Source organism: Camellia sinensis, chromosome 14 (assembly GCF_055761805.1).
Source record: "Camellia sinensis isolate YWXY chromosome 14, ASM5576180v1, whole genome shotgun sequence".
Classification (NCBI taxonomy): Eukaryota; Viridiplantae; Streptophyta; class Magnoliopsida; order Ericales; family Theaceae; genus Camellia; species Camellia sinensis.
In genome coordinates this window covers 45,364,417-45,436,505 of record NC_138974.1, presented here as the reverse complement: position 1 = coordinate 45,436,505, position 72,089 = coordinate 45,364,417, and the positions used below count along the sequence as shown (strand labels likewise).

Sequence of the window (72,089 nt, the reverse complement as noted above, 5' to 3'; positions counted from 1 at the left end):
AAAACTTGGGTCAAGGCCAGGCATGTCGTAGGGCGACTATGCAAAGACTTCGATATTCGCCATCAAAAACTCAATCATCTCGGTTCTCTCCATGGCCGAGAGACTTGAACCGAGCAAGAAGAATCTGTCCGGCTGCTCGGCATCAATCCGCACCTCAACCAATTCTTCAACAGCCTTGTCTTCGGCTTTGGTGCCAACATCATCCAAGACACTCCGGTCCTCCGGTCCCTCGATCATTTGAACGAATCCTTTGGCAGCCCGGTTCCCGTTGACCGCCACGAAGCACTGCTTGGACATGACCTGATCACCCCAAATCTCCTCAATTGCCCCCATAGCCGAGGGGAATCTCATCACCTGGTGGTAGGTCGATGCTACGGCTTGCATAGCGTGAAGCCATCCTCTTCCAAGGATAAGGTTGTACGTTGAAGGCACTTGAAGCACCCAAAACTCCACTTGCTTGACCACGGATCCCGCTTTGACCGGCAGGATAATCTTTCCCAATGGCCACTCTGGCTGCGAGTTAAATCCAACCAGTGGCGAAGTGGCCGGAGCCAAGTCTGTCTCACGGAGTTTGAGCTGTTTGAACGCATCATAATACATGATCTCGACCGAGCTTCCCTGATCGATCAAGATCCGCCTAACATCAAATTCTTTGACGCGTAGTGTTACTACAAGAGCATCGTTGTGCGGCGTCTGGATACGCTCTAAATCCCTCGAGGTGAAACTAATCACGTCTTTCTCTTCTGTCTTCCCCCTTTTGATGGCAGGCTGTACTGACAAAACTTCCCTCATATGCTCTGCCTTCTTGATCATGCCCCGGAGTTCGCAAACACGCTCCGGTTCCACGATGCCGTGGATGACATTAATAACTCCTTGTGGTGGTGCATCTCGGTCGTCCTGTCCCCTGGGATCGACCGGAGCCTGATTTGGTTTTACGCCGCCATCAATGTAAAGGTCCAGATGCCCGGCCGCAACCAGTTCTTCCAAGTGTTGTCGCAAAGGCAAACAATCCTCAGTCCGGTGGCCCTTCTCCTGGTGAAACGTACATCGATACCGCGGATTGTAGCCCTTTTGTCCATCGCCCAACTTAGCAGGAAACCGGACATACTCCTCGTCTCGGATTTCACTAAGTATGCGATAGATTGGAATCTTGAAGACCGTGGTTATGCCAGTCCTCGCCTTCATTCTTCTGTTTGCGTCCTCAACATCATCTCGGGGGTAATCATCCCGGTCATTCCGACGTCCTCTACCCCGGTTTTTACGATTTGAACCTCGGTCTGATTCCTCTGCTCGGTCATTTGAGCGGCTGGACTCTTGCCCAACTGCGTGCACTTTGCCTGCTGTCTTCTTGTCTGTTTCGACCGGAGTGGCCTTCACGGTGGAAGCTGACGCATCATCCTCTACTCGGATGTGCTCATTGATGCGCTGCATGAGCTGGCCCATGGAGGTCGGCTGGTGCATGGTAAGCGAGTCCCGCAGTCTATGTCCGACCGGGAGACCACGCTTATATTGCGTGATTGCAAGGTTGACCGGGCAATCCAGGATCTCGTTGAAGGTTTCCCAATACCTTGAATTGTATGCCTTCAGTGTGTCGCACGGTTCCATCTTGACACTCAGCAAGTGATCGACTTCCTTTGGTGTTTTTGTGTTGGTTTTGAAGCGCGTAACAAACGCTTCGGCCAACTGATGCCACCGTTGAATGCTCCCTTCCGGCAACCTCTCAAACCACTTTAAGCCCAGCTCACCTAAACTGAACGGAAAGATTAGGCACATAAGTCCGTCATTTCGCCTATGTCCGGCCATGACCTGTCGGAAGTGGCTCACATGCATATAAGGATCGGTTTTGCCGTCGTAGAGCGTGAACTTAGGCTGGTGGAAGCCTGCCGGAAGCGGTGTTGTTTCTATTTCCAGGGAAAAAGGGGTGGCACTCAGCCTGGCCAGGTCTGTATCTTCAAATATTGGCACGACTTGGCGGGGTGGAGGCATTCCGACCTCCTCGCTGCCGTGAACCCCGTAGGAGAGCCGCTGGAAAGCTGGTATTCTCTGAGCTTCGCGCCGGCGAGCCCGCTTCCTTAACACTGCCCGTAAGTCCTCTGACTGAGTAGAATAAGAGTACCTCGACGTCGTCGCCGGACGTGAGGGTTTGTAGGTGCTGTCTTGCGCGCTAGACTTTTCTGCACGCACGTCGGAATCACCAACCTGGTAACTTCTGGTGATAGATATGGACTGAGTATGTCGTTGACTCTGTCCGCCTGAACGGCGGGATGGGGTGCGCTCATTGTGGTCACCCTCTCCAGCCACACCCTTCCCTTTGACATGCCGCTTGAGATCTTCCATCTCTGCCGCCATTCGCCTGATGACAGCATCTTGATCCCTCAACTTGCTTTCCAGTCGCCTGGCGTGGGAGTCTCTCCGCCAGTGACCGTCTGGACTTCGTGAATGACCATGACTCCTTCCGCGCTTATCCCGCGCGTCCCCTGACTGTCCTCCAGTGGGCGTCCCCAAGTCAGCCATTGGATGGACGGCAGGAGGTCCCTCTCTCCTTCGGGTATACTCCGGGGTGGCTCCGTCGATGGCGGACAACGGGAACTCGTCGTTGTTCGCCATGGACGGCGATCAGATGAACCTGGAAGACAAGGTTTTGTCTGAAAACTTCCCACAGACGGCGCCAATTGTACGGGGAGCAAATATTCCGGCGTGCCCGTATTCCTTTCTTCCGATCTCCGTCGATATCCGATCACCTGCGAGCAAATAACAGTGAGCTACCCGGCGATGTGTGGCCGGAAAAACCCTCCGACGGTCAAGTTAGCACACACCTTAGAGGGAATAGAGAGAAGGGAGAGAGTGTATGAGTGTAAGAATTTCTTACAGAGATGTTCGTGTGTCGCGTATGGGGGGCGCAGACATTCTTATATACCTTCTGAGCCCCATATCCACTCCCAGTCATCTCCTGACACGTGGCTCTGCTATCCCATCTGTCAGCATAGACCATGCCATTCATCACCTAACCTTAACTGCCCGCCATCACAGCTGGAGCTCGGCAGCCGAGCTGCCCTATCCGTAGTCGTGTCATGCCGTGCTCCATACCCTAGCACTTTCCTGGCAAAGTATATAAGGGGGCCGGGCTAGGCGGCATCTCGACAAAGCCTAGCCTGAAGCACCCCGTGGCCAGCTTTCCTGCCGGTCAAACGGTAACCTCGGTCGACCGTGCCTTTCCGGGCACCGGACACTCGGCTTGTCTGGCTTCGGCTATCCTCGGACCGAGCAACCGGGTCCGACCGAGCACTGCCTTGCCGAGCTGCTTCTTTACGGTCTGGGGCGGGACGCGCTCAGCCCTAGTTCTGCCCGGCCCAAGCTCTGACAGCCCATCTCTGGATGAACAGTCGATCATCTCGGCCCAATGCACTGCTGGGCTCTCAACTTGCTCGGTCGCTACCTCGGCCCAACACCGGATCATAAATCACCCTCTCACCTGGCTAATCATAAGTTGTTACGTCGTTTAGGATGTAGGAACTTTTACATAATGGGTTGGAGAAAACCTTTTTTTTATTTTTATTTTTTAGTTTAGGTACATTTAAAAAGCAAAAAAATTAGGGGTTGTTTGGGATGTCCTAAATAAATGTATTTTTTGTCTTTTTACGAAAAGATATGCAGAAAAATAGAGAGGTGATGTGATGAAAAAAGATAAAAAGATGGATTATTTGAAACTTCCCAAACTTGGCCTTACTTAAAATATTTTTAAACGTTCACTAAAATTTTTTTAAAAAAAAACACACACAAAAAAAAAAAAACAAGCTCAATTTTTAAGAACCAAAAAAGGTGAATATTTTTGTTGAATTTTTTTAAAAATAACATTCTTTCAATAAGTTATTTGGAAATAACAAAATAATTTCCAGTCCCAAGTACTGTCTACGATGAAACATCAAATTATCATTGCCATATTTGATTTGTATTTGTAAAATAATTTTGAAAAATAATCTTTTAAAAATTAAAAATTTTGTTTGATTGTATATTTTGAAACAACCTCGTTTTGTAGCTCGAAACTTATGAGGCTCGAATGGCCCAAGTCCAAAATGACGACGTTTTGACTTTTTTTTTTTTTTTTTCATTTCATTTTTTCTGAAGAAGAAGAAGAAGAGGGAGCTGGAACTGGGAGTTGGACAACTTCATCAACATCTTCATCAACATCACCATCGCCATCAAAAACATTTTCATCAACAGCATCATCATCAAAAACAACATCTTCATCAACATCATCATCATCAGCATCATCAACACATTATAATTATCAACATTTTTTATTTATTTTTATTTTTTTTCAGATCCAGATCTACTTAGAGAGAGAAAAAAAAAAGAGAGAGAAGAAAGAGAAAACATAGATGTTCATCAACATCATCATCAGCATCATCATCAATAAAATATATATTTTTATTTATTTTTTATTTTTTTTTCAGATCTAGATCTATTTAGAAAAGAAAAAAAAAAGTCTGAAAGAAGAGATCGCTGATACCCACCGGCGCCGCCACCATCACCGTCGTCCTTTTTCTCTGTCGCCTCTTTTCTCCTCCTCTTCTCTTCTCTCTCTCTCTCTCTCTCTCTCTCTCCTCTTCACTTCCCTTTGTTTGTGTTCGAAAGAAAGAAAAAGTAAAAAAAAAAAAAAACACTGCTCAAAATGACGTCGTTTTGGATAGTCGGACCATTCGAGCCGGACGAATTTCGAGCTACGAATCATTTTTCATTTTGAAATAGTTTTAGAATTTAGAATGATTTAATTTTTTAATAGATGTGTGTGAGAAAAAAATGAATGATTGATGTGTAGGAACTCAGAAAAAGGAAGATGAGGAAGAAAAAGTGATTAATTGAGAGAAAAAAATGATTTTGAATTTTCATTTTAAAATTTTTCAACCAAATAAATTTTTACCCAGACCACCAATTTCCTGAGCCCAAAAGAGAAAACTCTCCACGGATTACAAGTCCAATTTAGAAGCCCACTTGATCAAATCATCGTATGACATGATCCTTTATTATTTGTATGCAAGTGAACAAGATTAATTGTCTCATTAGAAAAATGTTATATAAAAATAAACAGGTTGTTTTTCAATTTTATTTTATTTTTATTTTTATCACTAAACACAAAATCAATAAATTCACATGTAGTTACTAATATGAACCCTACTACATTTTTTTTTTTTGTCTAGTGATGATAAAAATTTAATAAATAAATTTTTTTTATATAATTTTACTCTAAATTGTTTTGTAAACCTTTTAACTTGGCCCTCACTTCAAGTAGTATTGGCTCCTCTAATCCTACATCAAAGTTGCTGAGCTAATTATCCCTTTAATTAAACAAATTACATTTTCACATCCAGGAAATTAATCTCACATTTCAATTCCTTGATCTTTCACAAAAATCAGATATGAACAATGACAAAAATACAATACCCATTTATATATTATAATTAATAATAAGTGCATTACATGAGACTTTAAGCAGTTGATTCCAACCCCATAAAATTCTTCTTTAATCTCCAATCTTCAAAGCTCTAGCACCACATCTGCCAACACAAAAAAATTACATACCAGTTAGCCACCTAGCTATATATATATATACATATGGAGGAGTATTAAGAACACAGGTGAAATTCACAAAATTTATTCTACATGAGAGAGAGAGAAAGAAGAGGCTTACATTCAGAATCAGTAGTGATCCAATTTCCAGTTCTGGAAGAGCAGTGTTGTTGGATGTCATGGAGGGGGGTGGAATTCAAAGAAGACAGGTTCAACATGGAGGACTGATGATGATCATTCTTGGAAGAAGCCATGGAAATTGAAGAGTAGGCAGAGGAAGTGGTAGAGCAGCTTTCCACATCCCATCTGAAACTTATTTTAGGAGAGTCATTGCTTAGTTGATCATCATCTGGTACTGATTTTAGAGTTGCCTTATTCCTCAAGTGCATAACCTGTCAAATTTTAATTGCACACTCCCTTTAGACCCTAACCATTTCTACCAATCACCAATTCAATAAATTACACAACTAAGAATTTAGGATCTGGGAAAGATTACATTTAGGAATCTAAACGAGTTATATAGTTTATTTAAATTTGACTTAAAATCTAACGAGTTAGAAAATGTATGTTCAAGTTTAGTTATTTAGTTAGTTTATTTTTCGAACAGTTTTCAAATTGGTTTTAATTGAGTCGAGAGCATGTAACATAGATAATTCTATGTAATTATACTTCTTTTTCAAAGGATTTGGCTAGGTAGAATTTGGAAAGGCTATTGCGGATCAGAAAATGAATGAAAAACGGTTAATAATGACAATCTAATAAGATCTTTAAAAGATTGGTAAGAAATATTATATGTCTATAATGTATATAAACGAGTTGAATCAAGTAATATGTTATTCAATCTTGATTTAAAAACTTAATTGGGTCAATTTTAAACAAAATTTTAGCGAGTCAAACCTGATTCAAGCTCTAATAACTTAATTCGTTATAACATTATCATGCATGTGAATAAATTGTTTCGATATATCCAAATATATATATATTGAGAATCATAGGGTTAAATTACCTTTCTACCCAAATACTTTGCAGCCCTCTCAGATTTAGCTGCAGCAGCCCATCTCAGAAGCTCCTTCATTCTTGAAATGCTCTTGTTCTTGTCACCCTTGGGCTTATCTTTCTTTTCCTCAGAGCCACACTGTTCCTCCATGGAAGTCAAAGACGGTAAAGCCACATCGCTGATCGGCAAAACTTTGTTCCCTGGATCGGCCTTGTGGCTGATGCCTAGTCCTCTAGCAATATCTTCTTTTTTCATCTTCATTGAACAGTCGTCCGGTGGTGGTGCCGCTTTCTATGGAAGCTTCCCAACCTCTTTAGGTCAAGTGTGCTATAGAAACAAGTCTTGGCAATGTCTCTTCTACCTAAGAAGAGTGTAAATGGGTTCAAATTGGTGCACCCAATAAATTTGCTTTCTTCCTCTCTTTTTAGTCTCTGATTAGGCCTGCCATTGTTGAACAATACTATGTCTTTTAATTTAGGTCTTTGATCTGAGAAAAAAGAGAAGCAAACAAACAAGATTGGTTAGTAATAAAAATGAGATGAACATCATGATATATTTTCATAAATGGGTAGTGAAAATTGTGTCTCACCATTGTCAGCTTTGGAAGGACTAGGACTAGGACTAGTGCTCTCTCTTGGTGGTTCATGTGCTACCTTGAAGAGCCATTGAAGGATCTGCTATATATATTAGAGACATCACTCACCAACTATGATGTGGATATAATACATTATTGAGCAATGCTACACACCAAAATATATATATATATATATATTTGAAATGTTTAAGATATAAGTTACATCATATAAGAGTTAAATCTCAACCGCACATTATTTTTTTGAATATATTTGTGTGCATGAATTTAGTGCACACGTCTTTATTATACATTATATTATTAATAAAAGTGTATTGGAAAGGGAATTACTCAAAATAATTGCAAAAATGCAAACAAGCCCGTGTCTAGTGCAAGTGAAAATTGTCACATGAGACCTAGTATAAATACAATTTCTCCTGTATTATTTGATCAAATTAAAAAAACCCACCTGCATGTTATGGTTGATACTATGGGACACTTCAAAATATAGTGTTCTTGGACTTGAGTGAGAGAGAGTGAGAGAGAGAGAGAGAGAGAGAGGTGAGTATTGTTGGTCAAATGGACAGCACACAAGAGATCTATCTGTGCTGTCTGTATGCCCCCCAAAGATTCTTGTGGTCTTGAAGAGAAGAAGACAATTGAGAGAGTTGGAATTGAATCTAAGAAGATGATGAGACAACCAGGCAGTGAGTGGGGTTTGGTTGGCTTTGTGATTCTTAGTTTTAAGAGATTATTATTATCGTATGTAAGCTCATCATGTGGTGGGTAATTTAGGAGATATTTAATTTGATTAAGAAGAACAATAGGATTAGCCTTGTTGGTATATGTCTCTACCATACACATGTAGTTTTGCAATTCGTCGATTGAGGTGGTCCCCATTTAATTTGGGGATTTACATCGTCCTAAAAGCCCCTAAGAATATTTGATTGAGTTAGTTGAGTTGAGAGATATTTGTTTGCCTTAATTTACCCCCAAGGCCTTTCAGTTTAGACTGATCTGGGAGTAATTCCAAGAAATGGTTGGAAAGGAAGCTATGATGGGCCAATTGTTATAGCAATGAAAGTACAATTTTGTTCTTTGGTTTTCTGCCCCACATGTACCAACAGCAAAAAAATTGTAAAAAAATAAATAAAGTGTAAGTATAAAAATTAGTAATTACAAAAAGACTCAATAATTAGATGGCCTTAATTATTGTGCATGGATTAAGTGTAGGGAATGGTTTACAGATCTAATGCGTGTTCTATCTTAACCCCGTTGTGGTTGGAGATGAGCGGGACAAATCAAAATAGTTATTCTTATTCTAAAATTGTGGTAAACACTATTTGATTGTTTTGAAATGATTGAGTAAAGATAATTCGAGATAAAAAATCTAAATAAAACAATTATAAAGTTGAACATAGCAAACGATAAAAATAATAATGAATTTATGTTGTCAACTTTTATATAGGATTTTTTTCCCACTGTTTTTCAAATAACATTTTTTTTTTCTTTTCTTTTTTACTTTCTTAGGAATTTTATTGAAATGGATCATGCCCCGGCTAGGCAATCTTGAGCCAAATTAAAACCCCAATTGAGCCCTTTGTAACCCATAATTGCATTCAAACATACTGTTACATGATAATACATAATATTAGACAGGTTAACTGATCGAATTCAGGCAAGATTTAAAAAAATCCTAGCCAATTAGCCATCCATTTGAATCTGAATCCAAGTCCAAATTTAACAGATTCAATAATGACGAATCCGAATTTGAATCTGAATCCGAATCCGCCTTATTCAGATGTGAAATTCATAAACTAGACCTTGAATTTTCTTTTTATTTAAATTATAACACATTTGTCACATATTTTTATACCCCAAACACAATTAAGACACTTATAGTTCTGGATGAAACATGCAAAACACGTTAACCTGTTGTTACATATAATAATGTTAATTTTCAAACCAAATCATATCAAATTTATTCGAATCTTCGTCGTTTAAATTCGATCACTCAAAGTCAGATGTAATCGGTAACTGAGTCTGGAGACATAATAATAAATAAATAAAATGGAAATGGATTCATCCCAGACCCGATCCGTTAGTAACCCTACATTAGTACAAATTATTGCATAATACAATACATTAATATATTTGTGTTGTGTGTGTATATATGTAGACACATGGGGTTGGCTGTTAAAAGCATGTGGGGACGAAGATATTTAGGAGGGAGGATACTGGAAACAAAGGATTGGTTGCAAGTGGGGCACAGATAAGGAACTGTAGGGGGGTTTACATGGGGGGACTGCTACTGATTAAATAGTATGCTCTCTGTGTTGTAATTAAAAGTAACATCATCATTAAATTCTTTATTCTTATTACTATGATGAAATGAAATGAAACCATTTGAATTGAGACCTAGTTTTATGTTGGGTGGTGGTGGGTGTGTCATGTGTCTCCTCAGCTTCTCCGACCCTTCCTTCTAAGTAAAAGGTTACTTAAAAGAATATTCAGGTGATATGATGTGTCACCCTCCCTTCCATCTATAATTTGAGGGAAAAAAAAATATCACATAAGGCCATCTTATATCTATGTCTTACATGTTCATTATTTTTTATTTTTTATTTTTTTTCCTATGTATTATATATATCCTATGTGATATGCCCTTACAATTCTATTGATTACATACTATTTCTCAAAAAAAAAAAAAAAAAAACTTTTAGTTACATACTATTTTCTATGTATCAAATAAAGCAATTAATAGCATTAAAAAGACACACAACTTAATTAAAATTTTTAAAAGACAGAATAATTCGTCGTGAGAGAGAGAGGTAACTAGAAACTGAGTGACTATTAGGTGCTCTTGTAAACAAGCAAAGACTAGGTGGTGCTCCTCCAGCCTCTTCCTTCAAATCATAAATGATCCCACACACAACCTTCAGGAAGTCTAAACACACAAACAAGATTTTATATGATTTAATAAAGAACACCGACACTACTGAACAAAAAATTTAACAAGTTAAATATGCTGACTCACTTTTATTAGATAATTAAAAGACAAAGATGACCCACTTCACAATTTTTAATTTTCTGAAAATACTACATAGAGAATCACTAAATATTCCGAGAATAATTAATAGTTTTCCACATGGTGCAATACAACTAGAACAAACCAGCGCCCCCCCCCCCCCCCCCCCCAAAAAAAAAAAAAAAAAAAAAGTAAACAAAACATGAACAACAAAAGGCGTACGTAGATAGAATGTCATACTATACAAGTTGACAAGTTCAATGGAAATTTACTACACATCAAATCCAAAGTCAATACAAATGCAAATTCAAATATTGGAATGGAAACCAGAACACTGTGTCACCACCGAACCACTTCTTGTATTCTTACCTCTATTTTCCCTTCCAATTTTCCCCTTTAAGAAGAAAAACCCATGCAATGCATACACACAAAATCCCACTCAAATTCTTGAATCTCCATGACAAACCTTCTTTCACTGCTAAGCCATAACTCGTTCTGACCAAATCGGATTCTGATGGTTCATAACTTGTTCAAATGATACTGTTTGTTAAACTGCAGTTTTGCACATAACTGGAAGATTTGACAGTAAAAATCACGAAACAAGTCAGCTGAATGCAATCTGAAAAATTACTCCAATAACTAAAATCAAATTCATATCCACGACAATAAAATTACCAGAAATTTGCTGACATTCTCACAACTGATCTTCATCAGACCTAGACCGTGTCAAACGCCGACGCCTTCTTGGGACTGAAGACCCATCTTCACCTGTATCACTTAATATGTTCACAAAGGAATCATCCTCATCCTCATCCTCATCCTCATCTACATCGTTGTCGTTATCATCATCGTGTAGACCCAGCAGATTTTCACCCCACAGAAATCGGCGCCTAGAAGATGGTCCTGTTGAGCGCCGGTGTCCTGACCAAGCCCTCGACCTGCCCCTTGGCTCGGTACCTGGGTCCATTGAGCCGATCATCTGAAACAACAAAAATGTAGTCCACAATGGTCCATTAACTTCACCTGAACCCCTTCCCCTTTCAGTTGGTACCCTATCTCCATTCTCAATAGCATAGTCCCCGAGCACAATAGCACCGGGCATGACTGAGCGAACAGCGCTGACAATATCAGCATAGTCTCTCTGGTGCTCAAGTCGTCTCCAAGCTTGTTGTCTTGATGGGTCAATGTCACCAGGTCGAACTGTTGGGTGAACCCTCCTAGCATGTCGACGCAATTCCCTGTAGTTGCCAAAGAACGAGCACGATTCGTGAGAGCAGCTTCGAGGCTTCAGATTAAGGTACTTTCTGGCCTCTTCTACAACCTTCCAGCCCAATACATTTCCGCGACACAAGGGGCATCTCAAAGGCAACTTCAATTCTGGTGAATTCTCCTCCCCATTGGTCTCTTCAAGATCAGCCCTTTCCCATAGAGTATCAGAATCTCCAGTTTCCAAAATGCCTTCCCCATTGGTATCTTGGATGCTATTTTCTCCTAATCCTCCAGACAATTCAACAGATGCTACATTCTCACTTTCATTCAGAATGTTATTTTCGTGATCTTCAATCAGGTTCGTTGTAGTTCTTGTTGAAGTATTTTGTTGGCTCGTAGGTGAAGAACTGGGTGGAGGAGAGCTGTTTCGGTAATTTGCTTTGAGCTTTTTAAATCGATCGAGGCAATTTGAATGCCTGTAACTTGTATCACAGATGTAAGTTCTACATCCCTTCTCGTGCGAGGAGCACAAGAGCAGAACAGCATTGTGTGGGTGGTCCATGCAGATGGGGCACGAAGCCTGATCCCATTCCTTGTGGAGAGCTCGGATATCTGCCTCATTTGATCGGCTTCGTTTTCTACTACTAGCCATCTAACTGCACTGTAGTATGTCGCTAAAAACATTGCAATGATTAAAACACCAATCATATTCCCCACATAGAGCAACGTAAATGAAACAAAAGAATATAATGTTGGCCAGAACACAGCAGCACAATTTAACACACTGTACCACATAAATTCACAAGTGAGAATTTTAAACTGAACTACATATGTTCACAAGAGAATTCTCACATGAAAGAAACCAGGTGCTCGTAGTAAGAAGGCAGCATATCAAACTACTCACCTGCAGAAGTTAAAGCAGCACGCTGCAACTGATCTAAACTAACAAGATGGTATCAACCAATGTTCTTTTCTTTTTCTTTCTTTATGTTCTCCCTCTCTATTTTGATCGGTGGAGGTGGAGCTCTTATGATGTACTACCACAATTCCCTCTTTCCTGACTTCCTAGGCTTAGTAAATCAGACTTCAATGTTAAACCAGCAATTGACCTTAAATAAACACAATTATTAATTCAATATATGGATCCAGAAGTCACAAAATTTCCAGACTTGTTCATGAATTACACCCAAAGTACCCATAGAAACATTTCCAAACCCCATACCAATAGCAAGTCCATCCAGGAAAAATAAAATGCACTATTAACTCAAAATATTCCTGGAAAGATTCACTAAATATTCAGATATGTATTTTAAAATTGGCCATGCAGAAATTGAATTTCAATTTTGACAGAAGTAACCAAAACTGCATTCATACATTCCCCAAAATCCAAAAAGGAACAATATAGAAACAAATACAACCAATAAAGCAAATAAGTTCATACAATCACTTGCAGCTGCGTAAGCCCCATAGTTACTTATAGCCAATCATGCCCTTACTAAAAAATAGCTAACTGGGGTTATAAATTAAATACAGGCCCCTCAACATCTATAGAAAAAATAAGGCTGTGTTTGGTTATGTGTTCCTTACACATTTCCACCCACTCATTTGAGTGTAGTGTTTGTTTTGAGCTTTCAAATTATAACTCCACACCTACTTTTGAAAACTCCTTTCCAGGAGGAAAAATTTGGCTAATCCGGTCGTCCTCCTCCGAGGACGTCCAGCCGGTTGACTAGAACAATTTTTTTTATTTTTTTTTATTTTTTTAAGCACCTGTTATTTTTATATTGTAAATAAAAAGTATTTTCGGAATTTTTTTAATTTTTATATGAGCTTTAAATAGAATTTTGAATTATATGTGTTTGGTTATGAGTTGTAAATTTTTTAATCAAATAACCTTTCTAATTTCAAAAACTCAAAACTCCCTCCAAAACTCATAACCAAACAAATTTTCTACACTCAAATCATAATTCCAAAACTCACAAAATCAAAATACAACTCTATTCTCAAATCATATTTAGAAAACCCTATCAAACGCTACCTAACTATTTCCACTTACAAGGTGTAGTTGACTAAATAGACATTGTTCCTCTAGATAATCCCTACATCACGGTTACAAATTTATTTAATCCAATCCGATAAATGTTTCCCATATATATATGGTCTTCTTTCACAATGACCATAACCATTACAAGACAACAATCCAGAAAATCAGTACCAAAGCTCCTTCGGTGTTTTATAGAACATAAAGTTTAGTTTGGTTGTGAACACAATTTCCTACTATTCCAAAATCCAATAACTTCCTTGTCAGGGATGCAGCATGTAACTCCCTGGAACCTTCTAGAACAAAAGGCCAACCAATTATGAAAAGGTTTCCCAGGTGTTATAAACTCACCCAGTTTTCCTCTAATTCTGATGCGGAACTAGCGTCTCACAGGGCCCAACACACTGGTGCTACATGTCTCCCATGTGCTCCCATACATCTGGGTGACATAGAGACTCACACGTGGCCCCACCCATCACGAAGATAGTCAGCTGTAATACCATTTGTAGCGCCCTTGGTCCCTCTAGGACAAAAGGCCAGCCAATTATGAAAGGGTGCCTAGGGGTTATAAACTTGCCCAGGTCTTCCTCTACTTCCGATGTGTGATTACATTCTCACACAACACCAACACACCAGTAAGTTTTAGAAGGATTATTGTAAGGCTGGAAAATGTATCTTTAGCATTCAAAAGTTGTACCAAGCCAATTCATCTCAAATTCAGAGCTCAAGATTAAGATATGGCAAAAACAGAATACAGAAGAAAAAATAACCATATGCCATGCTACGGTTCTTTCAAGACAATAAATTTGTGACTCAGTCCACAGAAAACTATAAACCAATCAGATCATACCAAAGCAAATGCAAATGACTCAAACAAACCCCTGAAAACAACAACATTAAACTAAACCATTTTAAAGGTCTGGACCAGGACATCCGTAGTATCCAAAAATTACAAATGCCCTTTTGTCCAAACCTTAGTTTCTAAAAAATTCTAGCCCAAGCCCAACAAAAATTACTTTGACTGTACTAGGGCAGCAATCAGACTAGTTGTAGGAATACAGTAAAACTTCCAATAAATTAAATTTAGCATTCCATTCATTCCATCCCATCATTCACTCAATCACTAAATATTAAGGCCAACATTAATGAATTAAAATCTACTGAGATAGAGAAGTGCATCAAACAATATAGTTCTTAATCACTCACTCATATTTCATCAGTCTAAAAGCAAACAGCCTTGTGCTGCTATAATAAACTCACCATATTAATCTAAGAGATTAGAGAACCTACTGAATGCCCACTCTCCAAAACAAAGAGCACACCAAATAAGTGCTGAAGATGAACATGACAAATCGAACAAATATAAAAACATAAACATCTAAAAGAATTAGTATGCCGAGCTGCTGGCTTGTGATACGGAACAGAAATCAGAAATGTGGGATGAAAACATTTGGTGATGAAGATAACACAAGACAATGCACACAAGCTTTTATAGAAATACAAATCTACAATGGATACAACGCAGCTGATATGCGATTGATAAAGTATAAAAAATTAAAAAAAATAAAGTAGCTTGAAGTTGAAAAGGTATCATCAATTTATTTGAATACTCACCAAGTGAATAATATATTCGCACTGATAGCTTCTGAATCTTTACAACACTGATCAGAGTTAGGACATGAAAATTAAACCCGAAACCAAGCTCTCATGCAATGCTCCAAAGCATCCAACATATATTTCAGTAATGAACTGTCCTACAAATCTTGAAGAAATACAGCCTTGAATATAGAATTATTAATTATATCTTGAGCCACAGTCACGACTGAGTCCTAAAACCTGCAGTTATACCGCAGATAATAGTCATGTGCATAATATCTCCACCTAAAAATTGACATCATGAAGAGGCTAAAATTAACGGTAAGCATCTTTCCACTATAAACATCTTCCAGTTTAACTAAGTTAAAAGTAAGCCCACATAGACAGTCAAAGACTCGAAAGAAAATGCACACGCACACACAAAACCATCATATATGTATGTGCACGTGTGTCGAGAGATTCAAAACAAGAGGAAGTGCTTGGACCTCCAGTTTACCACAGACTAATAGGTTAAATTATGTAGCTTCTAATTGATCCAAACAACTTCAGGCAGTCATATATGCGCGAAAATGAAGGCATAGGTTTAAAAATCATTGCCTGGTAAACAACAACAAATGTGGCATCATATGGATCCACCATCGTCCTAAAACCACAACCCACCATGTCCAAAATCACTCCGCACATCAGTATACAAATATATAGTAAACATTAACATCACATATAACTTGTTAATAAAACAAAAATTTCAGACTCAAAAGTCAATTTAAAAGATAAATAAATAACAGATACCAAGATGGATCCTTCATCCCGATCCATTTGGAGTTTTTAATACCAAGCTTTATGCTAAATTAATATGAAGTTTGCATAGTGATGAAAATTGAACTTTCCTGGCATACCAAAGTCAGTGAATTTTTCAAGCCCTAAAACCTCAAATTCGAACAAAACCAATATCAAGTCCTGAAGTAAGCGAATCGGCCTCCTACCTATTCAACCAATCCCCCCAACAAAACCAAACCAAACCCTAACCCTAACCGACATGAACAAATCAAATCCATCCCAACCCATTTAGATATGTAAACATGTAGATCAACATCAACAGCAATTAAATCAATAAGATATCGAGCAAAAAGATAATAATTATCAAAAAAATTAATAAAACCCTTTACGTAAAGGCGCTGAATTACAGTGAATTTTCTGAAGAATTTGAGTTTGATCACGCTTTATCTCTACGATATTGATTGATGAATTCACTGAAATTATACAATCGGGGTTGAATAAATAATGTATCTTTCGAAATTTCGATGAAGATGGACCGAAGAAATTGGGGAAAATATATAAGAAGTATATTTTACTCTCGAAAATGATTTACTTATACAATTTTTATATAAAATTTACAACAAAACGATATAGGAAATATAAGTTATGTTTTTTTATTTCAACTATGTTATTTTATATTAATTTTTTATTTCTATAACATTATTCATTAGTTTTGGTTTGCGTTTTTTGAATTAAATTTTTTAAAAATTAATTTTTTTGATTTTCGTATTTTTTTTTGTTTTTAGTGAATATTGTTAAAATTTTAATTTTTTTTTTACTTTTTTAGATGCACTTTACTTAGATGTATTTAAAAAGTAAAAAAATTGTGAAAAAATATTTTTAAAAAATTAATAAATACATAAAAATATAAAAAATATACTGATTTCTCGTTTTTTTTTTTTTATATGTTTGATATTTAGTGAATTTTTAAAAGGTATTTTTCACAAATTTTTTATTGTATATTTATGTTAGGTATGTCTAAAAAGTAAAAAAAAAAAATTGATTAAAATATTTAAAAAATTCAGTAAAAACAAAAAGAAAATACGAAAAACAAGAAAATAAAATTTTCTGAAATGTATTTTTGAAAAAATAGAACCAAGCAAAGTGATTATTATTTTTATTTTTATTTAGATAAATTATACTCACATTTATAATATAATAGAGGTGTGGCTATATATCGTACTATTAAAAAAAAAATAGATCAATTGTGGTCATTATTAAGTTTGAAATAATTAGAATTGATATGTGTATTTTGAGTATAAAAAAAAAATTGTGACAAAATTTTAAAAAATTATATATTTTATATCGGTTTGGAATTACTTAGAATAATTATTTTTGACTGAATAATTTGAAAGTTAAAGAAATAACTAATAAAGTCAAAAATAAGTAAAAAATTTCACTAACAAATAAAAACTAATTTTGTTTATCAATTTCCAAAATCATATATTTTTTATATTTAAAAAGTTTACATTTGCCAATCCTTTATTCACTACAAGAAAATGGAGTAAAAAACACGGAAGCATTAGCGACGGCGCGCCTCCCGTCGCAAAAAATGATTTTTTGCGACGGCAACTTAAATCGTCACAAATAAAGGTTTTAGTGACGGCGTTGTCCCATCGGTAATAAAACTACGCGGACAGGGTAGTAAATGCGGAAGTATTAGCGACGACGTTTTTTACCGTCGCAAAAAAAAGTTGTTTTGAGACGGCATATGTTTGCTGTTGCAAACAGTGGACCATTTGCGACGGCAAATTTCCGTCGCAAAAAAGGCTTATTAAAATGGCGCCGTTTTATGAAGTAATTAGTTACCATTTGCGATGGTGTAAAATGTACCGTCACAAAAAGTTAAAAAAAAAAATTTGCCCCCACTCTTCCCTTTCATCTTGCCGCTCGATCCTTTCATCCAAATCCCTAAATGTTCAAAACATTTTTTTTCCCCCAAATTCCTCAAACGAGCTACGAAGGCGAACGGCTCTCTCTAGCGGTGGTGCAGCGACGGAGACGACAGGTAGCGGTGGTGCGGCGACGACGACGACAGGTAGCGGTGGTCCGACGACGAGTCTCTCTCTCTCTGCATATGCTCTCTCTCTCTCTCTCTGTGTATGTATATGATATGAAAGGATTCATGTTGTCTGCCCTCTTATGTGTTGTGTTTTATGTTTAAGGGTCTAAGTGGGTCTCCTTTGACACTCTAACAACCAGCTCTCTCTCTCTCTATGTTGCTTGCATTTTGTGTAGAAATTGATTAGTAGGTGTTCTATTGTCCAATTGGAAATAAGGGTAAATATGACTCAGTCCATCTACATGCCAAACCAACTGTAAAAAAAAAGTTGTTTGCAATAAAAAGTTGAAAGTCCAATTTAGGAGTATTTTATGATGATGAGCTATTAAATAGTTCTGAAAACATTACAACAAAGATATTTAAATTTTATTTAAGAGTTTTTAGGTTTGAGTCCTGATGATCAATTTCACTTTGAGTTTTCTTATTACGCTAACCATTACTATGAAGTAAAATTTCTCTTTAATATATTTAGAATGTGTTTGAATTATAAATTTTATGAGAAATTAGTGAAGGAACTAAAAAGATAAAAGAAAATATATATAAAATATAAGCAATATTCCAATCATTTTTTCTTCATTAATTGTTTTCTCCTTTTATATATGTAAAGGATTAACAGTGCAGATATATATCAAACCTGCTTCTAAGAAATGAGAGAAGGGGATGCAACATAACATATATCAAGTAGAATAGATAGAAGCTAGCGAAACCATTTTGCACCCTAATCAGATAGAATCCCTTGGCTTCATTCTCAAATCTAACCAAACTCAGCACAACTTTAATGCTGTGTTTGGTTGGAGGATTTGAGAAGGGATTTGGAGAAAAAAAAATTAAGTGAAATGTGAATAAAATATACCTATATTTCACCTAGTTTCACACACCTTTTCTCTTTCTCTTTCTAAATTCCTTTCCAAATTCCCCAACCAAACACAACATAAAAGAATTGGTGCACAAAAGTTCTTGTAGACCCCATTTTTTGACAACTATTGAATCTTATTGCACTCTAGTTCTGCAATAAAATCATTTTAAAGTCATGTAAAAATATACATAACTCAAGGGTCATACACAAAGATCAATTAACCATCATTGCCTCTGTTGGTAAAAATTCCAAGTTACATTTACCGCCCACAAAGAGTACTTTTGGGACTCAATAAGAGACAGGGCAGTCCCTACAACCCCACATTATATCAAATTTTGTGTTCCCCTCACTTTTTTGATTGGGAAGTGTGAGTCTCTACAAAGCCATGTGTGGGAGGTGAAGTAGAAATAACAATACCCCTCATGTGATTATGCCTCACCTCTAATGTTTTATGTTTTCTGAAAAATGTTATAGAAGGCTAAAATTTGACAAGGCTTTATGACTCGTGGAATCACATTTTCTTGTTTATTCTTTTTATTTTAAAAAAAATTAATAATTTTTTGCAACCTTGTCCTAGCCTTCTAATGATAAAGTAGATTGGCTGAATTATTTTTGTAAATAATATTCTATCTTATTAATAAAATTATTTTTTTATTAAATAATTTTTGAGACAATATATGATTAGTGTGTTTTTGTATAACTCATCTATCAAGTTTATAAATAATGCCGCATAGTATTATGGAATACTAATAATTTGGAGAATTCTACCATACGCATCCATTTATCATACACATCATTAGTTATGTCATTTTTTTTTCTTTATTTATGATGAATTATCTTCGTTAATTATGATATTATTTTAGTTAAGACTTATAAGACCTTTGGTTGTGCCTCATATGGTGTTTGGTTATGATTTATTTATTTTTTTAGTTATGACTCAGAAAGTATGAAATTATATCATTTTTTTATTCAATTAATTGATCTCACGTGTTGTTGTATAAGTATTTCATTTTTTATGTTCTCCTATCAAATCGGTAAATAACTAACTAGGATAAGACCACCTACCTATTTGAGAGAAATTGGACGGATAGGTATCATGGTACATGAATACGTAGGTATTATATTTAGAGTTACTTTGATGAGATATTTTTGTGGATGTGTACAGATGATGAATAAGAATTGGATTGATTTGCCAAATAGGATGTCGAGCGAATACATTAATGGGATTGATGAATTCCTTGTGTTTTCCTCCACCAATAGGGTTGAAGGTTCGATGATCAGTTGTCCGTGTAGGAAGTGTGAGAATCAATACCATCTTGCATGAGAGGGTGTACGGGAGCATCTGATTTTGAATGGTTTTTTAAAAAATACAAACATTGGATTAATCATGGGGAATCTTACGTATCTCTGCATGGTAATCGAGAGAATAAAACATTAGCTAATTTAGACATTGGGGATGATATGATTGGAATGATACAAGGGGCTATGGGAAATCTACATGCCGGTACAAGTGTTGAGGGTAATGAACCACAGGGGCCTGATCCCCATGCATCTGAACCCCAGCTCGGTCTAAATGAAGAAACTGCAAAGTATTTCAAACTTCTTCAAGATGCACAAAGTGAATTGTATTCGGGTTGTCAGAAGTTCACATCTTTGTCATTCATTGTTCGACTTCTACATTTGAAGGTGCTTAATCAGTGAACAGACAAGTCTGTTGATATGTTGCTTGAGTTATTGAATGAGGCGTTCCCATTGGGTGTGAAACTCTCAGACTCATATTATAAAGCTCAAAAGGTCACAACAGATTTGGGCTTCACGTATGAGACGTGGGATGCATGTCCCAACAGTTGCATGTTGTTTCGAAATGAGGATGCCAATCTTGATAAATGTGTTATATGCAACAGTTCTAGATAGAAATCAAATGGTGATGGTGGTTCAAATGGGCCTAACAAAGGTGGCAAACGAATAGCTGCAAAACAAATGAGGTATTTTCCTTTACAGCCAAGGTTGCAGAGGTTGTTTATGTTATCTAAGATGACCAAGTTAATGAGATGGCATGCAGAGGAACGAACTGATGATGGTGTCTTTAGGCATCCTGCTAACTCCCTTGCGTGGAAAGATTTTGACCGTCGGAATATTGACTTTAGCAATGATTGTTGAAGTGTAAGGCTTGGCTTAGCATTTGATGGTTTTAACCCATTCAGGACGATGAACATAGTTCATAGCACTTGGCCTGTTGTGCTCATTCCATACAACTTGCCGCCATGGATGTGCATGAAGCAACCATTTCTAATTTTATCCGTGCTTATTGACGGCCCGAAAGGACCTGGTGACAAGATTGATGTATATATGCAACCGTTGATTGAGGAGTTGAAAGAACTATGGAATGAGGGTGTGTCAACATTTGATGCATCAACAAATCAAATGTTTCAAATGCATGCAGCTTTACTGTGGACAATTAGTGATTTTCCTGCATACGCAAACTTGTCAGGATGGAGCACTAAAGGCGAATATGCATGTCCTTGTTGCAATAAGGAAACTACATCGCGTTGGCTGAAGCATAGTAGGAAACAATCATACTTGGGTCATCACAGATTTTTACTTACTGGCCATAAATTCCGAAAGGATAAAGTATCATTTGATGGTAGTCGAGAAGTTAGACTCAAACCAAAATTGTTGTCTGGAACTGAGATGTTGCTACAATTAGAATCTGAGGGTATTTTAACCCAATACAAGAAGGATAACCTTAAGGAGAGGCATAGGAGACAGGTAGAGAAGGAGAAAGCTGGACATCGTACCCATAGCTGGAAGAAAAAGAGTATCTTTTATGAACTGTCATATTGGGAGCACAATCTAATAAGACACAACCTCGATGTGATGCATATAGAGAAGAATGTTTGTGACAATGTGTTATGGACAATATTAGGGGTAGCAGGAAAATCGAAGGATGGTGTTAATGCTTGGCGTGATTTACAAGATATGAATATTAGAAAACCCCTACATTTGTAGTTAAGAGGGTCGAACAAAGCCTATTTACCACCAGCACAATTCACGATGACCAAGGATGAGAAAGATTTGTTCTTGAAAGTGTTAAAGGAAGTAAGAGTCCCCGACGGGTATTCATCCAATATATCACGTCGTATGCGCTCACATGATAGAAACATTGGGGGTCTTAAGAACCACGATAGTCATATTCTGATGCAACAACTTATTCCATTGGCTATTCGAAGATCGTTACCGAAGAATGCAATTGAACCCTTGATTAAATTGAGCAATTTCTTTAGACAATTGTCTTCCAAAGTGAATCGTGCGACGGATTTCCAATATATTCAAGATCGTATCGTTGTAACACTTTGTCATCTAGAGAAAATATTTCCTCCGAGTTTTTTTGATATAATGGAGCACTTGCCTATACATCTAGCTGATGAAGCATTATTAGGTGGAGCGATTCAGTTTCGATGGATGTATCCAATTGAGAGGTATCTTCTTACTTTGAAGCAATACGTGCGTAATAGAGCTCATCCTGAAGGATCAATTGCTAAAGGATATCTTATGGAAGAATGCATAAATTTTTGTGCACAATATCTTAATGATGTGGAAACCAAATCTACTCGACCCGTAAGGAACTATAGTGGTGCTGATAATCTGGGTCATGCTATTGGTGAAAACACAAGCTTTTATGTTGATAATACTTCTTGGATACAAGCTCATCGGTACATCTTATTCAATACAAGCGCGGTTCAACCACTCATAAAGTAGGTTAACTCACTCACTCAATATTTTATTATGTTTTGTTGAATTTTCAATCAAATTTTTTGTATTGATAAATTTTCAATCTACACAGCAAACACCTTGAAGTACTTAAACTCAAAATGCCTCGTGTCGACGATCATCAGCTTCGGCGTGAACATTTTGAAACTTTTCACATTTGGTTCAAGGAACATGTATGTATTTAAGTCTATACATTCTAGTTACTTAAGTCGACCTACATTTTAAATTTTACATTTTCGTTTTAATAGGTCCAAACTTTGCGAAGGACTACTGATGTCATATTTTCTGAAGAGATTATTCTACTGGCAAATGGTCCTCATAACCTGGCAAGGAGGTTCAACGGGTATATACTGAATGGGTTTCAGTATCGAGTAAAGGCCATGGATGATTGTCGAGCCACACAAAATTGTGGTGTAGCTTTGAAGGCAGATACCATAAGTTATGCTAGTCGGAAAGACAAGAATCCTCGTGTGGGGTCTATGTACTATTATGGACAATTGACAGATATTGTTGAGATTCGATATTCCAATACGAAGAAACATGTGTTGTTTAAGTGTGATTGGATTGACAACATTCACGGAAAGAAAGAAGATGTCTTCAATTTCACGTTGGTGAACTTCAATCATTTGTTGTACCGAGATGATCGAATTACCAATGGACCTTTCATCTTGGCATCCCAAGCAGAGCAAGTTTGGTATGTTGCAGACCCGTTACAACCAGACCGGCAAGTGGTGGTGAAGATGTCTCAAAGAGGTTTATTTGATATGAGTTCGATTGATCCACAAATAAAGCCATATATGAGCCAACAATTGGAATAAAATATAATGCTTCACGATGAAGAAGTTGGTTGGGTGAGGGAAGTCGCAGAAGGGGAAACAGTTAATGTTCAAATAGGCTGATATTTAATCAACATCAGTAATTCAATTAAGGCCAAGGTTGTAGTTAATCATCAGTTTCTTAATTTACTTCGTCTTTGTAATTGTATTAGTTCAATTAATGTCGTATTATAGTTGATGACAAACCATTGTCTATGTTTCCAATGTCAATTAATGTTATATTGCTTGCAGATTATTATAGGAAGGAAGAGGAAGCCTGATCATCCCCGGCGTATGATGTCTGATATGCTACATAACAGGACATCAGTAGCACCACCATCAGAGGAGGCATCATATCAGCCACCATTGGAGCGGCCAGTAGTGCCACCACCATCTGACCAGTCATCGCAGCGACCACTATTACTGGCACCACCATTAGAGGAGGCATCCCAGCGACCACCATCAGAGAGGCCATTAGTACCACCGCATCGACCACCATCAGTGGTAGCACAGCAACTACCATGTACTCAGCCTCCACGCCAACCATCGATGCGTCCACCATCAGTGGCACCACAACAGCTATCATCCCGACTAGAGTCATCAGCTTATAAGCCATCCACAGGTATATAAATTTGCTTTGATTTGTATGAAAATTATTTAAACATACCTTTATTTATTCTCATTATATATAACTTGTTTATTTTCATTATATTTTGCAGACCCTTCGACTTCTTCACTGCCCAGCTCAGGTATAAGAATTCGATTTGTATTCACATTATTCAAATTTGCATTTGTTTATTATCATTCCATATTGTTTATTGTTATTGTATCTCGCAGGTCATGTTAGTTCTTCATCAATCTCGACTAGGCGTGGGAGAGGATGTGCCAAGGGCATTAGGGAGTGGGGTACTGGTAAAAAACTGGACATACAATTTGATGAAAATTACTGCCCAATAGGGGATAACGTGGCTAAGTTAACTACTCAACTTGGCATTATTGTGCGAATGGTAACATTGTTCCTCTTACATTTCTTGACTGGAACAATGTGCCTGATGATATTGTTAATGCTATCTGGAAGGATGCAAAGGTAGTACATTTTTGTCCAAAAATTCGAATTCCAAAATTGTGTTATTATTATTTAAACTTTGAAATTGTGTTTTATAGGACAATTTGAATATATGTCCAGAGGAGTACAAGCCAATCTACATGAAGAACTGCAACAGTATATGGAAGGATCACAAGAACAAGATTAAGGCTAAGTATTTCAAGCCTAGAAATTCTGATCCTAATCTGAAGGATGATGTTCCTGTGCACATTGTGCCAAGCCAGTAGGAAGAACTTGTGGAGTATTGGAGTACTTCCGATGCTGAGGTATACAAATAAGTTATATGTATGATATGTAAACATACGAATCATATTTATATACTTACATTTGTTGAACCTGTTATAGAAAATTGCAAATAGGAACTCTAAAAATCGGAGAGCTCACTGCATAGCTCACACCACAAGGCGTACTACTTTCGCTCAGATACGGCATAAGGTTTATATTTTATTGTTTTATTTTTGTATATAAATAAACATTGTATACTTGCAAATTATTTGGATTCTAATTTTCATATTTCTAAAAAAATATAGATGACCAATAAGGGGGAGTCTACTGATAAGATGAATGTTGGGCTTATGACACGTAGAGTAGATGACCCAGAGGTTATCCAGACTTTGGTAGTTTCCAAACACCTTTGATTGTATTTAAAGTTTATTTTTTATTTTTTGTGTGTCAACCATCTTAATTTGGCATATACTTGTATATTTTATTCAATATAGGATGAGTTTAATCGTCAACTCTCTCTACTACCTGAGGATTGTCGGACTTTGGAGGCTAGGAATGCCATTTTCCATGAGTTGATAGGTCATGACGGACATGGATATTGTCGCACATACGGGAGAACTGTGCCTCGGAGAGGGGTGTATAAAGATGGTGATGGGCCATCACAGTCAACACCCTAGCCATCGACTATTGTTCAGATCACCCAGCAAGTTCGTACAGAGCTAAGGGATGAGTTGAGGGAGGAGCTGCGAGCAGAGTTCCCTACACATTTACAACAGACGAGAGCTGAGATGATGGCCTTGGTGTCATAGGGGGCGAGTGTGGATCCCAACAGATAGGTTCGATATAAATTACATTGTTTGATAGTTCAATTTTCACAGAACATTGTGTATAAAATTCGAATATGATTAACACATTATGCATTGACTATCATAGGTTCCTGATGCATCGAGTGGCCACCGGGCATTTAGGGAATCTGCAGAAGACGAGAATCCATATACACCACCACCAAAAGATCAGGTATAAAATGTATCTTTGCATTCTAAGCTAAAGTGTATTTTTGCATTCTTTACATTCTAAGTTAACATACTTGTGGGAGAAGATGGGACTCAAATCGGGTTTCCGGATTGGGAGTTAGAGCCGGATTTAGCTCGAAACTTGGCACGCACGACCGCCTAGGCACGAGAGACTTGTAGGAGAAGACGGGGCTCGAATCGGGTTCCTGGTTCGGGAGTTAACGTCGGATTTCGGTCTAGGCAAACTAGTTCCTTAAGAAACTTGAATTCGAGGTGTTAACGTCCCAAAATCACCAAACGGCATCGGTTTAGCACGAAACTTGGCACACATGACCACCTAGGCACGAGAGACTTGTGGGAGAAGACGGGGCTCGAATCGGGTTCCCGGTTTGGGAGTTAGAGCCGAATTTCGGTCTAGGCAAACTAGTTTCTTAAGAAACTTGAATTCGAGGTGTTAACGCCCCAAAATACCAAACGGCGTCGATTTAGCATGAAACTTGGCACGCACGACCGCATAGACACGAGAGACTTGTAAGAGAAGGCGGGGCTCGAATCGGGTTCCCGGTTTGGGAGTTAGCGTCAGATTTCGGTCTAGGCAAACTAGTTCCTTAAGAAACTTGAATTCGAGGTGTTAACGCCCCAAAATCACCAAACGGCGTCGGTTTAGCACGAAACTTGGCACGCACGACCACCTAGACATAAGAGACTTGTGGGAGAAGATGGGGCTCGAATCGGGTTCCCAGTCTGGGAGTTAGCATCGGATTTCGTTCTAGGCAAACTAGTTCCTTAAGAAACTTGAATTCGAGGTGTTAACGTTCCAAAATCACCAAACGGTGTCGGTTTAGCACGAAACTTGGCATGCACGACCGCCTAGACAAGAGAGACTTGTGGGAGAAGACGGGGCTCGAATCGGGTTCCCGGTTTGGGAGTTAGAGCCGAATTTCGGTCTAGGCAAACTAATTCCTTAAGAAACTTAAATTCGAGGTGTTGACGCCCCAAAATCACCAAACAGCGTTGGTTTAGCACGAAACTTGGCATGTACAACCACATAGGCACGAGAGACTTGTGGGAGAAGACGGAGCTCGAATCGGGTTCCCGATTTGGGAGTTAGAGCTGAATTTCGGTCTAGGCAAACTAGTTCTTTAAGAAACTTGAATTCGAGATGTTAACACCCCAACATCACCAAACGGCGTCGGTTTAGCACGAAACTTGGCACGCACGACCGCGTAGGCACGAGAGACTTGTGGGAGAAGACAGGGCTCGAATCGAGTTCCCGGTTTGGGAGTTAGAGCCGAATTTCGGTCTAGGCAAACTAGTTCCTTAAAAAACTTGAATTCGAGGTGTTAACGCCCTAAAATCATCAAACGACGTCAGTTTAGCACGAAACTTGGCACGCACGACCGCCTAGGCACGAGAGACTTGTAGGAGAAAACGGGGCTCAAATCGGGTTTCCGGTTTGGGAGTTAGAGTCGAATTTCGGTCTAGGCAAACTAGTTCCTTAAGAAACTTGAATTCGAGGTGTTAACGCCCCAAAATCACCAAACAACATCGATTTAGCACAAAACTTGGCACGCACGACCGCTTAGGCACGAGAGGCTTGTAGGAGAAGACGGGGCTCAAATCGGGTTCCCGGTTTGGATGTTAGAGCCAGATTTCGGTCTAGGCAAACTAGTTCCTTAAGAAACTTGAATTCGAGGTGTTAACACCCCAAAATCACCAAACGGTGTCGGTTTAGCCCGAAACTTGGCACACATGACCATCTAGGCACGAGAGACTTGTGGGAGAAGACGGAGCTCGAATCGGGTTCCCGGTTTGGGAGTTAGAGCTGAATTTTGGTATAGGCAAACTAGTTCCTTAAGAAACTTGAATTCGAGGTGTTAACATCCCAAAATCACCAAACAGTGTTGATTTAGCACGAAACTTGGCATGCACGACAGCGTAGGCACGAGAGACTTGTGGGAGAAGACGGGGCTCGAATCGGGTTCCCGGTTTTGGAGTTAGAGCTGAATTTCGGTTTAGGCAAACTAGTTCCTTAAGAAACTTGAATTCGAGGTGTTAACACCCCAAAATCACCAAACAGCGTCGGTTTAGCACGAAACTTGGCACGCACGACCGCCTAGGCACGAGAGACTTGTAGGAGAAGATGGGGCTTGAATCGGGTTCCCGGTTTGGGAGTTAGAGCTGAATTTCAGTCTTGGCAAACTAGTTCCTTAAGAAACTTGAATTCGAGGTGTTAACGCCCCAAAATCACCAAACGGCGTTGGTTTAGCACGAAACTTGGCACGCACGACGGCGTAGGCACGAGAGACTTGTGGGAGAAGACGGGGCTCGAATCGGGTTCCCGGTTTGGGAGTTAGCGTCGGATTTTGGTCTAGGCAAACTAGTTCCTTAAGAAACTTGAGATCGAGGTTTTAACGTCCCAAAATCACCAAACGGCGTCGGTTTAGCACGAAACTTGGCACGCACGACCGCCTAGGCACGAGAGACTTGTAGGAGATGACGGGGCTCGAATCGGGTTCCCGGTTTGGGAGTTAGCGTCGGATTTTTATTTTGTCATTAATTTTTAATGTTTTTCTGTAATTAAAATATTAACACCATTATATTCTCATTAATTATTTTAATTTTTTTATTTTCAGATATTTCCTGAGTAGTAGTTTGCTTCTTGTGGAGTGCGGGCGTGTAAAGATTTTGACCAACTTTTGTTTTTGTAACCCACGGAAGAAGCAAGACGAAAACTTTTGGTTTTGATATATGTTATTTAGATTTGTGAACAACATTATGTATATATTATGCGACATTATGTAGTGGGATAATTTTTATTGTTCTGAATTTTTATTTATGTATTGTTATGAATGGAACAATATTATGAATTTTTATTATGTACCAACTTTTGTTTATGTATGTATTTATATTATTTTGTAATTATCGATTTTTTTTATAGTTATTCTTCATTTAATACAGGTTATTTTCAGATTTTTTAATAATTTTAATACAGTTTTTTTTTTTCTTTGAGACTGCAGAACACACCGTCTCAAGAAAAAGGAACCAGGGCTTTTGCGACGGTCTTTTACTGTCGCAAAAGATGGCGATTTGGCTGAAAGGTAACGCATTAGCGACGGCTTTGTTCCCTTCGCAAATAGTATTTTTAGCGATGGCTAAGGTGCTATCTCAAAAAACCATTAGCGATGGTGTCTTTTGTCGTCGCAAAAGACCTTTTTTGCGACGGCAACACAGTGCCATCTCAAAAAATTCAGTTTTTTTCCTGTTATTTGCGACATATTATTCCCATCGCAAAGTAAAGGCGACGGCGTTATGCCATCGCTAAAGCCCTTTTGCAACCCCTTTTGTTGCGACCTCCTCCTTTGCCGTCGCAAAAAGCCTCTTATCGTCGCAAAAACCCTTTTGAGACGGCGTTTGAGGTATTTGCGATGGCGTTTTGCCGTCGCAAAAAATCAATTTTTTTGTAGTGATTGTGTTCAGATAAAAATTTTGGTGGCTGTTTTTTTTGAAGGAAAATAAATTAGAAGGACAAATTAATAAAATATAAATTAAAATATGTTTACTCTTTTTCTTTTTCTTTTTTTTCTTTCATAAATTTCTATACAAATTCAACATCTAAGCATAATATGAAAATGCATTTGATTTTGTGAAAAGGGTGTGAACTGATATATTTCTATATGATATCACATATTCAAGTCTTGCTTTCCTTTCTAATGTATCACAAAAAAAAAAGAAAAGAAAAGAAAACTAAGGCTGTGTTTGGTTGTATTCTCAAAATATATTTTCACCCGTACATTTGCGCTTCACATTTGGATATAATTTTCAAATCATAATTCCACTATATAATTCAAAATACATCTCTACTTTCCGTTTGACAGATTTCTCCCTTCGTTTCTCCACTATAAAAAGCTTCCGACGATACATACTCTATGTCTTCGATATTTTCCATTTCTGAAAAGCTTCACGTGAAATAAATTTAGAGCTGAACTTCACGAGTCGTCTTTCTTTCTTTCAACGATCACAGCTCAAGATTCTTCACGAGTCGTGTTGCTCTCTGTGAACTGAGACTTTCAAATCTAAACTATGTCTGTGAACCTCCTCTCCACCCATAAAATAGCATCTGCCAGCTCCCACAAATCAAGTGAGTTGTAGTTGGTGTGTTGTGGAAGATTCACTCTCCGAGCAACGAAACAACGACAAGACCGAGGTCAACTAAATCACAAATTTCTCTCAAATTTTAAATTACAACTCACTGATTTCCTCAAACATCCTCAAATTCATTCCCAATTTATGTGTGTTAGGCCAATTTGTGAAGCGTATTCTCGAATCAAACGTCTACCGAAGAAGCGTACATCCACCCACTGTACCCACTCTGTCACCGGTGACAATTATTCCACTCCTACTGCTGTGGTATGTATATCCTTTAATCGATCTGCTATGTAATAGCTGAGAAGAATAAATGGTTATGATCTGTCAAACCAATCAACCACCTAGACAACTAGCCGGTTGTCCCACCAGTCTTCCGACCGGTCAATCGCTAGCTCAGCTCTCTCTCCTCTAGGTCTACCGCCACTTACCCCCTTTGATGCTTCTCTTATTCTTCTGCTCTCTTTCTGCTTATTGTCTACTGTGTACACTTCTTTCACAAACTGTTTGCATGCAATATTCTTTTTTTTTCTTGTTGTATCTGTTTTTTCCAACAACTCCGCCGGTCCCAAGCCCGGGTTAAGGAGGAGGGTTGTGTGTTAGGTAGCCAATAGCCAACACGTAAAAAAGCCGCTCGGATCCTTTATGAAAATGAATCCTATTTTGAATCATTTAAATGCTAGGTCGTTCCCCTCAAGTGACGCGTTGCGCCTGCCTCCGAGTGTTTCGAAAAGTGAGCAAGGGGCACCGCATCGACGCTTGGGTGCGGTGAAAAATGGGCAAAGGTTTCCGCGTTTTTCTAGACGAGCGCGGGTAAAGAAGCTAGTCCAAGACTATAGGTTTAGGGTAACCACTTGGAACATAGGAACCTTAACTGGTAGGACGATGGAATTAGTAGATGTTATGATTAGGAGGAGAGTTAGTATAGCTTGCATACAAGAAACTAAGTGGACGGGAGAGAAAGCTAGGGAAATTGAGGATACTGGTTTTAAACTTTATTATAGTGGTAAGGATAGACGCATGAATAGGGTAGGAATCATAATTGCCAAGGGTCTTGTGGAAAGTGTGGTGGCGGTCACTAGGAAAGGAGATAGGATTATGCTAGCTAAACTAGTTATTGGAGGGAATATAGTGAACATTATTAGCGCTTACGCCCCTCAAGTAGGGTTAGATGATCAGACTAAGAGGGATTTTTGGGAGCAAATGGATAAGATCTTACAGGAGATACCCGTAGGAGAGAACCTGGTTATAGGTGGAGATTTTAATGGCCATGTGGGCATAGATAAACTAGGTTATGAAAAGGTACATGGTGAATACGATTTTGGTGACAGAAATGAGGCTAGAGAAAGAATCTTAGATTTTGCGTTGGCTTCTGACCTGGTGGTGGCCAATACTATGTATAAGAAGAGAAAGGAGCATTTGATAACCTTTAAGAGTGGATTAGTTAAGAGCCAAATAGATTACTTCTTAGTAAGAAAAGTGGATTGTCTAAAATGCAATGATTGTAAGGTGATTCCTGGAGAGAGTCTGGTCTCTCAACATAGGATTTTGGTACTAGATTTATGCTTTAGAGGGCAATACCAAGCTAGGAAGGATGGTGGGCGTTGTAGGACGAGATGGTGGGACCTAAAAGGGGATAAACTAGAAATATTTAAGAATCGAATGGATAAGGAAGGTACTTGGGACTTAGAAGGTGATGCTAACACTATGTGGAATTCGATGGCCAATTGTATGAGGAGAATCTCAAGGGAAGTGCTTGGAGAGTCGAAAGGAATGGGACCCAGCTCTAGGAAAACTTGGTGGTGGAGGGAAGAGGTTCAAGCGGTAGTTAAGGCAAAAAAAGAGTGCTTTAAAAAGTGACAGAATGATAGAACTGAGGAAAACCTTAAGAGCTATAGATTGGCTAATAAGGAGGTCAAGAAAGTAGTGAGAGAGACTAAGTTAAAAGCTTATGATGACCTATACACTAGACTAGATAGTAAGGAGGGAGAGAAGAGGGCATACAAACTTGCTAAGATACGGGAGAGGAAAACAAGAGATTTTAATCAAGTAAAGTGCATCAAGAGTGAGGATTCTAAGGTATTGGTGAAGGATGATGAGATTAAGGAAAGATGGAAGAATTATTTTGAGAAACTGTTAAATGAGGAACATAGAAGTACGACAATAGGGGAAGAAATAGCCAATAATACGATAAACCAAGACTATAGGTTCTATTGCAGGATTAGGAATTTTGAAGTGGAGATTGCACTTAAGAAGATGAAATCAAATAAGGCTTTAGGACCCGATGATATCCCTATTGAAGCTTGGAAGTGTTTGGGTAAAAAGGGAGTTGCTTGGTTGACTAGGTTGTTTAGCAAAATTTTGTTGACTAGGAACATGCCAGATGAGTGGAGGAAGAGTATTTTAGTGCCAATCTATAAGAATAAAGGTGATGTCCAGAATTGTAACAACTATAGAGGAATCAAGCTAATGTGTCATATAATGAAAGTGTGGGAGAGGGTGATGGAACGCCGATTGTGAGACATAACAGAGGTGTTAGAGAATCAATTTGGGTTTATGCTTGGTAGGTCAACAATGGAAGCGATCTATCTTTTGAGGAGAGTAATAGAAAAGTATAAAGAAAAGAAAAGAGACATTCATATGGTGTTTATCAACCTTGAAAAAGCATATGACAGAGTGCCCCGAGATATAATATGGTGGGTGTTAGAGAAGAAAGGGGTGACAAAAGGCTACATTGACGTGATTAGGGACATGTATGAAGGGGTGGTGACCACTATTAGATCGCCAGCTGGAGAGACAAATAAATTTCCTATCACTGTAGGGTTACGCCAAGGATCTACTTTAAGTCCTTATCTTTTTGCTTTAGTTATGGACGAGTTGACGATAAATATTCAGGATGACGTGTCATGGTGTATGCTTTTTGCAGACGATATTGTGTTAGTGGATGAGACTAGAGAAGGAGTTAACACAAAGTTGGAGATTTGGAGAAAAGCTCTTGAATCTAAAGGATTCCGGATAAGCAAAACTAAGACAGAGTATATGGAGTGTAAATTTAGTAACAGTAACAATGAAAACAGAGGAGAAGTGAAGATTGAGAACCAAGAACTGCCTAAGAGTGAAAATTTTCGTTATTTAGGGTCGATTATCACAACAGCGGGAGAGATTGATGCATATGTGGCCCATAGGATTAAGGCGGGATGGTGTAAGTAGAGAAGTGCATCTGGGGTATTGTGCAATAAACGAATACCCACTAGACTAAAAGGTAAGTTTTATAGAACGACTATTAGACTAGCTATGTTGTATGGGACGGAGTGTTGGGCAACCAAGAAACAACATGTAGATAAGATAAGTGTGGCTGAGATGAGGATGCTAAGGTGGATGTGTGGTAAGACTAGACAAGACAAGATTAGGAATGAGTGTATTCAGGAATGGGTAGGAGTAACACCGATAGAAGATAAGTTGAGAGAGAATCATTTGAAATGGTTTGGTCATATTCAACGGAGACCAACAGAGGCAGTAGTGAAGAGATGCGATGCTGTAACGGTAGATGGAAGTGTTAGGGGACGGGGTAGGCCTAGATTAACGTTGACTAGCGTTATAAATAGAGATATGAATCTACTTAATTTGACTAATGAAATGGCCTTTGATAGGGTCGCGTGGAGAAAAAGGATTCATGTAGCCGACCCCATTTGATGGGATTTAAGGCTTGGTTTGGTTTGGTTTGGTTATCTGTTTTTTCCAACACTGTTAACAACTTCAATTGATGAATTTTTTTTCCTAGCAATATTCTGTTTTTTCTTATTGTATCTGTTTTTTCCAACACTGTTAACAACTTCAATTGATGAACTTTTTTTCCTACCGAAACATAATTGGAGATGAGTCTTGCATTTTTATTTTTTAATATCCAATTTAGATTTGTTTAGATATAAATTGTGTGTTGTTAGATGGATAGTAACAATTCTGATGACAATCAGGACACAAGAATGTGGAGTTCCAAAATTGAAATAAAGCTAATAAACACGTTGAGAGACGAGGTACAAAAAAATCAAACAACAGGTCGTAGTACTGTGTGGACAGTTAGGCATTGGAATCATTTTGCAACTGAGTTACAAAATTTGTATGGGTTTTGATACACACCAAAACAGGTGAGAGAAAAATATCAACGACTGAAAGCCGATTACCATACCTTCAAGCGATTGCAAGCACAGACCAGTCTGGGATGGGATCCCATTGTAGGAACGGCTGTTGCACCTGATGAATTTTGGGATAAGGTATTGAATTAGCATGTACTCTTTTCATTTTTTTTTGTAACATTTGATCACACGTACAGAACGCTTATTTTTAATATTTTTAATTATAATAGGCAACAAAAAATGTTAAGAAATTTAGGGCAAAAGGATTTGAGTATTTTCAAGAAATGACCGAAATTGTTGAAAACTGTTGTGCCACAGGGGCCTTGGCCTGTGCATCCACACAAGGAGCCCCTGACTTTGATGAAGAGGATGAAATGCTTAATAAATTTTGGTCGCTTGGAGCTGGGAGGAGTAATGCGATTGAACCTATTGCTATTGACTTATTCGGCGATGAGTACATAGAATCATCAAAGGAAAAAAGTTACAATAGAGGCCTTACAAATAGCCAGACTGATAGTGGTCATTCTAAGAGGTCACGGTCAAGTGGCTTTGATGATGTCTGTGCAGCTTTCACTACTTATGTACAGGCAAAAACGGAACATTCCCGTGCCCGATTAACAGACACAAAGACTGTAAGTGCAGGTGGTGATGACTATTCCCATGATGCATGTCAAGATGCCCTGTTAGAGCTTGAGGACATACCACCGGTCTAGTACATTAGAGCACTGACACTACTCAAAGACAAGGAATGACGAAGGTTTTTTATGCTTACTCCTGTCCATATGCGCCTAGCTATGATCCTAGCTTTGCAGTGAAGGGAGAAGTTGTGGCTTGATCGAGCTTGTAGTTCTCTTTGTGGTTGTTCAACATGATTTGATGATGTCTATGTTGTTCTTATTAATCTTTTTTTTCGCCTGATGACATGCTCTTTTTTATCTGTTTGTCTTTCTTTATTTATTTTATATTTTTTAAAATTGTTTCTGTTTTACATTTAGATGTGATTTTATTCTTCTGTGTTCTTTCATGTTTGTTTTCTTATTTCTGCTTCAACTTTCAATTTTATACATAGCATACAATTGAAAAGGTAGTAATGACAATATGACTAAATATTAATATGTTTTTTCTTCGCATGTATGTTTCCATCTAGTTCGATAAATGACTAAGGCCGACAAATTGTAGGCAGTGGTTTATTTGAGTTTCACCAATAATGGTAACAGTTGGCATGTTGTTAATCATTTTTTTATAATTATGCGTTATTGTTATGTAGTCGAAACAATATGTCATCCGACACAGAAAACAATGCAATGGAGAGGTCATCAGAGGATGATGAGGTTATTAAAGATTTTATGGACTTTTTAATGATTGCTTTTATGAATGAACATATGAATGCATCAACCAGTAGACGACCGCAGCAAACTTGTCCATTCAAAGGTAATAATTACATCTTCAGTTTATTAAATAGCCATCCAGAAACAATGATGGATATCATGTGAATGGATACCCAAACATTCATTTTATTGAAAGACACCTTACTTCAAAATGGCTTTGTCGAAACTGAACATATGCATATCAGTGTCGAGGAATCGCTTGGTATTTTTTTGTATACTTTCGCACAAAATGACCTGCATAAACTACTAGCCGATAGATTTCAACACTCCACTGAAACTATTTGTTGGCACATCCAAATAATTATGCAAGCACTGTGCAAGCTTGCATCAACGGTTATCAAACCACGTAACTAAGATAAGATACCGGTAAAAATTTTAAATGATATAAGGTTTTTTCCCTGGTTCAAGGTATGACTATATGTTTGTCTTGTAAGTTTTCAATAACACTAACGAATTATTTTTTTTTATATATTTTTTTTTAATGTTTTACAAGTAATATCTAGGTTTGTTTCACGTTTAATGTCAAACTAATATATTTCAAGTAGGATTGTGTCGTTGTTATCGATGGCACATTGGTGGATGAGATGGTCCCTGCCTTAAGACAGAATATATTCCGTGGTCGCAAAGCTACGGTATCACAAAATGTACTTGCAGCTTGCGACTTCGACATGTTGTTCACATTTATCAATTATGGATAAGAAGGTATCACGACAACGCAATTTTAATTGACTCAATTACAAGAGTTGATTTTCATTTCCCACAACCACCCCATAGTGAGTGTCACCAAATAACACACTATATTGCCTTAAATGTTGATTTTTGTGTACATGTATTTTACAAAGCATTGCCTGCATTATTTATATGTAGGCAAGTATTATTTAGTGGATGTCGGCTTTATGAACATGCTTGGATTTCTTACCTCATTTCGTTTCCAACACTATCACTTGTAAGAGTTTCATGGCCGTCATTATTTTAGACCCAAGGAATTGTTTAATCATTGGCATTCATCGTTACGCAATGTCATAGAAAGAACATTTGGTGTTCTGAAAAAGCTCTTTCCAATATTGCGGTTCATGCCAAATTACAAGTCCACAAGACAAGAACCCATCGTGATTGCATGTTGTGTAGTGCACAATTGGATCTGTTTGCATGCAACTATGGACCCATTCTTCATGGAAGCTGATAATGAAATAGCGGCAGAAGCGGTAGCAGACAAGTTTGTTGGAGGCCAAGCTTACTATGTTGACATGTCACAACATGGGTTGACGTACCAATCGAACTTCAGGGATGCAATTGTTACTGCCATGTGGCAAAATCATGTTGGCCATGGGTGGATTTGTGATGTGAAGAAATAATGTGAATTTTGTAGTATTGTATGTATTATTACATTCGATTTTTTTTTTTAATGTGCAAAACATTTGAAAATATTAAAAAATTACAAAAATAAAAAATCAACCATAATTTAAAAAAAAATATTAAAAAAAAATTGATGTAAAATTTTTTAGTAAAACAAAAATATTAAAAAAAAACATTTTAAAATTCATCTACCGCGCTGGTGTTCTAAAAAATCAACCATAATTTTTTGAAAAATATTAAATTTTTTTTTTGTTGTAACATATTAAAATATTTCAGTAAAACAAAAATATTAAAAAATAAAAATCATTTTAAAATTCATCTACGCCGTTGGTGTTCTACTAAAGCAACCATAATTTAAAAAAAATATTTTTGTTGTAACATATTATAATATTTCAGTAAAACAAAAATAATAAAAAATAAAATAAAATTCATCTACGCCGTTGGTGTTCTGCAAAATCAGCCATAATTTTTAAAAATATATTACAAAAATTATTTTTGTAACATATTAAATAATTTCAGTAAAACAAAAATAATATAAAAAAAAAATCATTTTAAAATTCATCTACCTCGTTGGTGTTCTACAAAAGCAACCATAATTTTAAAAAAAATATATTAAAAATTATTTTTGTTATAACATATTATAATATTTCAGTAAAACAAAAATAATTAAAAAAAACATTTTAAAATTCATCTACCTCGTTCGTGTTCTATAAAATCAACCATAATTTTTTTAAAAATATTAAAAAATAATAATTTTGTTATAAAATATTAAAATATTCCAGTAAAACAAAATTATTAAAAAAAAAACATTTTAAAATTCATCTAAAGTGTTGGTGTTCTACAAAATCAACCATAATTTTTAAAAAAATATTAAAAAAATAATTTTGTTGTAAAATATTAAAATATTTCAGTAAAACAAAATTATTAAAAAAAAATCATTTTAAAATTCATCTACCCGTGGGTGTTCTACAAAATCAACCATAATTTTTAAAAAAATATTAAAAAAAATAATTTTGTTGTAAAATATTAAAATATTTCAGTAAAAAAAATTATTTAAAAAAAAAACAGTTTGGTTAACAGTGTTTTTTCAATTAATTGTTATTAAAAAAAAAAACTAGTTTGGTTATAGCTGTTATTTTTCTAACTGTTATTTTTTTTTGTTTGTTAATAATTAATTTTTTCAATTAAATTTTAAGAACAATTTGGTTAACAGTGTTTTTTTTGTTAATAAATATTTTTTGAATTGAAATTTGAAAAGAGTTTGGTTATGAAAAAAAATGAAAATAAAATAAAAACAAAATAAAATAAATAGATAGGTGCATCATTTAAAAATAAAAACAGACAACAGTAAATTATACGGAAAAAAAATACACAAACAAAATACAACGACAAATGGTGCTCCATGAACCAAAAAATTAAGAAAAAAAGAAAAGGAAACAAACAAATAAGAACAGAAAATACGAGTACATCTGCAACACAACTAAAAACCATAACATGCGTCAACCATTTAATCGCTCATTGAAACAAATTAAGTGTCATTGTCAGGTGGTGGTGGAGGTGGAGGGAAGTAGTGATGGTAGACCTGGGTTACTCGATGGTCAATCTGATCAATACAGTTGCTTGTGACTTCATCACGTCTTTCAGTGTCTACACGAAACTCACCAAATTGTTGAATTAGTGAGTTCTGAATGGCGGCAAATGCATTGAACTGATTACCCAATGCATTAAACTGGTTCTCCATTTGTTGTTCCCGTTGCACGCCCTAATTGTGTCGTTCTTGTTCCAGCGCCAAATAATCAGTCCAGTATTGGGGTTGTTGATTTGGTGGCATGGCATTGTCATTGGGGTCTTTGGGATCATCAGCTATTGGTGCATTTGCAACATTAATAGATCCCAATAAGTTGTCAGCGCCACCAGCTTGGTCAGTGTATACTCTGAAATTGGTGAAGAGATTTTCACAACTGCTTCACCTACAAAGTTGACATGATGAGTTTTGAAAATTTTGGTTAGCTCCAAAAGGTAGTGACCGGCTACTAAGAGTATCAAGATTTGCAACCACCATTTCCTTTAGTAGTATGTAGCATAAATCTAATGTTTGTCCAATTTCAAAATAATATAACAAATAAACATTATAAAATGGAACAACATCAAAATGTCCTTTTTTGGGAGTGACATTTTCGACTATCCATTGATGAAGAATACGAAGGTGGGGTTTCAAATGTCGTGCTTGTAAATTAGTGCCGGTAAATCAGTTCTTACAAATTGTAGTATAAACCTCACTTACATCACCAACTATGTTAACTAGTTCAGCCTCACTTTGAAAATGACTTTGCAAATCCCTTGACTGAACTCCAATAATTTGTGCCAAAGTGTGGGGGTTCAGTGTGATTTAGTTTACCTTTGACGTAAGATGTCAAACTATTCTCTCCAACTGCTCCCTCAGTAGGTCTTAAGTAAATGTAAAATAAACACACAAGACGTGGATATATCTTTTGTGGTAAATCGGTTAAAGGTAGCCATCCCATCGTCTTCAGTTTGCCAACCAATAAAGGATCATATTAAGAAGGTAGATTTACCCTTCTCCTGGTAACAATTGGTTGGTTGACAAAACTTGGATAAGCTTGTTTATGATTGTACGTGAGAAAATCAATAGTTGAATAAGTCTGCTCTTGTTGGCGTGGTGGAGGGTTAGAGGTTTGGCCACGTTCTGGTCTGGCTCTTTTTGTTCTCGGCATGACTTATGAACGCAAGCAAAATGATAGCAAAAAGTAATAAAAATGTATGAAAAATGTATAGCAAAATGTATGAAAATGGTGTGCAAAAGGTAAGCAATAGATAGCCAAAGCTCAACCTCGAGTTGAGACTTGCTGGAAGCTGGAACAGGCGAGGTCGGTTAACCTGCCAGATGACCCACCAATTGTTCTGCTGGATGACCTACCAGTTGACGGCTGGGTCGACTTGTTTGCTGAATTGTTCGGCTTACTTCTACAGCTTTGAAATTGTGAACAGATTGGAAAGAACCTTTGATCAAAGCTCTTGGTCTCTTGTTTACACGTATATGAATTGTAAAAATATAGAATAAAGTTTTGAAATTAGTTGAGGTAGGTTGTAGAGGAGGTGGTTGTATCGTTCAGGTATTGATACTATTTTGATACTATTTGAATAATGAATGTCAATGAAAATGGTGAAGAAGTTAGTGAAAGTTGTGAAGTAATGAAGTTGTTGGAATGAAGATGGTATTACTGAAAGTTGTGAAGTGAAATTATTGGTTAGTTGAGTGATATAAAGAGTCTTGGTCAAACAAATGGTCAAAAACATACTGTTGAGTTTTGGCTTTATTTTTACTTTTTTTTATTTTTTTATTTTTTTACTTTGATCGAAAGCTGACCAACTATTTTGACTTTTTTTTTTTCTCTTTTATCGAAGCTGACCAACTGAGGTTTTGCAAAGGGCTAATGGCTCTGCAGAATATGAGTTAAATTACCATGTTATCCTTTTTATTTTTTTCTAACATATGAATTTATTATTCACTGAAAGAGGGGTAATGTGGTCATTTCAATCTCAAACATATCACATACTAATATTATTTATGGTACTTTCACTTCACGGGTGAGACCTTCACGGATGCAATTGACAGTGAAATGAACAAGTGAGGTACAATAATGAATGTGAAGATAATGGTATAGATTCACGAATTTTTCATAAAAGTGATAAAATTTAACAAATGAAAAAATGTTTAAGTAGCGTTTCTTAACGTTTATATTTCTAGTTTCTATTTACAAAAATTTTATTACTTAGTTTTTATTTATTTTTAACAAAATATAAATTATAAACACGTTTGGTTTGAACAAAATATTTATTGTCTAAATTTAACAAACATAAACAAAAAAATATATATTTATTCAGGTCTAAAATATTTATATTCATTTTTTATTATTTTATGACAATGAGATCATACATATTATAGTTGAAAAAAAAATAACTATAAAAATAAATTGGGAAAAAATTAATTTTAAAAAAAATGAAAAAAATTGAAAAAATAAATTAATTGAAAAAAATAATCGCAACAAAAATTATTTCACAAAAATTATTTGGAAAAAAAAGTAATTGAAAAAAAAAATTGAAAAAAAAATTAATTGAAAAAAAAATTATTAATTCATTTTTTGAATTGAATTTTAAAAAGAATTTGGTTATGAATGTTGATCAAAATTTTCATCGAGTTTTGAGTTGTGTGTTTGATTGTGAATTATAACTTTTCGAATTAAGTTTTGAAAATTCTTTTCAAAACTCATAACTAAACAAATTTTCTTATTTCACATGTCACATCAAATTTTTAAAACTCAATTCCACACTCAATTCAAAACTCTCTTCAAAAATCATAACCAAACAAATTTTCTACACTCAAATAATAATTTCAAAACTCACAAACTCAAAATATAACTCTATTCTCAAATCATATTTAGAAAACTCTACCAAATGCTACCAGAGTTTTTTTTTGGACCTGTCCAGACCCATGGGTTTATTAGGGGCTCTTTTTTTTTTTGATTTGATCTTCTTTCTATTAAAATTTTTGTGTATATTACATATAAAAAAAATTAAATTAATATGATAATTGTAAATATATGATTTTATTATGTTTCTTGAAAAAAAGAAAGAAAAAGGATCGTCTAGTTTTTAAATCATTTTTTATTATTTATTTTTTAAAGACAAATATGATAAGATCATAAGATTACTATAATCAAATAAAAAAAAATTCATGTATGATCAATCTACATAAACTTAAAAAATTAACTAATCAAATCATCAAAATCTGCACAACCATCCATGCACGGAAGAACCCAATTCCTTCTTTACTTTATTAGGAGAGTTATACATTATCAATAATTTTATTATTTTATATCATTTCGTACATGATATTATTTAGGATTGATTATTTATTTATTAATGATTTAAAACAAGAAATCAATCATTATTATCCAAATATTTTTTATTTTATTTATTTATTTATTTATTTTTTCAAAGAGCAAAATATCACGAAAGTGGTGATTAAAACAACGAAAAAATTGGTCATATAATACTTGCCTTTCTCATTGCAAATCATTTCCCTTCTCAAAATGGCACAAAAAAAGTTAGAAGTGCAAGAAACTGCATGCAGATATAGCTGCTTTTTTTTTATTTATTGTTGGTAGTTAGAATGGGTTCAAAAAGCTTCAACATATTTGATTGTTGGAAAAAAGGTGCAAGAAATTGAATGCAAACAATGCCTACTTTCAGTTCAAAAAAAAAAAAACAAGAAGCCTACTTTTTTATGATTTCACCCATGTTGACTTGTATATTAATGTTCGGGGCAAATTACCAACACCCTCTCGAGATTTAATAAAAATACGAATTCTTTTTAAAATTTAAAAAATTATAAATTATTCCTTAAATTTTATATTTGCATAACAAATAATGGGACAATTTGTTATCCAAATATAAACCTCAGGGAACAATTTGTTACGCAAATATAAACTTTAGAGGATAGGATGTAATTTCTCAAACCTCATAAAGGAATTTATATTTTAGTCAAATCTCGAGGGAGTGCTGGTAATTTGCCCTAATGTTAGTTACAATGGTACAAAAAGCTTCAACATCTTTGGTGGTGGAGTAATTGACTCCAAAATTAAAAAAATAAATAATAATAAAAATAAAATCCATTGTGTGGGGAAAAGTTAGCATTGTGCAGCACCTAATTTAGGTAGTCAAGAAACATCATGCAAAATATTTGAGACACAAGTTTGAGCTCTTACAAAACCTATAATTTGCTTTATCTACTTTCAATTGTAGCTAAGAACAAAGGCTTTTTTTATTATTATTTATTAACACAACAAATATGAGACGAACCAATATAGATGGGCTTGGACTGACCTATCTGGTACTGGGCAGAATTTCAAGTTAGCTCAGTCAAATTGAATTGATATTGATTTGGCCTAATAGATGAGAGGCTCTGTTATCAAGGGTGATGTTTAGGTTTGAATCTCACCGACAACTTCTCTTCCTCTCCCACCGATTGTTTAAAAAAAATATAAATAAATAATCGCTTACCAAAATTGGAGAATAAAATTTAATATAACATAAAGAATCATGCTATCAAGTAAAAAACTGATGTGGGAAAAAAAATATAAATAAATAATCGCTTACCAAAATTGGAGAATAAAATTTAATATAACATAAAGAATCATGCTATCAAGTAAAAAACTGATGTGGGAAGAGAAAGAAATAGACCCAATATGAAAAGTTGGCCCGTGAGACAACCCAAGACCCGTTGTGTTAAAATTTTAGAACTATCCAACCCAAAATCAATTTGGTCATTTTTTCACATACAATAAAAAATCAACTGGCAGCGACCTATAGAATATTCCTTGTAATTGGACTGTTTTTGAAAGGATCAGACAAAACACAAGAAAAATTGGTGGATGCAAATAGTTTTGGACAACGTGGCTCAATCCTCCGGTAGCATGCATTCCATGTAAGCAAAGACTTGCATTGCTCTCAAAACTCTCTTCTCCTCTTCCTCCTTTCCATGTACATGGTTCATTGAATTCTTCTACGAGCAGGCATTTTCATACACCGGAAATTCCAATTTTGTCCTCGGGTTTGGGCGAAAATGGCAGTATCGGCAGATGGCCGGATTGCGTTGTCGGCTGCTGGGTAGTTGAATGTGAAGGGTTAGCAGGGAGGGAGGCTTGTGAAGTTCTGCAATGGAGAGTTGATGGGAAAGAAGATGAAGATGACACTTCTTCATCAGGGGATGATCAAAAAGGACAATGTTAGGCTTCATGTGTCCATGTCTCTCACTGCTAATGTTGCAGGTGAAGCTAAGGTGAGCTCGCACTCTCTCTCTCTCTCTCTACATATATATATACACACTACAAGGCTGTGCACATAAGAGATACGTGTGCAGAAATAAAACATGGTTGTAATCGTCATCTAACAAAAAAAAATTAAACGTAGATGGAAGGAAGAAAAAAAAAAAAAAACTGAAGAAATCACAAAACTTGGACAGTCACATAGGGGTAATTTGGATATGAAAAGTTGCATGACATAACTTCATCAAGTAAGTTATGTGTTCATATAATATACTATATACATAATTATATATGATCTGATTAGTTTCAGTGTGAAGTTCTGTTGTTCATCAACTTAACAATATTTCACAGGGCTATGGTTAAATGGAATAGCAAGTCAACTTGTATGGCCTAGAATAGAACTGTAGTACTAGATGTGGTTGTATGGTGTGAAGGCCATTTTGATTGCAGCAGTTGCAACGTACTTGGAAAAAATACTTAAATAGTATAGATTTAAACGTGGTGGATAAATTTGATCCACACATTTCAAATTCTGGGCATTTTTTTGGGATACATAATAATGTTGTTTTGCAGTTGTACACAACTACGTGATTGCCAATATTAAATGTGTTTTTGTGCAGTTGAGGGACCTAGAGATGGAGAAAAGGGACCCGAGAACAGTTGTGGCAGTCATACTGGGAGGTGGAGCTGGTACTCGCCTTTTTCCTCTCACCAAACGCTGTGCCAAACCTGCTGTAAGTCTTCTTTCAATCCTCCAAGCAACCTTTCCTTCCATTAGAGCCAACTGCATTCACAAGTTTTTGGTCATTAAATCGATGTGTTGATGCCACTTGACAGAACAAAATAGAGAAAATAGGACACATTTAATGTCAATATCCAAGAATTGGAATTTCCCATTGTAGAGACAATTCTCAAAGAGAAACTATCGATAATATTATTAATAAAATTAGTTTCGCCAAGACTTGCATTCTTATTTACGACAAGGAAAGACCTAATTTGAATAAGAAATAGCTAACTATGCTCATTCCTTGATAGACATGAAAAGTATAATAGAAAACAAAAAAATATCCAAATTCTAGAAAATTTAAGAAACATGCCAAAATGAGTGGCACTGAAAATGAACATTCCTAGACAAAGTTATTTATAAAACAAAGCTTTCCAAAAAACAACAAAATTGCTAATTTGAATTCCTAAACCTAAACGATGGAATTCAGTCATAATCCAATCAAAATTTAATTGTTCCAAAAGCTCTTTTGCCATGTGTTCTACATCAGATCTAGTCATTATCTCTGCTATCCTCTATCTTAGGTCCCCATTGGAGGAGCATACAGGCTGATTGATGTGCCAATGAGCAACTGCATTAACAGTGGGATCAACAAAGTTTACATTCTCACTCAGTTCAACTCTGCATTGCTCAACAGACATCTCGTTCGTGCATATAGCCTTGGTGGCGGTGTCACCTTTGGAGATGGTTTTGTTGAGGTATATTTTACTTTGAGTTCATCATCTTCATGTATTTTTCAATTTTTTTCATATGTAATTTAATGTAGAACTTGGTTGCTTTAGGATTTTTTGTGAGTAAAAAATGTGTTCAATTAATTGCAACTTGTTATGCTCTGTGTAGGCTCTAGCAGCTACTCAAACTCAAGGTGAGACAGGTAAAAGGTGGTTCCAAGGTACAGCAGATGTTGTGAGGCAGTTTCATTGGCTTTTCAAGGTACCTAACATCACTTAGGAAGTGCTCATCTCTGAGAAGCACAAACACGTGACATGTCACAGGTACGACAGACACGTCAACACAATTTATTTTATTTTATTTTTAAATGTAGGACGCCATACATGAGTACACATATAAAATATGTAATTTTATATATTTATTATGTGACATATACAAGAATAAGCAATTATTATACAACTAAATTATTGTCGAGACTTTTACAAAACTGTGACATTGTCATAGATGATGACTGGAATATGTTTTCCATCTTGTAGGATGCAAGAAGCAAAGATATTGAAGATGTGCTCGTTCTATCAGGAGATCACTTGTACAGAATGGACTATATGGACTTTGTTCACGTAAGATGCCACAATTGAATTTATATTTTTTTCTTTTACAGACCTTTATTTGTTGACATTGTTCATGTATTCAAACCTTATTTCTGAGACTAAAGATTTTTAATTTTGATTTAGAATCATCGTCAAAGTGGTGCAAATATCACTTTATCTTGTTTGCCAATGGATAACAGGTTGGTTATTTTTCTCATCACTCTGGCTTCTCAAGTGCTTTCAACTTTGAAATTATATTAATTAAACTTAATAAGACCATCTCTAATGGTATAGTATTTTGTACTATTTTAGCACAGTAAAAATGCACTGCATACAAAGTTGCTCAATCAATATGTAGTATTTAATGTGCTAATATAGCATAGGTGCTCCAACAAAATAATATTTTTTTATACTATTTCTGTATTCATTTACCTATCAACCTTTTTTCAATCTCCATTTTTTTTAAATAATGCTTCAATTCCTTAATTTAAATCAAAATCAAATTTGTCTTTATTTATTTGTGTCAAATTAACCCTCAATTTATTTTCATATGACATAGTTGTAATCACCGATAAATTAAACTCCAATTATAATAGTACAAATGTAATTTTTATAAAAAGAAATGGTCAATTAGTCATGCGAACATCATAAAATAGGTGTTATTTCTCATGCTACATTTTGCAAAATAGCACACTGCTTTTCTAGCACAATATATACTACACAGTTGAAGTAAATGGTTTTTTTTTTCGCTGAACCATGGTATTCAGTACTGTCACACTTAAATAAATGCAATTTTAGGGTTTTGTTTTTGTTTTTGTTTTTGTTTTTTTAAGTGTTTTCTCTATTTCCATTATAGTCGTGCTTCAGATTTTGGTTTGATGAAGATAGACGGTAAAGGAAGGATCATTTCATTCAGTGAAAAGCCCAAAGGAGTTGATTTGTAGGCAATGGTAATTACTAAAATTTTATAATACTCTCACAAAGTTCTATAATATCTATGGTGTAATGCCCTCAAAAAAAGTACAAGACAATCAATCACAAATTGTCATAAACATAGGGGAAATATCATCTCTTCATTCATCAGAGTTTCCTTTACAAAGATATTACATGCATTACATTTTCATAAACATTGATCTTGAAACTATAGCATGTAACTCTAACTTCTAAACAACAAAAATAAGTACCTAAAGGGCTTACAGCTTTCCAAGTTAACACTTGGTTACAATAAAAGAAAAGTTCTAACTCTTTACATATAAAGCCCTTGGCTTGAAATTTTACATTTAACACCAAACAAAATATGTAAAATGGAGTCTTCAACCCCTAAATCTCCTAAGCTATGTCCTTGGAGGTGGCATGCCCTCTGTACCTGAAAAATGGTGTCCCAAGTAGGGTGAGCCAAAGCCCAGTAGAGATATGCTAAATAGTACATGAGAATTAACTAAAACATTAGCATCCGATAAATGTTTAACACTTGAAAACCAACTTACATATTTTTCATAACCAATCAACATTGACATCCATACTTCCATTCACTTACATTTACTTATCCAAATCAATTCATGAACATAGGTCATTGTAGACACCCCATTTTTGACCGTCCTCAAGATTTGGATGTCACCGTTTGAGCACCCGATGATCATCCATGTTTGTGTTCGTTTGGAGTTTCCAGAGGTCTCGGCTACGCGCTTAGCCTCAGGATCTCTGAACTCGACTGTTCAGTGTCTGGTTTCGTACCAAACACTTGTGTTTTGCCTTAGAGGGGCAGGGAATACCTTGTGAGGCATCCCCACACATCACCGGCCATGGCCAGAGGCCACCGGCTGGTGTTTTGTTGCCATCGGCAATGTATATTGCCGGTCGGCATTCTTTGTTGCCGGTCGGCATTAAATTTTGTCAAGATGGCAATTTTGAGCAGCCGACTACTGTTCATCTACTTTTGCAGATATTTTAATACAGCTGTATGGCATTTTGTTCCCCTCCATACACGTGTATGGAGGGATGGCCTTCTTGTTAGCTTACCTTGTAAGCTTTACAAGATTGGCTCCTCTATAAGAGGAGCCCTCCTCTCTTGGCTTTAGGGTTGGACAAAAAGGTTAGAAAATATACAGAGGAGAGCTCTGGATTAGGGTTAGGGTTTGTGTCTCACCTATCTCTATTTCTCTCTTTCTTTTTACCTTTGTGTGTGTATAAGTGCATTTGTGTCTTACTATTGCACACAAACACATAGTGTTACACCTTCCCTTGGCTACTGAGGTTCTAAGAGGTTGTTCTTGAGGTTCTTGGGTGGTTTTGAGCTTGGAGGAGCAGCTGGTCCACCATTGTTGAAGAGGTCTTCAAGGGTAACAATCTTGTCCCTTTTTACCCCTTTCTTGCATCGCATTTTTACCTATCTTAGAACTGTTTTTGAGCTTAGTGTATAATATAAAAAAGTTCTGTTTTTAGGCTCTCTAAATAGTTTGTTTAGAGTGTTTTGTGGTTTGGAGTTGTTTGACCCCTCCTAAGCCTTGTAAGGCTCCATTTTGTGCCATTTTGTGTAAGCTCCGAGACCTTGGTGTTTGGGCCTCCTCACCACTGAAATCTTGAGGGATTTCAGAGGTGAGGATGGTGCCTTGAGATCCCAAGAAGGAGAGGGTCACCCCCTCTCCTTGTTGTCTTTGGAATGGACCATTTTTGGTCTCTTAAGGGAGCACCTAGCTAAGCTTCACGTTTACCAGGCCTTAGCTGATTTCCATGCTTATTATGCCATAATATGCTTCTGTTTTTAATTAGTTTTGGTACACCATGCATGCTTAGCATACCTACCTTGTAATGCCATGTGTAGGCCTTAACATGCCTTAGGTTGTAAACCATTGTTCAAGCATGTTTTAGGTCTAGCTTTGTGAAGCTTTTGTGCTTATTTTGCCATGTTTGAGGTCTGTCCTTGGTCATTTTGGTCGGCCATGACATGCATTATATAACCCCTTTGCATTTTGGCTTGTTGGCCTTAAGTATGTGAGTATATAGCATGTGTTACTTGCTTTATTTTAATGGTTTGGCACCATTTATAGCATCATTTCAGTCCCCTTAGCATGCTTGTATGCTTGCCTTGGATGCCTCTTTGATGCCTTATGAGCTTGTGTGGTATGCTCCTTAAAAGTGCATTTGTGCATACTTTTGAATTCAAGCCATTTAGATGCCATCTAAGTGATCTTTTGAGCTTTGTTTTATGTGCTAAAACTCTATTTTTAGTCATTTAAGTCTTGCCATGTTTGGTCTTGCAAATACCACTTTAGCTTGCTTTAAATACTTGGACCATTTGCATGCTAATGTTTGTCTTGTTTAAGTTGGTTTGGCACCTCTTATAGCATGATTTTCAAGGCTTATAATGCATGCCATATGTCTATGATTATTCCCTTCTAAGTGTGCTTAAAAGTTGTACTTTGATGCTTAAGCGTTAGGCCTTAACATGTGCATGTGTGTATGTGTGTTTGGTCCCATTTTCTTAAGCTTTTGGCCACTGTTTTGGACCTAACTTGGAGCTGTCCAATTAGTGTAAGTCCATCCCTTGCATGCCATTCAAGTGTTGTTACATCATCCCATGTTTGCATGCTTTGGTTGCACATGTTACATGCTTGAAATCACTTGCATTCGCCTTGCATTCCATTGGTCGAGTTGCTAGTATATTGCGTGATTGGATTACATCTTGCATGCTCTAGTGGTTTGCATAATTGTGGCATGCTTGTTTGCTTTGTCGCTTAGTTTATGTACCTAATGTGCATTGCATGTTTGTATGCTCTCCTTTATGCCATGTTGCATATTAGCTAACATGCTTAGGTCGCATCGCATTGAACATGCATGCCTTGCCTCTTGAAGTCAAGTGATAGAGGTTGGGCCTTTATGTGCTTATTTGGTTTGCATTTCATTTGACATCAAAATGTGCACACTTGGTCCTTTGGACCATCACGCATGGAAATGAGCGATTGATGGTCCGAGAACCAAGGAGCATGTCCTTTTGAGTTACTAACATGATAAGGGACATGATTGGTGCATATATTGCTTGAATTGCATCGCCATGCTCTGCCTTGCCCTCTGTTGCTGTCAATTGCAGATTCTGCAGGAACTTTCTGCCAACCGGCAGTGCTTAGTGCCGACCGGCAATCCTTCCTGGGCCGATAGCTTCATCAACAGCCGATGATTACACACCACAGCCGGTGATGATTCTACTCAGTCGGTGGTGTCTCCCAATGTCCAGGGAAGCAATTCTGAGACTTTGGCAGTCTTCAAAGGGGCAGAGCAGGGAAAACAGAGGCAGCCTATGCATGGCAGTGCACTTCCGAGCAAGACCCGAGCACGCGCGCATCAAACCCTCCTCCCAAGGCCCCTTTTATTGCTTTCTTTATGCTTAGTTAATTTGTTAATTAATTAGGTGATTTGTAATAATTAATTAGCTTGCGAGTTAGTTAATTTGTATTATTCTTTCGGTCCCTCTGAGCGAGGGTAAATTTGTAATAAGTGTGGGTGAGTGTGTGCATGTCTCCCAACCCCCACTTCTTTCTTCCCTTTTATTTACCTGCTTATGAAGGTAGATTAGGGCATGTTTAAATTAGCATACCTTATGCTATGCATGCGTGCATCCATACATTTGTCTCGCATGCACCAGGCTCGGTACATCATGCTAGCTGCATTTGTACCCCAACTCCAAATTGAATACGTGCATCAATTGATTGCATTTTACATGCCATGCTTAGGTTAGCCGAGCCTGCTCCAATTTCATCCTGTATGTGTTGCATTAGTCAATTTGACATGAACTAGGACCATGCATGTTGGCTAACTAGTTTATTGTTTTGGCATGGAGTACGATGTAAGTATTTTTTTTATGCTTTAGCATATCGCATGCGTGTGAATGCTATCATAACAGCATGCTTACCATGTGGCTAGATGCTTATGTGATAAACTGTTTGAATGCATGTGGGTGAAGGTTGGATTGTCTGAGTTGGAAAAACTCGTTGAAATCCGTATTTTAGCCTACTTGCGAGTAGCAAATTCCAAAACATTTTCCAAAACAAACGGATATGCAATGCTTATTTCCAAATTAGGCAATCTAGTCTATACTTGTTTGCTGTCCGCATAACGTAGTGATTCTAGGCTAATAATTGGTATAAGAACACATAACGTTTCCAAAAACGGATATCATGGTTAGTAGAGGCCGATCTTCGGATCGAGCGAGAGGGGGTGCTCATAGCTGACCTTCCCCGATCGTACCCAAAGCCGAGGCAATTTTGGTGATGATGGACACGTGGCCTTTGGCATCGAGTCAAGGTCTCCTAAATTCCCCCATAAAAAAATATTTAGGTGGCGACTCTGTATCTGGAAAAGCAGTCCATGTTTGGCACTTCTTTTTCTAAAAATCTGTTTTCTCAAAACGATTTGCCAGATTTGGACTCTTTGGTTCAGACTAAGAACCGTGACACAAATCGAGTCCGAGCTGTAGCGAGGGCCCCACGCGGGCACGTCTACAGTCATCATCATCTAAACAATTCAAAATGAGACTACAACTCATTTATCAATACTTCAATCATAAACATTTATTTATACACTTCCATTTCTTATCATTTTACGGAACTATGTCCGAGGGAACCGGCACCCAAATATATATAAGATTTCGGGACTTTCACCCTGGACACTCCGGCCAACTTAATTATCAATGGAGTCCATCCCCTATCTCCTCCCAAACAATGGAGTACATCCCCTATCTCCTCCCAAACAAAGATACATATACAATGTATTTAAACACGTTGTCATATACAATAACCAATTAAATCACATATTCAATGTTTTAATCCAACCGTCATATTCAATGACATAATCCAATTGATTAATTTCAATTCATCTAATCATCATGCAATTTCTACAGCAATCATGGCTATCCTTCACCGATAGCCCAAAACAGATATTTCTAAACAGATAAATAAATCTATCAATAGATAATTTATCAACTTTTTCCATAGGTGAGTGATTTATTAATCCAACTACACCATTTAATCACATGTTCCTTTAATTCCATAATTTCCAAGTCAATCTCGTTATTTATACAAAATAACTTATTTAATTCAAATTAGGGCAAATCTCCCCATTTATCAAATATTATACCTAAGACCAAATTTCATCAATTCTTCTCAAGTCAAAACATGTTCATGACCTCTCATGCCCATAAGGAACCCAAATAGAAAACCCCTCTTTTATATATATAGAAACCAACCAAAAATTTACCAAAAACCTTCCCAAATCACATCATTTATACAAGATGACAATACCTATGTTAAAACCCATATAGAAGAGTAGAATATCCCTACCTCAAGCTTAGAAGAGGAAGAAGGAAGAAAAATTCAAAAGTCGACGGAGGATAAACGACGTTTTGCTCCAATCAAAATGAAGCCCTCGACAAGCTCTACAATGTATCTCAAAGGAGCAAGGTGAGAAGATCACTCTAGGTAAGTAGATATAGAGATTTAAGTGAAAAAAGTTGAGTTTTAGAGAGAGAAGAGAGAGATCACTGTTTGAGAGGAAAAAGGAAAAGAAAATCATGAGAGAAAAAGTGATTTGGGCCTATTTATAGTAGTGAGGAACAGCCCCAAGGTCAAATAAAATAATAGGCTCTTTGATAGGGCCCATTCGAACCTCAAAAACCTGAAAAAAAACACGCAGGTGTAGACCCTTAGACAGGAGAGGGTCGACTCTATCTTCCAACAACCAACACACAGACATAAGAGGGTCGACTCTCTTCCAGTCTGGTGTCTACCCTATCTTTCAGCAACTAACACAAAGACATAAGAGGGTCGACCCTCTCCCAGTCTGGTGTCTACCCTATCTTCCAGCAACTAACACACAGACATAAACCCAGTCTGGTGTCTACCCTATCTTCCAACAACACTTCCAGAACTTCACCAACAAGTAAGGGTCGACCCTAGGAAGGTTGGTGTCGACCCTAGAATGGGATTTCTAAGTCTCTAAGGAACTTTTGACAAGAATAAATGCGAACAACTAAACCCAACAAGTTTAAATCGGATTGTACTCCTCCAAAACCAACCCATAACAACACCAAAGATTCCTAAAATAGAATAAAGGGTTCAAATACACTTACCAAAAGCTTTAAAGGACACAAGTGCTACATATGGACCCTTGGACTTATTTTTCTCACAAGGTTCTATACTTTTCTAGGTAGTAGATACAACAGTTATAAGATTATCAAGAGAAGAGGATGAAAAGAAACCATATATTGCTTCCATGGGAGTCTATGTCTTCAAGAAGGAGATACTTCTCAATCTTTTAAGGTACTTTTCAGTTAAGTTTCACCCTCCTTAAGATTAGGGATATTAAAGAATTATCTGTTTAGTACAAATTATTGAGATTGCTTATAGATTTTTTATTTTGAGAATTTGTTCCAGAATATTTAGTACAACTTATGAGGCAAAAATTATTTTAATTTATTGATTAGCGGGAAGATGAGAAGAGAAATGTTTGTAACTTCTACTTTGTGATTGTCAACTTTTAGCTTATAAAAAAGTTGCACCAAATAGGCCGACTCGTGTTCGGCTCATTAAAAAGTTATTTAAGATTGACTCGATATGTGAACAAGCCAAGTTTGAACACATTTGGAGGAGTGTTAATTTTTTTAGCTTGGCTCAAACTAGGATGAATAAACTTATATGAACTATAAAAGACCAGACTACTCAAGCTTGGGTTGATTAAAATCTTTTTAGATTGGTTGAAAGAGAAAAAAATACAGCTTAAACACATTTTTGAAGTTTGTCAAGTTTTCAAACCAAGATTGAACAACCTATTACTCGGCTTGTTTACAATCCTACTCAAGGGAAGAAACAAATAAGATAAAATGATTTTGCATAATAAAAAAGAAATGTCTTAGTTGCCTTCTATTTGAAGGTAATCAATAAAAAGATGGTTCATTCAGTTGCTTCTTTGAAATCTTGTATATGCACTCCATAGTATAGAAGTTCTAAGCATTAAGCTCACACACAAAGCACATGCACTTTTCAGTCAATGTATGACAAGAATATAAGATGATAAAATATGCTCCGATGTCTCAATAAATTTCACTCGATGTTGAGAAGATTTATTAATGATATCAATGATCAGAAATCTATGGGAATCAATTATGTGATAGGAACAAAACAGCGAAGGAAGAGAGAAAATGAAATCATACTACACTGCCATTTTATTACAACAGTTGGTTATGTTATCTAAAGAAATAAACTACAAGACATATCATATAGCACCAAAAAAAAAAAAAAAATTCAGGACATGTCAAACTTGAGGAAGTACTAAAGATACTGCATTCTTGTCAAGTCAGATGGCGCTTCCCGACTGCAAATGACTTCGGGTCAGAGATAATTCCTGCCTCTGCCAAAGAGTTCTTCATAAAGGTCGGTATCAAATATTTTCTGACTGCTCTCTTTATTTAAACATGTCACAATTTTTTTAACCCCTCAAAATTTTGTTCCTCTACAATTATGACATTTAAATTTAATTTTCCAACAGATACAAAGACTCATACATATGTATATACACATATTGGGCAACAATCTAAACCATGTTTGGAAAAATGTTGCAGGCTTATTTATTTAACGATTACTGGGAAGATATCGGCACAATAAAATCCTTTTTCGAGGCAAACCTTGCCCTTACTGCACATGTAAGTATTAAAACACTTTTCTTTTCTTTTTTTTTAAAAAATTCCGCAAGTGTTTGGTAGTAGGGAAAGTAGGTCATGTGTAGCTTGTATGGTAATTTCATTAAAACATGCTATCTGCAAACAAAAACAAAAATGCTTTGAAGTGAAACAATTTGGTTTTAACATTTATTTTTGCATTTTTGTTTCAGCCCCCAAGATCTAGTTTCTATGACGCAAACAACCCAATGTATACATCAAGAAGAAACTTACCACCATCAAAGATTGATAGCAGCAAGGTCAGTGAATCTTATATGATTTTAGGTTATGTGGAAGCTTCCTATTGAGCAAGATATGGGGCAGGATTTAAAATAGACTTCTTGCTTCTTTTATTTATTTTTTATTTGTTGGCCATTATCGTTGGACATGGAAAGGGATCGTTATTTAGTGTTATGTTTTTAGGTCTGGCCATATTTCTCAATCAATTTATGTGTCTAAAAATAACATTGTTTTCTTACAATACTATTTGTTGCAGATTGTTGATTCAATCGTATCCCATGGCAATTTCTTAAATAATTGCTTTATAGAGCATAGCGTTGTTGGCATCTGATCCCAGATAAACTCTAATGCCCACTTAAAGGTTTGTTTATGATTCACTAAATAATTGCATAAGTACATACTATTACATTGCATTGAGATCATGATAGCTTATTTTAATGTACATATCAACATTCAAAATGAGTTATATATAACCTAATGGTTGGTCATGTAAATGCAGGACACCGTAATGCTTGGTGCTGACTACTATGAAACTGATGCTGAAGTTGCAGCATTGGTAGCAGAGGGAAGAGTTCCTATTGGAATAGGGGAAAATACAAAAATCAAGTACAAAACAGCTCAAAACACTTCTCCACATCTATTCTTGCTTCCCAAAAATGAATCAATTTCCATAACTCTCTACTGGTGTCTTATGATCCTATGTTTACAATCTTGTGCAGAAACTGCATCATTGACAAGAATGCTAGAATTGGAAAGAATGTTGTCATTGCAAATTCAGAGATAAGTTTTTCGAAATAATTTGGTGTAGAAGATGTTGAGCATATAGAAAAAATTAACGGAAAAACACTAATAGTTGCCCAATTCCAAGACTTCACCACCTTTAAGTACTTGAATTAATTTGGTTTCTAGAAAATGGAAGTAGAAAGTTGTTTGAAAACAACATACTCTTCAGGGGGGAAAATCAAAATTTCAAAAACTGTTTTCGCACAAAAATGAAATCGATATTTTCAAACTTTTCATTGTATTTGTCTTTGAAAACACAAAAAACAAAAATATGAAAAACAAGAACACAATCAAACAGGTAGGTCTTCAACAAGGTTATGAAAACTGAATAACTTTGATGCATTAGCTATATGCATTGCACCAAAGAAAAAGAGAGGGCTAAAATGGTGGTTAAAGACTTTTATTTTTTTGTTGGTTGTCAACAAGATTGAGAAGAAGAAAGCAAATTTCAGGATTACATCATTTTTTTTGTATGGATTTGCAGGGCATTCAAGAGGCTGATGGATCCTCAGAAGGATTTTATATTCGTTCAGGCATTACCTTCATACTAAAAAAACTCAACAATCAAAGATGGATCTGTGATATGATCATAATTACAACTTCATTTCCTCTATTTTCTGGCTCAATTATAGTGGGAAATAGAGAAATTTCCAGATATGTGCATTGTATCTACCAATGACAGCAAAGTTTGTAAAGAGCTTGAAATACTATCAAGTAATACTAATATGCATATATCCCTTAATGCTTTGTATTGATGCAAATTTTTGCTTTATATCTAAATGACCTATATGGTTCTATTCTTCAAATCTCGGGGAAACAAACCAAAAATTCATGAACTGTGATCAAGATAAATGGGGCTTTTTTCTTTTTCTTTTTTCGGGACGAGTATAAAGGAAGCTTTTGAATATCCATTCTTTTGATGTTTATAATGCTAATAACAATAAATTTGTTATTTGCAGTTTTGGCACCATGAATAAATATCACATAGAATGCAACTGCTTGCTACCAATAAATCAAAATCCTAGTAACTTTGAACACATTTGAATGTGAGAAAAAGCAAATGATTTGGACTACTTTCAATTAGTTTCTTCGCAAAGTTTAACATAACTTGAGGTCAAACAAACATAGCTCTATATGACTATTTGGAAATCTAATTTTTTTTTTTTTTTAAATTCAAAACAAACAATAGCTTCCAGAACAGAAAAATATGAGGTTAGTGTAAGATTAAAATAACTAGACACACTGCAAGATATTCTTATCGTATTGCGTGAAAATTTTACAGAATTTTAAACTAATTCAGTATATCATCCAACTTATACATAACATGTCGAGTCGAGCTCAGATAAACACTTTAGTGATTAATTGAGAATTTAGTGATTAATTGTTAGTTGATAAATATATAATAAGGTGATAAATTGATGTGAATCCAATGTTAAAATTCTGACCAAAATACATTATAGGCTATGTTGAATTTTAGATTCATCAAGAAAAAGATTTTTTTTAAAAAAAAAACCATTATTTACATTTATTTTTTAATTTTATTACGACTATCACGTTCAAGCTACAGAACTTTTTTAGGCCTGTTTAAATTTGATGGCAGGTTTGGAAGGACCACTTAAAGCCTGACTCGATCCACTCATTTCATATATTTATATTTTATATTATTTAATTTTGTTGCTAGAGATGAAAAAAAACTTACCAATAAATTAGTTAAAACATTTGAGTACTTAACCTTGAGCTTATAAGAAAATAATCAAAAAATTAAACTACCAACATCATTTGTATTCATCAGGGACGGAACCAAAATTTTATCTCAGGGGGCCGAGTCATGAATAATTTTTTTTTTAACAATTCTTATACATATTTCAATTCAATAATGAGTAATAAATTAATATATATATATATATATAAACCAATATTTCTTTAGTACTATTGTTGTTTTAGAAAATAACTATTTTAGTTGATTTTTTGACTTTACAAAAAGATTTACACAAAAGTAGAGAAGAGTTGATTTTTCTGTAGTGACTATTTGATTTTTCAACTATTTTAAGTTGTTGCCAAAACAACCCTTAACGTATAATAAATAGAAAGTCATTTATTCAATCTTAGTGAGAGTCATAAATTGAATAATAAAAAAATGAGTCATAAATCAATTGATTTTTTGTACATTTATCAAAGTAGAATTCAACGTCATTTTAAATTCTAAAATGCCAAAAAACTTTCACAATTGACTCTCTAGTAAAATGTGTTATCCAAATTTATTTTAATGTGGTTCTCATAATGTATAGATTGAGTCTAAATCACATTTTAATTAATTATTTATTTTTTGTCAATTTATAAAAGATTAATTATAAATATAAAAAGCATCACATAACTAGGAAGTCACCAAGTCCAACACCAATCACAAGAAATAACATTAACTTAAAAAAAAATAAACAATTACATATAATCCCATGATGGGAGAGAACTCAACACCACAATAAGTGTTACTCATAATTTACACTACAAAAATAATGACATACAATCATTAAACTAAAAGCCTTACTTATCACATTTTAAATTTCTTATACACATTTTTTTATGTGAAAGTAGCCTTAATGAATATCAATTCAAACCAAATGACACATGTGAAGCAAGAGAGGGGCCAAGTCTATTAGATGTTAAGTATTTGTTGCTAAGAGAGCCCAAGTCTATTAGATGTTAAGCATTTGTTGCTATAGAAGTAATATATAAGCATGACTTTTCCCAAAGGTAAGGAGGCATGTAGGGATAACTATTTTAGTCCGATCCGTGGAGATCCATCTATACCCGCATGAATGGGACGAATTTTACCCAACTTGACACTTATGTGGGGCAGGGGTGAATTATGTTTTGATCACCTGCAATGAGAGTGGGGTAGGGGTGGATATCACCTTCCCCGATCCAAACCCGACCTGATATAATTAATAATATATAAATAAATAATATATATTTGTACATATAATATAATTAGATATAAGAAAAAAATACTAAAAGTCTGTAATTCTGTTTAAATATAAATAAATAATAATCCTAAAAGTCTCACTGTTTATATATAGAAATAAAAAAAATTATTTAGTGTATCAAGAATTTAAATAGTTATCAATTTTTTTGACTCCACAGGAGCAACGACGGGATTGAAAATTTTTACCCATAACGGAGTTGGGATGGCGGCGGAGGATGACAAACCCGCCCTGTGACCATCCTAGGGGCATGGCCCCCCTCTTTGGTTCCATCCCTGGTATTCATATTACAGCAATGATATTCACTTTAGATTTTAGGTTTGTGGACAGAAATAAAATAAAAAAAGAAAGGTAATCTTCTTTCATTTTTTTCCTTCTCTTTTTATTTCCCTCCACAAATTCCTTCACAAATTTAAGATCCAAATATATCCTAAAAAGCAATGGCCAAATCTGATTTGTCAAAATGCCATACAGAGATGTCAAAACCACTCCAATCAACATGTTTGCCAAAAAAACCATACATAAAGACCAGCCTCACTATTTCAGACTCAAAATTTTCACATGTTGAACCCGAACTCAAAAATGCTTCTTTTATGTGTTTCATATTCAACTGTAACAATACATATTATCAAAACTTAGTGTTAGTAGATACTTTAATAATATAATGTGTTATAGATTATATTGTGTGCTTGGGCTTTTCTTTCCCACCAAATTTTCTTGCCCACTAAGAAATCTTGCCCACCAAGTTTCCTTTCCTCCAAGAAAATCCTTTTCTTACCCACCAAGTTTCCTCTCCTATAAATTGAGCTAACCTCTTATCTTGGTAAGAAGAAGTGTTTGTTGTTTTATTATGTTTGTGTGAGATTATCAGGCAAATAAAAAAGGGTGTATGTAATAAGGCTTTGGGTTCAACCAATTGTGCAGTATTAGTGAACTATGCAACTTAATCAGGCTGTTGTATCCTGGGGGGACAAGTCAAGGTCTTTTCTGCTACACCGATGTGAGGCTATGCCTAACCGCAGAGGGCTTGAATCTCCTTAAAGAGAGCAAATTTCCCGCGCCTCAACCCTTTCAATAATTATTGTAATTTTTATTTTTTATATTTTCTGGAGTTTTATTTGTAATTATCACCAACACTTAGCTTACAGATTGAAAGCTGCATACAAATATAGCATCTTCATGATATTTCCTGGCTGAATCACAAGGGCAGAATATAATGAGTGGGTGGCTACACTGCCAACAATTCATGCATACATGGCTCAGTAGCAACTGTTTAAATATAACATAATGCAAAGCTACATACATTAATCAGCAAGCAAGCATGATCTTTCCCATGAGAAACTGGGATCAACATAGATAGATCTTTCCCAACTGCTCACTCTCTTCGTTAATCTATGACTTTTTTTTTTCCTTTCACTCCTACAAAGTGGAGTTTCAACTACCATTTCCCTAAAAGGGCAAAGTGCTTTTCAAAATTGACTAGCCATGATTTCTGAAAGGCATCAAAAACATACATTTATGCTCCTGAAGAAGCAAACTTGGACCGATTTTTCTGTCGATTTACAGTTCGGTCCTTTGGAGATGGTGTCTTCACCATAGTGGCCCGACGCATCATCTCTGCAATATGTGATTTCAATTGTCATGCTTCAGAAAGAAAGTTAACATTTAGCCATGTATGCATTTCACTCAAGTCCTCGACTACAACAACAATTATACAATGTCAAGAAAACCTAAATACATGGTCTTCCTCTTTATAGAGGGTGGCATCATGAATAAACAAATTTAGGATACATGTCAAGAATTCAAATTAAGGTGACAGAAAGTAGCTATCTATATCTGAAACTCGAATAAAAATCCAACTGTCTTAAAGATAAGCACACACACCACCATTGGCTTTGGGATCTTTTTTAATCAAAACTCAAGAACAACTATAATGCTATAAGTCAAAGGATGTATTCTTGTGATCACTGCACCATAGATAACAAAATAAAAGGGACCATCAATTTCTCCTAGACTCAATCTTTACACCACTCACTGAAAGATTCTTGATTATTCATGTTATACTTGTGAAATTAAATATGGATTGAGTTTTAAGTGTAACACTGTAGTCTGCAATATGCAATTGAGTTACAGGAATCAGAACTAGTAGATTTTCTGGAGTACTATTAAATGATATGATAATGCCCACACCAAATCCCAAAGAAAGGATGGACATAGAAAATGTGTGTTTTGTCGAGGTAGTGGAACTGAGAACATGGAGAAATTCTTTAAATAAGGTCTATTAAAGAACCCACTACTTAAATGGGGAACATTGAGTCAAGCACAATCCTTTTGGTCAAGAACCCACTATTTAAAAGACCTAGGAACTTTGAGGATGTTCCTTAGGACCAAACAAAATGCATAGTCCTCTAGTTCAAAACCCTTAAAACATCAAGTCAAACGCAATACCTCCTCCCAAGAGCCATATGGTAGTTGAAACAGAGTTCTCTAGGTTCTAGTTGCTTGTGTTCAAGAATTTGTAACAGGAGTTCCAACAACCTTACACACAAGAATTCCACTTAATCAAAAGAGGTCCAAAACTTTTGAAACATTCTTCTACATGTACTGTTAAGGTATACGATGGCATGACGCAAGACTGTCCTATGTGCAATTTCACAACAGAACTTAATTTGAGCTTTTCAATGATTTGATCTCCTAGGACCTAGAATCCAACAAGCTAGACCTAGAGTAGACTATCGTCGATCCTGAAGACTGGCAAGCAGATCATAATAAACATAACAACTTGTTTTTATAATCTTTTGAATAGAAGGTAAATTTTCACTTGCCTCATTTCCTTTCAAGCTCTTCATAAAGCTCTTCTTCCTATATTCTTTTTCTTTCATAGAAGCTTGCGCTGCTAGTAAAACATTTTTCATTCTCAATTTACAGAAAGAAAACATGGTCCACCAAAAGGAAACACAAACAAAAACAAGCATCAAACATCTACTCACAAACCTTGGATTAATCAGTTCCTTATCATCACGAACAACCTCTTTCCATTCACTAGGCTTAGGTGGTTGTACTTGCGACAGAGTTTGAACACTTTCAGTGCCAATATTTGATACACATTGGAAATAAGTTCTGGAGCTAGCAGTATAGGCAACATTAACAGCAGCAGAAAATCTTTTGCTAGGAACTTGTTTGGCTGACCTGCTTTTAGGAGGTAAGTTCAAATTACTAGTAAAATTTTCTTTGTTAAACGCACATTCCAAACACACTCCTGTCCCTGGCCAAGCCGAACAGCCCCCACCATGACCTCACAATCTTCAGCAATCCCAAAAATCAACAGAAACAGTTGGTCTAAAGGAATATCACCCCACTCTAATCTTCTACCAAACCTGACGCCAAAACGCCTCCCAACCCATCCAAATGCCATTCCAAACATGGAAGAGAGTAGCAACCTCAAAGAAACACCAATTAGTTAGTTCACAGACAATGAACTAACATCTTACTGAGTCCCAAAGTTGTAGTCAACAGAACAAATAAATACTTCAGTAGGAAAGCAATAGAAGATGATGGTTTCAAAATGCCTCCTAATACTGCTGGCTCCAAGGAGGCTTTCATGTAGCCATCTCAATAATTGTACATCCAACACTCCATATATCAGCAGGCACAGACAAACCATTGGTTGTTAGGGGTTACTATGCTGACAAATATTATATTTGTTGGAGGGCAAAAAAACAATATGTTACCTTATTAAAATCAACAGAAAGTAAAGCAAAATCAAACTTTGTTGATGCTCCAATCACAAGATCATTTTCATCATCTATCTGACACGTGTCATCATCACAATTGCCTGATCCCCAATGTAGGACACTTCTTGGGAACTCCTCAAGATATATTGTTAAGCAACTCACACTATTATGAACATCCTTCAATCGCGTGTAAGTTATCCTGATAACAAGGTCCATGCTAAAGCAAAAATACAACCTCAAAGAGTCATAATTACAAATAAAAAACACTCAAATATCTTCAAAGCACCCAAGGTTATTTAACAAAAACCCTTACGAGTTCTTAAGCTCTATCTCAGGTGTCGCCATCTTTTTTCTAGAATTTTCCTAATGATTGTAAAATAAATAAGAATGGAAAAAGAAAAACTGCATAATGCAAACAAAGAAGGCTTCATGCAGTTATACTAACCATAATTGAAGCGCGTAACACATGATAGGTTTCCTGATACTCCTTAGCAACAAATGGATGCTGCAGATGATGAGCCAAAAACATTTTTTAGAACAATTATTAAAAGAAGTGACAACTTTTATTATCTAACATTGTGTTTTCAATCAAAACCAAGGAATGTTTTGCTACAAGATAACCAGAATTTACATACATATATATATATATATATATGTGAATTAGAGCTTAATTTATAAGGAATTGATAAGTTAAATTTGCCTGCAGTGTAATAGTACCTGCAGTAAATCTGGTACAACAGGCCTTAAGTTTGGTTCCCTGCCATAGAAGGATAAGAGAATGAAACAAACTTAAAAATAAAGTATAAATTATCTTCCTATAAATTTGTATATCAGCCAAAAAAAAAATGGCAATGGATACAAAGGGCAGGAGAAACAAGAAACAAAAATAATAGGCATGAGAAACATACTTCTTCAGACATTTTAACAAAAAATCAATTGCTTCAACAGAGAGATACATGGGGATGGGTGGATGAGATTTAGTTGTCCCAATATGGAAGAGAGCAGCAACCTGAAAGAAACACCAATTAGTTAGTTCGCAAACAACGAACTAACATCTTACTAAGTCCCAAAGTTGTAGTCAACAGAACAAATAAATTCTTAAATAGGAAAGCAATAGAAGATAATGGTTTTAAAATACCTCCTGATACTGCTGGCTCCAAAGAGGCTTTTCTGTAGCCATCTCAATAACCGTACATCCAACATTCCATATATCAGCGGGCTCAGACATAGGATTAAAACTCTAGATTCACAAAAACAACAAATCATTGGTTGTTAGGGGTTACTATGCTGACAAATATTATATTTGTTTGAGGGCATAAAAGCAATATGTTACCTTATTAAAATCATCAGAAAGTAAAGCAAAAATAAACTTTGTTGATGCTTCAATCACAAAATCATCTTCACCATCTATCTGACACATGTCATCATCACAATTGCTTGATCCCCAATGTGAGACACTTCCTGGGAACTTCTAAGGATATATAGTTGAGTACCGCACACTATTATGAACATCTTTCAATCGCGTGTAGGTTGTCCTGATAACAGGGTCCATACTAAAACAGAAATGCAACCTCAAAGAGTCATAATTACAAATAACAGACAATAATATATCTTGAAAGCACCGAAGGTTATTTAACAAAAACCCTTACGAGTTCTTAAGCTTCATCTCAGGTGTCGCCATCTTTTTTTCAGAATTTTCCTAATGGTTGTAAAATAAATAAGAATGGAAAAAGAAAAGCTGAAGGCTTCATGCAGTTATACTGACCATAACTGAAATGCGTAACACAAGATAGGTTTCCTGATACTCTCTAGTAACAAATGCATGCTGCATATGATGAGCCAAAAAATTTTTTTAGAACAATTATTAAAAGAAGTGACAACTTTTATTATCTAACATTGTGTTTTCCATCAGAACCAAGGAATGTTTGCTACAAGATAACCAGAATTTACATATATATATATATATAAGTTAGAGCTTAATTTATGAGGAATTGATAAGTTAAATTTGCCTGCAGTGTAATAATACCTGCAACAAATCTAATGCAGCAGCCATTAAGTTTGGTTCCCTGCCACAAAAGGATAAGAGAATTAAACAAACTAAAAAATAAAGCATAAATTATCTTCCAATAAATTTGTATATCAGCCTAAAAAAAAAAATTGGCAATGGATACAAAGGGCTGGAGAAGCAAGAAACAAAAATAATAGGCATGAGAAACATACTTCTACAAACATTTTAACAAAAAATCTATTGCATCAGCAAATAGATGCTCGGGGATGGGTGGATGAGATTTAGTTGTCCCAATATGAAAGAGAGCAGTAACCTGAAAAAAACATTAATTAGTTGGTTCCCAAACAATGAACTAATATCTTACTGAGTCCCAAAGTTATAGTCAACAGAATAAATAAATACTTAAGTTGGAAAGCAATAAAAGATGATGGTTTCAAAATACCTCATGATACTACTGGCTCCAAGGAGGCTTTCTTGTAGCCATCTCAATAACCATACATCCAACACTCCATATATCAGCGGGCTCAGATAAAGGATTAAAACTCTAGATTAACAAAAACAATAAACCATTGGTTGTTAAGGGTTACTATGCTGACAAATATTATATTTGTTGGAGGGCATAAAAGCAATATGTTACCTTATTAAAATCATCAGAAAGTAAAGCAAAATCAAACTTTGTTAATGCTCCAATCACAAGATCATCTTCATCATCTATCTGACACATGTCATCATCACAATTGCTTGATCCCCAATGTAGGACACTTCTTGGGAACTTCTCAAGATATATAGTTGAGCAGCTCACACTATTATAAACATTCTTCAATCGTGTGTAGGTTGTCCTGACAACAGGGTCCATCCGAAAACAGAAATGCAACCTCAAAGAGTCATAATTACAAATAACAGATAATAATATATCTTGAAAGCATTCAAAGTTATTTAACAAAAACCCTTACGAGTTTTTAAGCTCTATCTCAGGTGTTGCCATCTTTTTTTTCCAGAATTTTCCTAATGATTGTAAAATAAATAAGAATGGAAAAAGAAAAGTTGCATAATGCAAACAAAGAAGGCTTTATGCAATTATACTGACCATAACTGAAGCGCGTAACACAGGATAGGTTTCCTAATACTCCCTAGTAACAAATGGATGCTATATATGATGAGCCAAAAACATTTTTTAGAATTATTATTAAAAGAAGTGACAACTTTTATTATCTAACATTGTGTTTTCCATCAGAACCAAGGAATGTTCTGCTACAAGATAACCAGAATTTAGACATATATATATATATATATATATGAGTTAGAGCTTAATTTATAAGGAATTGATAAGTTAAATTTGCCTGCAATGTAATAGTACCTGTAGCAAATATGATGCAACAGGCCTTAAGTTTGGTTCCCTGCCATAGAAGGATAAGAGAAGGAAACAAACTTAAAAATAAAGCATAAATTATCTTCATATAAATTTGCATATAAGCCTAAAAAAAAAAAAATTGACAATTGATACAAAGGGCAGGAGAAGCAAGAAACAAAAATATTACGCATAAGAAACATACTTCTGCAGATATTTTAACAAAAAATCTATTACTTCAGCAGATAAATGCTCGGGGATAGGTGGATGAGATTTAGTTGTCCCAATATGAAAGAGAGCAGCAACCTAAAAAAAACACTAATTAGTTGGTTCACAAACAATGAACTAATATCTTACTAAGCCCCAAAGTTGTAGTCAGCAGAACAAATAAATACTTAAGTAGGAACGCAATAGAAGATGATAGTTTCAAAATACCTCCTGATACTGCTGGCTCCAAGGTGGCTTTCCTGTAGCCATCTCAATAACTGTACATCCAACACTCCATATATCAGGGGGCTCAGACATAGGATTAAAACTCTAGATTAACAAAAACAACAAACCATTGGTTGTTAGGGTTTACTATGCTGACAAATATTATATTTGTTGGAGGGCATAAAAGCAATGTGTTACCTTATTAAAATCAGTAGAAAGTAAAGCAAAATTAAACTTTGCTGATGCACCAATCACAAGATCATCTTCATCATCTATCTGACACGTGTCATCATCACAATTGTCTAATCCCCAATGTGGGACACTTCCTGGGAACTTCTTAAGATATATAGTTGAGCATCTTACGCTATTATGAACTTCCTTCAATCGCGTGTAGGTTGTCCTGATAACAGTGTCCATCCTAAAACAAAAATGCAACCTCAAAGAGTCATAATTACAAATAACAGACAATAATATATCTTAAAAGCACCCAAGGTTATTTAACAAAAACCCTTACGAGTTCTTAAGCTCCATCTCAGGTGTTGTTAGCTTTTTTCCAGAATTTTCCTAATGATTGTAAAATAAATAAGAATGGAAAAAGAAAAGCTGCATAATGCAAACAAAGAAAGCTTCATGCAGTTACACTAACCATAACTTAAGCGCGTAACACAGGATAGGTTTCTTGATACTCCCTAGTAACAAATGGATGCTGCATATGATGAGCCAAAAACATTTTTTAGAACAATTATTAAAAGAAGTGACAACTTTTATTATCTAACTTTGTGTTTTCTATCAGAACCAAGGAATGTTCTGCTACAAGATAACCAGAATTTACAAATATATATGAGTTAGAGCTTAATTTATGAGGAATTGATAAGTTAAATTTGCCTACAGTGTAATAGTACCTGCAGCAAATCTGATGCAGTAGGCCTTAAGTTTGGTTCCCTGCCATAGGAGGATAAGAGAATGAAATAAACTTAAAAATAAAGCATAAATTATCGTCATATAAATTTGTGTATCAGCCTAAAAATAATAATTGGCAATGGATACAAAGGGCTGGAGAAGAAAGAAACAAAAATAGTAGGCATGAGAAACATACTTCTGCAAACATTTTAACAAAAAATCTATTGCTTCAGTAGATAGATGCTCGAGGATGGATGGATGAGATTTAGTTGTCCCAATATGAAAGAGAGCAACAACCTAAAAGAAAAACTAATTAGTTGGTTCACAAACAATGAACTAACATGTTACTGAGTCCCAAAGTTGTAGTCAACAGAACAAATAAATACTTAAGGAGGAACGCAATGGAAAATGATGGTTTCAAAATACCTCCTGATACTGCTGGCTCCAAGGTGGCTTTCCTGTAGCCATCTTAATAACCGCACATCTAACACTTCATATATCAACGGGCTTAGACATAGGATTAAAACTCTACATTAACAAAAACAACAAACCATTGGTTGTTAGGGGTTACTATGCTGACAAATATTATATTTGTTGGAGGGCATAAAAGCTATATGTTGCCTTATTAAAATCAACAGAAAGTAAAGCAAAATCAAACTTTGCTAATGCACCAATCACAAGATCATCTTCATCATTTATCTGACACGTGTCATCATCACAATTGTCTAATCCCTAATGTGGGACACTTCCTGGGAACTTCTTAGGATATATAGTTGAGCATCTCACACTATTATGAACATCCTTCAATCGCGTGTAGGTTGTCCTGATAACAACGTCCATCCTAAAACAAAAATACAACCTCAAAGAGTCATAATTACAAATAACAGACAATAATATATCTTGAAAGCACCCAAGGTTATTTAACAAAAACCCTTACGAGTTCTTAAGCTCCATTTCAGGTGTTGCTATCTTTTTTCCAGAATTTTCCTAATGATTGTAAAATAAATAAGAATGGAAAAAGAAAGCTGCATAATGCAAACAAATAAGGCTTCATGCAGTTACACTGACCATAACTAAAGCGCGTAACACAGGATAGGCTTCTTGATACTCCTTAGTAACAAATGGGTGCTGCATATGATGAGCCAAAAAAATTTTTTAGAATAATTATTAAAAGAAATGACAACTTTTATTATCTAACATTGTGTTTTCCATCAGAACCAAGGAATGTTCTGCTACAAGATAACCAGAATTTACATATATATATGAGTTAAAGCCTAATTTATAAGGAATTTATACGTTAAATTTGCCTGCAGTGTAATATTACCTGCAGCAGATCTGATGCAACAGGCTTTAAGCTTGGTTCCCTGCCATAGAAGGATAAGTGAAAGAAACAAACTTAAAAGTAAATCATAAATTATCTTCCAATAAATTTGTATATCAGTCTAAAAAAAATAATTGGCAATGGATACATAGGGCAGAAGAAGGAAGAAACAAATATAATAGGCATGAGAAACATACTGCTGCAGACATTTTAACAAAAAATCTATTGCTTCAACAGATAGACGCTCGGGGATGGGTGGATGAGATTTAGTTGTCCTAATATGAAAGAGAGCAGCAACCTAAAAGAAACACTAATTAGTTGGTTCACAAACAATGAACTAACATCTTACTGGGTCCCAAATTTGTACTCAACAGAACAAATAAATACTTCAGTAGGAAAACAATAGAAGATGATGGTTTCAAAATACCTTTTAATACTGCTGGCTCTAAGGAGTCTTTCCTGTAGCCATCTCAATAACAGTACATCCAACCCTCTATATATCAGTGGGCTCAGACAAAAGATTAAAACTCTAGATTATCAAAAACAACAAACCATTGGTTGTTAGGGGTTACTATGCTGACAAATATTATATTTGTTGGAGGGCATAAAAACAATATCTTACCTTATTAAAATCATCGGAAAGTAAAGCAAAATCAAACTTTGTTGATGCTCCAATCATAAGATCATCTTCATCATCTATCTGACACATGTCATCATTACAATTGCTTGATTCCCAATGTTGGACACTTCCTGGGAACTTCTCAGGATATATAGTTGAGCACCTCACACTATTATGAACATCCTTCAATCGCGTGTAAGTTGTCCTGATAATAAGGTTCATGCTAAAGCAAAAATGCAACCTCAAAGAGTCATAATTACAAATAAAAAACACTAATATATCTTGAAAGCACCCAAGGTTATTTAACAAAAACCCTTACAAGTTCTTAAGCTCCATCTCAGGTGTCGCCATCTTTTTTTCTAGAATTTTCCTAATGATTGTAAAATAAATAAGAATGGAAAAAGAAAAGCTACATAATGCAAACAAAGAAGGCTTCATGCAGTTATACTGACCATAACTGAACTGCGTAAAACAGGATAGGTTTCTTGATACTCCCTAGTAACAAATGGATGTTGCATATGATGAGCGAAAAACATTTTTTAGAACAATTATTAAAAGAAGTGACAACTTTTATTATCTAACATTGTGTTTTCCATCAGAACCAAGGAATGTTCTGCTACAAGATAACCAAAATTTACATGTATATATATATATGAGTTAGAGCTTAATTTATAAGGAATTGATAAGTTAAATTTGCCTGCAGTGTAATAATACCTGCAGCAAATCTGATGCAGCAGGCCTTAAGTTTGGTTCCCTGCCATAGAAGGATAAGAGAATAAAATAAACTTAAAAATAAAGCATAAATTATCTTCCTATAAATTTATATATCAGTCTAAAAAAAATAATTGGCAATGGATACAAAGGGCAGGAGAAGTAAGAAACAAAAATAATAGGCATGAGAAACATATTTTTGTAGACATTTTAACAAAAAAATCTATTGCTTCAGCAAATAGATGCTCGGGGATAGGTGGATGAGATTTAGTTGTCCCAATATGGAAGAAAATAGCAACCTGAAAGAAACACCAATTAGTTAGTTCACAAACAATGAACTAACATCTTACTGAGTCCTGAAGTTGTAGTCAACAGAACAAATAAATACTTAAGTAAGAAAGTAATAGAAGATGATGGGTTCAAAATACCTTTTGATACTGCTGGTTCCAAGTAGGCTTTCCTATAGCCATCTCAATAACCGTACATTTAACACTCCATATATCTGCAGAGCTGGAATGTTTGATATTGAACTATTAAGCTAAAACAAACACCAAATAAGGAGTGCAACAAGCATGGTGTATATGCACGTGCTTAAGTGAAAATATTGCAAGCAATTACTACACTAATGCGTAAGAGTAACTTTATCCACATTGAAAATGTAACTAAGGTGACATGGGTTGAGCTAGTAAGACAACAGATGGTCGCATTTGTCTTATCCATGTCATAGATCAACTATAAGCACGGAAATGTGTGATTGTACTCACAAGCTATGCCTGGTTTGAAGGATAACTTCAGGAGCCATCAAATATAGAGTACCCTTCATTGACTTTGCACCAGTCATGGTAGCCTATACTAGCAACATACATAACTCGGGTATACAATAATTTGACATGATATTACCTTGGAAAAAAAACAAAGTAAATAACTAGAAAAATTAAATAAAAAATAAAATAGAGGAAACATTGTTCACACCAGCTCAACAACTTTCTTTGATGCATCAAAGTCTACAAGTTTTATGCATTCCTTATCATCAGCAAGGATATTAGCTCCCTGACAATAGCAAGCCCGTTATCATACATACATATATATATATATATATAGGGAGAGAGAGAGAGAGAGAGAGAGAGAGAAGTTTTATCCTTGTTAAGAATCATTTGCAAGAAGGTGAAGATACCTTAACGTCCCGGTGCATTATTCCATCTCTGTGAAGGTATTCCACTCCCAACAACAACTGTTTTATGTACATTCTCATAACCTGCTCAGCATATAGCAAGAAGATTCAAATTTCAAACACGCAAATTGCATAGTATAGAAGCAAGGTTTTCAACTTCTAAGTGTAGCTTTTCATCTCATGTACATTCTTGTAACCTACTTGGCAAACAGGTTCTAGGAGAAATTTCAACATCCTAAAATGATTTTTTTTTTTAAGTCAATAGCCAGGCCTTGCCTCTCGACAGAGTGTTAATTCAAGTGCATTCTTATAGCCAGCTTGGCAAATGCATTTTGATATAAACTTCAATACTCAAAAACAAAAAATTGATAATTTGAATAAGTGGTAATCAACTTACAGACTCGGGAAACGAACCAAATTTTCCCAGAAGTGAAGAGATAGATCCACTGAGGACAATTTCCAACAAAATATTCAAAGATTCCTCCTCTTTAGTTGTTCCCAAGTATCTCTTCAAAAAAAAGAAGAGACGAGTAAAGTTAGAAAACTAACCAAAAAAATAAAAATAGACAGACAAGACAATAAAAATGAACAACCATTGCTTCAGGAAGAATGCAAATTGGATGTGAAAGATTCTTAAAAAGGTTCACTTCTTCTTCAAGCTCTCTAATGTGTGCCTAACAAAAATTAAAAAAGATCAAATTCAAATAACATACTCTTGCCAATCAACTAAAGCAAAAATCTTTAAACTTTAAAATAGAAAACTACCAATTTAGTACCACAAACACAATACTTCATATACAAATTGTAAGAATCAATAAATAAAGTGATTAAATTGGACATCAACAAAACCTGTGTTTTCTCTTTTGAAGCACTGTTGGCTGCAATTGAAACCTACATTGCATAGATATTAAAAAATTAAAAAGTAACAAAATCAAAACCAAACAAATTTAAAAAAAATATATATATATATATATATTTAAGCTATTTGATGGCCAGAAGAGCTCTAGAATCGATATTGAGTCCCATATAAACCCTTCCAAATGTGCTACAACCGATCAATTCACCTTTCCTCTACCGGATCGGTGTCTTTCTTGACTTTGATCGCATCAGACTTGGCAATCGGTGGAAGTGTAGGGACTGAAGGCTTCGAGAAGAGTCCGATACCCAATTTGCGAATGATGGAGCCAATCTTCTCAACGAAGCCTCTGAAGACACCTCCATCGTCGTCAGAGGTCTTGAAAACCAGAGATCGGCAAACTGAGCCGATGAAATCTTACATTGTATTACGATTGATGTAGGTTGGATCAAATGTAACGCGACACGGAAGCGAGGTTGATATACTAAGAAGAATATTATTGATGTCTCAAAGAAAAGCTATCTAAGCCTAATGGCTTACAAGAATATTTATACTACTAGAGCTTTAGACAAAAATAGAAAGAAATGTATTCTCAAAATATATTTCCACCCATTCATTTCCACTTTACGTTTGGATATAATTTTCAAATCACAATTCCACCATACAATTCAAAATACATCTCCACTTCCCA

The 72,089-nt window shown here is 35.8% G+C and overlaps 2 protein-coding genes and 2 pseudogenes across 8 annotated transcripts; 1 reads left to right on the top strand and 3 right to left on the bottom strand.

Moving 5' to 3' along the window:
• Positions 1-5,308: 5,308 nt before the first annotated feature.
• Positions 5,309-7,861, bottom strand: LOC114273742 (uncharacterized). Of its 2 annotated transcripts, XM_082906753.1 has the most exons (6): positions 7,606-7,861; positions 7,155-7,239; positions 6,854-7,052; positions 6,575-6,782; positions 5,690-5,960; positions 5,309-5,555 (listed from the first exon to the last, which is right to left on the bottom strand). In XM_082906753.1, exons 1-6 carry the CDS (start codon positions 7,609-7,611, stop codon positions 5,536-5,538), a joined length of 789 nt encoding a protein of 262 aa, XP_082762879.1. In that variant the 5' UTR covers positions 7,612-7,861; the 3' UTR covers positions 5,309-5,535. The 2 variants fall into 2 exon arrangements, with proteins under 2 accessions (XP_082762879.1, XP_082762878.1); XM_082906752.1 differs by lacking the exon at positions 7,606-7,861 and adding an exon at positions 7,488-7,522 and having other exon boundaries at positions 6,575-7,052.
• A 2,506-nt stretch (positions 7,862-10,367) lies between these two features.
• On the bottom strand, positions 10,368-16,414 carry LOC114273743 (cellulose synthase, putative (DUF1644)). 5 transcript variants are annotated; one of them, XM_082906745.1, is made up of 4 exons: positions 16,195-16,413; positions 15,029-15,250; positions 12,278-12,482; positions 10,368-12,047 (listed from the first exon to the last, which is right to left on the bottom strand). In XM_082906745.1, the coding sequence occupies exon 4, from the start codon at positions 12,023-12,025 to the stop codon at positions 10,859-10,861; it is 1,167 nt and encodes a 388-aa protein (XP_082762871.1). In that variant the 5' UTR covers positions 12,026-12,047; positions 12,278-12,482; positions 15,029-15,250; positions 16,195-16,413; the 3' UTR covers positions 10,368-10,858. The 5 variants fall into 5 exon arrangements, with proteins under 5 accessions (XP_082762871.1, XP_082762874.1, XP_082762873.1 ...); XM_082906748.1 differs by having other exon boundaries at positions 10,368-12,034; XM_082906747.1 differs by having other exon boundaries at positions 12,278-12,438.
• A 26,611-nt stretch (positions 16,415-43,025) lies between these two features.
• Positions 43,026-56,116, top strand: LOC114273764 (glucose-1-phosphate adenylyltransferase large subunit 3, chloroplastic/amyloplastic-like; annotated as a pseudogene). The gene is made up of 15 exons (XR_014349968.1): positions 43,026-43,558; positions 44,165-44,278; positions 44,853-45,026; positions 45,169-45,261; positions 45,537-45,620; positions 45,735-45,790; positions 46,447-46,540; positions 52,788-52,900; positions 53,938-54,010; positions 54,199-54,279; positions 54,468-54,554; positions 54,791-54,895; positions 55,034-55,140; positions 55,254-55,338; positions 55,802-56,116. The product of XR_014349968.1 is annotated as a glucose-1-phosphate adenylyltransferase large subunit 3, chloroplastic/amyloplastic-like (transcript).
• A 2,612-nt stretch (positions 56,117-58,728) lies between these two features.
• Positions 58,729-71,821, bottom strand: LOC114273784 (mitogen-activated protein kinase kinase kinase NPK1-like; annotated as a pseudogene).
• Between the last annotated feature and the right edge of the window lie 268 nt (positions 71,822-72,089).

Bases quoted from the DNA above. Each gene is read 5' to 3' on its own strand.
- LOC114273742 (XM_082906753.1), bottom strand. The intron at 6,783-6,853 runs GCGGCACCACCA...ACTAGGCATCAG, and splicing joins TTGGGAAGCTTCCATAGAAA to CCACAAGGCCGATCCAGGGA. The intron at 5,556-5,689 runs GTAAGCCTCTTC...TTGTGTTGGCAG, and splicing joins GATCACTACTGATTCTGAAT to ATGTGGTGCTAGAGCTTTGA.
- LOC114273743 (XM_082906746.1), bottom strand. From the start codon at position 12,025: ATGGCTAGTAGTAGAAAACGAAGCCGATCAAATGAGGCAGATATCCGA.